General features: G+C 46.5%; 1 protein-coding gene across 1 annotated transcript; it reads left to right on the top strand.

Annotated features, from left to right (window-relative positions):
• The first annotated feature begins 23,798 nt into the window (after positions 1 to 23,798).
• On the top strand, positions 23,799 to 49,214 carry LOC141082983 (ETS translocation variant 3-like). Its single transcript, XM_073567081.1, has 5 exons — positions 23,799 to 23,953; positions 29,992 to 30,055; positions 31,550 to 31,787; positions 34,532 to 34,647; positions 44,027 to 49,214. The coding sequence occupies exons 2-5, from the start codon at positions 30,010 to 30,012 to the stop codon at positions 45,211 to 45,213; spliced, it is 1,587 nt and encodes a 528-aa protein (XP_073423182.1). The 5' UTR covers positions 23,799 to 23,953; positions 29,992 to 30,009; the 3' UTR covers positions 45,214 to 49,214.
• The last annotated feature ends 19,958 nt before the right edge of the window (positions 49,215 to 69,172 follow it).

Raw genomic sequence — 69,172 nt, 5'->3', positions numbered from 1 at the left:
TGCAGTCTTAAAATCACAGCCTGATGAAGGGCGGAGTGCTCAGTCAGAAAGCTAATATACAAATGGCAGAAAAACCTGACGGCACATCTGGAACTAGTCTGAATAGGTGCATACCAAAAAACAGCTTACATATCAAATAAGGAAATGGTTGCACTCAATTGCATTAAGGCATATCAAGTATGAACCATTTCCTTATTTGATATGGAAGCTGTTTTTTGGTATGCACCTATTCAGACTAGTTCTAGATGTGCCGTCAGTTTTTTCTGTCATTATTCAGTAGTAACAGTCACATATCGGTATATATACAGTACTAGCAGTCAAGTATCAGTGTATATACAGTACTAGCAGTCACATATCAGTGTATATACAGTAACACCAGTCACATATTAGTGTATATACAGTAGCCCCAGTATATATAGTAGCATCCAACGCATATCAGTGTAATATAAAATAGTACCAGTCATAACAGTGTATATACAGTAGCACCAGTCACATATCTGTGTATATACAGTACTAGCAGTCACATACCAGTGTATATACAGTAGTACCAGTCACATATCAGTGTATACAACAGTACCAGTCACATATTGTGGCATATACAATAGTACCAGTCACGTATCGGTGTATATACAATAGTATCAGTCACATATTGGTGCATATGGAACAGTACCAGTCACATCGGTTTATATACAGTAGCACCAGTCACATATCAGTGTATACACAGTACTAGCAGTCACATATCGGCGTATATACAACAGTACCAGTCACATATCGTGAAATATGAAATAGTACCAGTCATATATCGGTGCATATAGAACAGTAACCAGTCACATATCGGTGTATATACAACAGTACCATTCACATTTCAGTGTATATACATCAGTATTAGTCACATATCGGCAAGCTCGGTCTGGCCTGGCGGGGTACCGGGTAAATGCCCGGTGGGCCCCGCGGGTTGCTGAGGGCCTTTTAAAAATGCTGCCCCTTTAAGTGTGTGGTCCCTTTAAAAGTGTGTCCCATGATTTGAAGGGATGCGCGCGTGCACATACCATCGCGCGCGGGCCCGGCGTACCCCCGTCTGAGGCGCTGACGCGGCGTCGGGCAATGGCGACCCCCTTGCTGGCTCCGGCTCCACTGATGCTGATGACTCACCCAGCCCCAGGACCTTGCCGTGTGACGTCGCTGTTCTTGATGGGCGGTGACACGCCCCACGCTCTGCTTTCCGGCTCTGTAACTGGCTGCTGGCTGACTAATAGCGTAGCAGCCAGCGTGTGAGACAAGAGGACACAGCCGAGCTCTGCTCTCCCTGCTTTTGCTCCTACTCTGCTCCGGTCCGGTGAGTAGTGTCTAGAGTGAGTGGGTGACGGGTGGTCTGTGTCCCTGGAGAGGAGGGGGAACAAAGAGTCTCCATGGAAGAGGACAGAGGCGTCTGGAAGAGGAAGAGGCCAGAGGGGTCCGGAGGAGGAAGAGGAGGCCAGAGGGGTCGGAGGAAGAACAGGAGGGAAGAGGGGTCCGGAGGAGGAAGAGGCCAGAGGGATCCGGAGGAAGGAGAGGAGGCCAGAGTTGTCCGGAGGAGAAATAGGCCGGAGGGGAAAGAGGAGGTCCGAGGGATCCAGAGGAGGGAAGAGGAGGGAAGAGGGGTCCGGAGGAGGAAGAGGAGGCCAGAGGGGTCCAAAGGAGGAAGAGGAGGTCAGAGGGTCCGGAGGAGGCGAGAGGGGTCCGGAGGAGAAAGAGGAGGCCAGAGGGATCCGTAGGAGGGAAGAGGGGTCCGGAGGAGGAAGAGGAGGCCAGAGGGATCCGGAGTAGAAAGAGGAGGCCAGAAGGGTCTGGAGGAGGGAAGAGGAGTCCGGAGGAGGAAGAGGGGCCCGGAGGAGGAGGAGGCCAGAGGGGCCCGGAGGAGGAAGAGGAGGCCAGAGGGGTCCGGAGGAGGAAGAGGAGGCCAGAGGGGTCCGGAGGAGGAAGAAGAGGCCAGAGGGGTCCGGAGGAGGAAGAAGAGTCCAGAGGGGTCCGGAGGAGGAAGAGGAGGGAAGAGGGGTCCGGAGGAGGAAGAGGAGGCCAGAGGGGTCCGGAGGAGGGAAGAGAGGTCCGGAGGATGAAGAGGAGGGAAGAGGGGTCCGGAGGAGGAAGAGACCACAGGGATCCGGAGGATGAGGAGGAAGAGGCCAGAGGGGTCTGGAGGAGTAAGAGGCCAGAGGGATCCGGAGGATGAGGAGGCCTGTGCTGTATATGGGTCGCCCTCTCAGGGCTGTGGGGTTCTCAGTACCGGGCCGGTGTCAGGGGGATGTGTCACAGCAGCGGTGACCCGGACCGTGGCCCTGGGCGCCCCAGTCAATGGCGGAGTGTATATGTAGTTAATGGAATGGAATAGTTCGTGACGCCACTTGTGGTGCTCGGCAAGGGAGGTGTTAAGCCAACGCTGCAGACAGATCCTCTGGGACAGATGGTATGATGCAGCAGTGATGGTATAGCCCTCCACAGGCAGGGCTGATGTCCCAGGGCAGTGTAGTTGTAATGGTTGTGGAAAGGCGCAGGCAGTGTAAAGGATGGTACCCAGATGTAGCGGTGCTGAATGGGTTGGCGCGAGAATGAATGGAGGACACCGAGGCTTGCAGTTCCAAAGCTTTATTCACAGTCTGCGGTACACAAGGGTGCCTGCCTACGGGCCGTGTCCCCCGGGTCAGAGACTCAGCCAACCTCCAGGCCAGATGGAAAGCTCCTCTCCAACACTCCGCCAACGTGTACCTGAACGACTGTTATATTGCTCCTTAAAGTGTGAAGATCTCCAGTACCGTGGTACTCTGGAGTTCCTCCTGTCAGATGTTCCTAACAATTCTACTCGTATGGCAGACAGCTGTAGCCTCTCTCAGGGACCCCTTTCTCCGGAGTCCTGGCTCTCTATTCAATTGCTGTTGTGCCCCAAGTCTTAGTTGGGAGTAGTGCATTTACAGCCAACTACTCCACCGGTGTCTGCTGCAGAACCATAAGTGTCCATACTACCTCGGGGACCAGGCCCCGGCCTTGCGCTGAGAACCTACAGGCAGGGTTCCTCTTCCAACCCACGTCTCCTCTCTGTTCTCCTACTCCTTCGTTCCGTACTGATCCTTCTCTCTCTTATGGAAGCTTAGGTTGCAGTTCTACGTCTTTCTCCTTCTGTTCCTTTCCCGTGCCAGCTGGCTCAGATCACAGAGGCAGCTGCAGCACTCCTTCCTCCATCCCTTCTTCCAGGGATCCCCACTCCTCCCGAGTGGCTTCCTCTCCCAGACTCTCCATCTGACTGACTGGACCTCTATCCTCAACTTTCCCACTCTTTTATGTATCTCAACTCCACCCACCTCCCAGCACATCCAGTGTTCCATGCAGGGAACCACCAGATGTGCTCTGCTACTCTCTAAGCACTGAGCCGCAATGTGGTTGTGGCAGAACTACCCTGTTGTGTGGGGTGCGAGTGTTGGAGCGTGGAAAGGAGTTCCCACCTTACCTGGATGGTGGGGCACTACACCTTAGGAGAAGGTGCAGTACCTCTGTGGCGACTGAGCCTTAGGGGCGCCACATATATCGTGGGGCTGTGCTGTATACCATGGTGCTGTATACCATGTGGTGCTGTGCCGTATACAATGTGATGCTGTGCTATATACCATGTGGGCCTGTGCTTTATACCATGTGGGGCTGTGCTGTATACCATTGGGGGGCTTTGCTGTATACCAATGGGGGGCTGTGCTGTATACCAATGGGGGGCTGTGCTGTATACCACTGGGGGCTGTGCTGTATACCATGTGATGCTGTGCTGTATACCATGTGGGGCTGTGCTGTATACCATGTGGGCCTGTGCTTTATACCATGTGGGCTGTGCTGTATACCATGGCACTGTGCTGTATACCAATGGGGGCTGTGCTGTATACCAATGAGGGGCTGTGCTGTATACCATGTGATGCTGTGCTTTATACCATGTGGGCCTGTGCTTTATACCATGTGGGGCTGTGCTGTATATCAATGGGGGGCTGTGCTGTATACCAATGGGGGGCTGTGCTGTATACCATGGTGCTGTGCTTTATACCATGTGGGGCTGTGCTATATACCATGTGGAGCTGTGTTATATACTATGTGGCTGTGTTTATACCATGGGGGGTACATTATACATTATATTCTATGGGGAAGGCTGTGTTATATAATATGGGGGGCTACATTATATTCTATGGGGAGGTGGGCTGTATTATATTCTATTCGGGGCTACATTATATTCTATGGGGGGCTGTATTATCTTTATTATATTCTATGGGGGTGATCACATCGTACCCTATGAAGGGGCTCCATTATCCTATATGGGAGGCTACATTGTATTCTATGGGGGGCTGCATTATATTTTATGGGGGGGGCTAGATTATGTTGTAGGGGGCTTTATTATACTTTATGAGGGGGCTACATTATATTCTATTGGGGCTGCATTATACTATATGAGGAGGGCTACACTGTATTCTATGGAGGGGCTACATTACACTATATAAGGGGCTGCCATATATTCTATGGAGGGGCTGCATTATACTATATGAGGGGGGCTGCATTATATTCTATGGGGGTTACATTGTATTCTGTGGGGTGGCTACATTATGCTCTAAGGGGTGGCTGCATTATACTATAAGAGGGGGGCTGCATTATATTCTATGGGGGTTACATTATATTGTATGGCAGGGCTGCATTATACTCTGGGGTGGCTGCATTATGCTCTATGGGGTGTCTGCATTATACTATATGTGGGCTGCATTATACTGTATGGAGGACTATGGGGAATACATTATACTATATGAAGAACTATGGGGTGCATTATGCTATGGGAAGTGAATTGTACTACATGGATAACTGGCGGTGTATTATACTATATGGAGCACTATGAGGAGTGTATTAAACTATATGGAGGACTGAGCAGTGTATTTTAATATGTGGAGGAGTGTATTATATTATATGGAGGACTGAGTATTTTAATATATGAGGGACTGAGGAGTGTATTATACTATATGGAGGACTATGGGGCAGATTATATTATATGGAGGACTATGGGGGACATTATATTATATGGAGGACTATGGGGTGTAAACTGCAGATATGCGGCTGATAACATGATAGTGTATGGGGAAAGATTGATACATTAGTGATTGTTCTGTCCCCATCATTCTTTCTCAGATGGTGGAAAGAGGCCGGGAAACAAGTGTTGAACGACTAGAATATTGTTGATCACACTCATTTAGCATCCTGAAATCAGCGCATGTAAATACAATCAAAAAAGTTCTGTGTGATGTGTAATATGTTAGCATTTGGGGCCCCATTTTAGCATTGGCCTAGGGCCCCACTTTGCCTAAAACCGGCCCTGCTCATACACATGACCTGATGCAGCATCACAGATCACAATCTCTGCCAGCGCCTCCTATATAAGATACACACAACACACCACACTCATATATGGCCTAATATGTCATATGAGGCCTGTATACCGACCATACAGACCGCACTATCATCCTCCTGTATGCCGTACATAGGCAGAGAGTGCGGTCTGTACAGTACCTAAGAGGCCAATACTCTGTATGTCTTATAGGGGGCCTAATAGGAGGCCAATACTCAGTATGTCTTATAGGGGGTCTAATAGGAGGCCGACACTCAGTATGTCTTATAGGGAGCCTAATAGGAGGCCGACAGTCTGTATGTCTTATAGGAGGCCTAATAGGGGGCTGACACTCTGTATGTCTTATAGGGGGCCTAATAGGAGGCTGACACTCTGTATGTCTTATAGGGGGCCTAATAGGAGGTTGACACTCTATATGTCTTATAGGGTGCCTAATAGGAGGCCGACACTCAGTATGTCTTATAGGGGGTCTAATAGGAGGCCGACACTCAGTATGTCTTATAGGGGGCCTAATCGGAGATCGACAGTCTGTATGTCTTATAGGAGGCCAACACTCTGTATGTCTTATAGGGGGCCTAATAGGAGGCCGACAGTCTGTATGTCTTATAGGGGGCCTAATAGGAGGCTGACACTCTGTCTTATAGGGGGCCTAATAGGAGGCCGACAGTCTGCATGTCACATACGATGCCAATATGCCATACATACTGCAATATCGGCATCCTATATACTGTACATACCACACTCTAAGCCTCTTATAGAAAGTATCTGTTATAGGAGACCGAGAGTGCGGTCTGTACGATATATAGGATGCCAAGAGTACAGTCTGGTACGATATATAGGAGGCTGAGAGTGCGGTCTCTACGATATATAGGAGGCTGAGAGTGCGGTCTGTACGATATATAGGAGGCTGAGAGTGCAGTCTGTAAGATATATAGGAGGCTGAGAGTGCAGTCTGTACGATATATAGGAGGCTGAGAGTGCGATCTGTACAATATATAGGAGGCTGAGAGTGCGGTCTGTATGATATATAGGAGGCCGAGAGTGCAGTCTGTACGATATATAGGAGGCTGAGAGTGCGGTCTGTACGATATATAGGATGCCAAGAGTACAGTCTGGTACGATATATAGGATGCCAAGAGTACAGTCTGGTACGATATATAGGATGCCAAGAGTACAGTCTGGTACGATATATAGGAGGCTGAGAGTGCGGTCTGTACGATATATAGGAGGCTGAGAGTGCGGTCTGTACAATATATAGGAGGCTGAGAGTGCAGTCTACGATATATAGGAGACTGAGAGTGCGGTCTGTACGATATATAGGAGGCTGAGAGTGCGGTCTATGATATATAGGAGGCTGAGAGTGCGGTCTGTACGATATATAGGAGGCTGAGAGTGCAGTCTGTACGATATATAGGAGGCTGAGAGTGCGGTCTGTACGATATATAGGAGGCTGAGAGTGCAGTCTGTACGATATATAGGAGGCTGAGAGTGCGGTCTGTACGATATATAGGAGGCTGAGAGTATGATCTGTACGATATATGGGAGGCTGAGAGTGCGGTCTGTACGATATATAGGAGGCTCAGAGTGCAGTCTGTACGATATATAGGAGGCTGAGAGTACGGTTTTTACGATATATAGGAGGCTGAGAGTGCGGTCAGTACGATATATAGGAGGCTGAGAGTGCGGTTTGTACGATATATAGGAGGCTGAGAGTGCTGTCTGTACGATATATAGGAGGCTGAGAGTGCGGTCTGTACGATATATAGGAGGCTGAGAGTGTGATCTGTACAATATATGGGAGGCTGAGAGTGCGGTCTGTACGATATATAGGAGGCTGAGAGTGTGATCTGTACAATATATGGGAGGCTGAGAGTGCGGTCTGTACGATATATAGGAGGCTCAGAGTGCAGTCTGTACGATATATAGGAGGCTGAGAGTGCGGTCTGTACGATATAGGAGGCTGAGAGTGTGGTCTGTATGATATATAGGAGGCTGAGAGTGCAGTCTGTACAATATATAGGAGGCTGAGAGTGCGGTCTGTACGATATATAGGAGGCTGAGAGTGTGATCTGTACAATATATGGGAGGCTGAGAGTGCGGTCTGTACGATATATAGGAGGCTCAGAGTGCAGTCTGTACGATATATAGGAGGCTGAGAGTGCGGTTTGTACGATATATAGGAGGCTGAGAGTGCGGTCAGTACGATATATAGGAGGCTGAGAGTGCGGTTTGTACGATATATAGGAGGCTGAGAGTGCTGTCTGTACGATATATAGGAGGCTGAGAGTGCGGTCTGTACGATATATAGGAGGCTGAGAGTGTGATCTGTACAATATATGGGAGGCTGAGAGTGCGGTCTGTACGATATATAGGAGGCTGAGAGTGTGATCTGTACAATATATGGGAGGCTGAGAGTGCGGTCTGTACGATATATAGGAGGCTCAGAGTGCAGTCTGTACGATATATAGGAGGCTGAGAGTGCGGTCTGTACGATATATAGGAGGCTGAGAGTGCAGTCTGTACAATATATAGGAGGCTGAGAGTGCGGTCTGTACGATATATAGGAGGCTGAGAGTATGATCTGTACAATATATGGGAGGCTGAGAGTGCGGTCTGTACGATATATAGGAGGCTCAGAGTGCAGTCTGTACGATATATAGGAGGCTGAGAGTGCGGTTTGTACGATATATAGGAGGCTGAGAGTGCGGTCAGTACGATATATAGGAGGCTGAGAGTGCGGTTTGTACGATATATAGGAGGCTGAGAGTGCTGTCTGTACGATATATAGGAGGCTGAGAGTGCGGTCTGTACGATATATAGGGGGCTGAGAGTGTGGTCTGTATGATATATAGGAGGCTGAGAGTGCGGTCTGTACAATATTTAGGAGGCTGAGAGTGCGGTCTGTACGATATATAGGAGGCTGAGAGTGCAGTCTGTACAATATATAGGAGGCTGAGAGTGCGGTCTGTACGATATATAGGAGGCTGAGAGTGTGATCTGTACAATATATGGGAGGCTGAGAGTGCGGTCTGTACGATATATAGGAGGCTCAGAGTGCAGTCTGTACGATATATAGGAGGCTGAGAGTGCAGTCTGTACAATATATAGGAGGCTGAGAGTGCTGTCTGTACGATATATAGGAGGCTGAGAGTGCAGTCTGTACAATATATAGGAGGCTGAGAGTGCTGTCTGTACGATATATAGGAGGCTGAGAGTGCTGTCTGTAGGATATATAGGAGGCTGAGAGTGCAGTCTGTACAATATATAGGAGGCTGAGAGTGCGGTCTGTATGATATATAGGAGGCTGAGAGTGCGGTCAGTACGATATATAGGAGGCTGAGAGCGTTCTCTTTTGCACACTGTACAGCTTGCTAAATGGCACATGTTTTAGTGGGAGAGCCCAAAAAATGAACACGTAATAAAACCGTTTATGGTAGCCATAGGATGGGCCCATAGAGTCAATTCCCCTGGTGGGCCCTAGGCACCCCAGTCCGACCCTGCATATCGGTGCATATACAGTAGGTACAGTAGCACCAGTCATATATCGGTTAATATACAGTAGTGCCTGCACATATCAGTGTATATTCAGTAGTAACAGTCACATATCCGTGTATATTCAGTAGTACAAGTTACATATCGGCGCATATACAACAGTACCAGTCACATATTGGTGCATATACAACAGTACCAGTCACGTATTGGTGCATATACAACAGTACCATTCACATATCGGTGTATACACAGTAGTTCAAGTCACATATCGGTGTATATACAGTAGAACCAGTCACATATGGTGGCATATACAATAGTACAAGTCACATATCGGTATATACAGTGGGGCAAAAAAGTATTTAGTCAGTCAGCAATAGTGCAAGTTCCACCACTTAAAAAGATGAGAGGCGTCTGTAATTTACATCATAGGTAGACCTCAACTATGGGAGACAAACTGAGAAAAAAAAATCCAGAAAATCACATTGTCTGTTTTTTTTTCCTTTTATTTGCATATTATGGTGGAAAATAAGTATTTGGTCAGAAACAAGCAATCAAGATTTCTGGCTCTCACAGACCTGTAACTTCTTCTTTAAGAGTCTCCTCTTTCCTCCACTCATTACCTGTAGTAATGGCACCTGTTTAAACTTGTTATCAGTATAAAAAGACACCTGTGCACACCCTCAAACAGTCTGACTCCAAACTCCAGTATGGGGAAGACCAAAGAGCTGTCAAAGGACACCAGAAACAAAATTGTAGCCCTGCACCAGGCTGGGAAGACTGAATCTGCAATAGCCAACCAGCTTGGAGTGAAGAAATCAACTGTGGGAGCAATAATTAGAAAATGGAAGACATACAAGACCACTGATAATCTCCCTCGATCTGGTGCTCCACGCAAAATCCCACCCCGTGGGGTCAGAATGATCACAAGAACGGTGAGCAAAAATCCCAGAACCACACGGGGGGACCTAGTGAATGAACTGCAGAGAGCTGGGACCAATGTAACAAGGCCTACCATAAGTAACACACTACGCCACCATGGACTCAGATCCTGCAGTGCCAGACGTGTCCCACTGCTTAAGCCTGTACATGTCCGGGCCCGTCTGAAGTTTGCTAGAGAGCATTTGGATGATCCAGAGGAGTTTTGGGAGAATGTCCTATGGTCTGATGAAACCAAACTGGAACTGTTTGGTAGAAACACAACTCGTCGTGTTTGGAGGAAAAAGAATACTGAGTTGCATCCATCAAACACCATACCTACTGTAAAGCATGGTGGTGGAAACATCATGCTTTGGGGCTGTTTCTCTGCAAAGGGGCCAGGACGACTGATCCGGGTACATGAAAGAATGAATGGGGCCATGTATCGTGAGATTTTGAGTGCAAACCTCCTTCCATCAGCAAGGGCATTGATGATGAAACGTGGCTGGGTCTTTCAACATGACAATGATCCAAAGCACACCGCCAGGGCAACGAAGGAGTGGCTTCGTAAGAAGCATTTCAAGGTCCTGGAGTGGCCTAGCCAGTCTCCAGATCTCAACCCTATAGAAAACCTTTGGAGGGAGTTGAAAGTCCGTGTTGCCAAGCGAAAAGCCAAAAACATCACTGCTCTAGAGGAGATCTGCATGGAGGAATGGGCCAACATACCAACAACAGTGTGTGGCAACCTTGTGAAGACTTACAGAAAACGTTTGACCTCTGTCATTGCCAACAAAGGATATATCACAAAGTATTGAGATGAAATTTTGTTTCTGACCAAATACTTATTTTCCACAATAATATGCAACAAAAGGAAAAAAAAACAGACAATGTGATTTTCTGGATTTTTTTTTCTCAGTTTGTCTCCCATAGTTGAGGTCTACCTATGATGTAAATTACAGACGCCTCTCATCTTTTTAAGTGGTGGAACTTGCACTATTGCTGACTGACTAAATACTTTTTTGCCCCACTGTATACAGTAGTACCAGTCAAATTTCAGTGTATATACAACAGTACCAGTCACATATTGGTGTGTATATACAGTAGCACTAGTCATATATCAGTGTATATACAACAGTTCCAGTCACATATCAATGTATATACAGTAGTACCAGTCACATACAGTATCAGAGTATATACAGCTCTGGCAAAAATTAAGAGACCACTTCACAGTTTTATCAAAATCAGCTTCTCTCCATGTCCGACAGCCATTCCATTCCAGTGTCAGTTGAATTCCAACCAGAGTACACCTCATTCTACTTACTGTGCTTCTGATTAGGTGATCACCTGAACCAAATCTCTTATTTAACAAAGGAAAGTATAAAAAACCCTGCTATGGTGTTCACACTCCTCTTGCAATAGGACAAGCTGCATGCCAAAAGAAGTGCTAGTAATATCCCAAAAGTAGTAGGAATGAAAAAATAACTTTTAGCCATGCCAAAGGAGTTGAAAACAAAAGTCTTGAGTGAGGAAAAGAAGGACTCAATTCTGGCTTTACTAGCAGAGGGATACAGTGCGCGTCATATTGCCTCCATCCTTAAAATTTCTAAGTCAGCTGTTCATTACAACAAGGTGAAGCAGCAAACATTGGGGACAACAAAGCTACAGACCATTAGAGGGCGAAAACAACTCTCCACTGACCGGGATGACCATCATCTTATTCGAATGTCACTCAGCAACCGCAGGATGACATCAAGTGACCTAGAAAACGAATGGCAAATAGCAACTGGGGTGAAGTGCACGGCAAGAACAGTTCGTAATAGGCTCCTAGAGGCAGGGCTCAAGTCATGTAAAGGTAGAAAAAAGCCTTTCATCAATGAGAAGCAAAGGAGAGCCAGGTTGAAGTTTTCCAAAGACTATAAGGATTGGACCGCAAAGGACTGGAGTAAGGTAATCTTCTCTGATGATAATTTTCAGTTTTGCCCAACACCCAATCGCCTAATGGTTAAACGGAGACCTGGAGAAGTGCATAAGGCACAGGGTCTTGCACTAACTGTGAAATTTGGTTGAGGATCGGTGATGATCTGGGGATGCTTCAGCAAGGCTGGAATTGGGCAGGTCAATCTTTGTAAAAGCTGCATACAAAGTTATCCTGGAAAAACAATTGATTCCTTCTGCTCAGGCAATGTTCCCCAACTCTGAGGACTGGTTTTTCCAGCTGGACAATGCGCCATGCCACACAGCTAGGTCAATCAATGTGTGGATGAATGACCACCACATCAAAGCCCAATCTCCAGACCTGAACCCCATTGAAAACCACTGGAATGTAATCAAGAGGAAGATGGATAATCACAAGCCATCAAAGAACTGCTTAAATTTTTGTACCAGGAGTGGCATAAGGTCACCCAAAAGCAGTGTGAAAGACTGGTGGCAAGCATGCCAGGACGCATGAAAGCTGTGATTAACAATCATGGTTATTCCACAAAATATTGATTTCTGAACTCATCCTGAGGTAAAACATTAGTATTGTTGTTTCTAAATGATTATGAACTTGATTTCTTAGCATTATTTGAGGTCTGCAAGCACTGCTTTTTTTTGTTATTTTAACCATTTCTCATTTTCTGAAAATAAATACAAAATTTGTTGCTTGGAAATTCGAAGACATGTTGTCAGTAGTTTATACAATGAAAAAGAGCAATTTACATTTTACTCAAAAATATACCTATAAAGAGAAAAATCACCCAAACTGAAAAATTTGCAGTGGTCTCTTGTCATTATCCAGACTGGGTTTTTCTTGTCTTTTCTTTTCCCGGTCTGGTCATGTCAGGGGTTAACTTGTCTCTGCCTCATTCTGGTTTCAGGTTTGCTATTTCTCTGCGCTGCATCCTGCAGGCAGTGTCAGTTATATTTCCCTCCTACAGCGTGTGTAGCTGACACTGGAGAACCCCTGGTTTGTCCTGCTGCGTTTAGCTGACTTTGCTTGTGTCTGTGATCTCCGTCCCTGGCCGTCCTGTCTCTGTGTGTCCTTGTGTGTTTGGATTCCCCAATGCTTGACTCGGCTTTGAATCTGACCTGATTCTGTGTCTTCCATCTGATACCTCTTATACTGACCGGCACTGACCTATTTGCGCTCCTCTGACTCTGCTTTTGTCATTTCCCTTTGTACTTCACTACTCTCTGGTACCGAATTGGCTTGCTGACTATTCTGCTGCCACCTGGTGGTAGCCTCGCTGCAGTTCTATTGCTCTGCTCTGTGCAGGACTTCTGTTCATTCTCCACTCTGCTGCCATCTAGTGGAGTTTACACTACACTATTACAGTGCTGCAGTGTGACATTTCTTACTTTTTGCCAGAGCTGTATAGTAATATCAGACACATATCAGTGTAGTATAAAATAGTACCAGTCACATATCAGTGTATATACAGTACTAGCAGTCATATATCAGTGTATATACAGTACTAGCAGTCATATATCAGTGTATATGTGGCGCCCCTGAGGCTCAGTCGCCACAGAGGTACTGCACCTTCTCCTAAGGTGTGGTGTCCCACCATCCAGGTAAGCTGAGGGCTCCTGACCACGCTCCAACACTCGCACCCCACACAATAGAGTAGTTCAGCAAAACCACATTGTGGTTCCTTGCTTAGAGAGAAGCAGAGCTCCTTTGGTGGTTCCCTGCTTGGAACACTAGACGTGCTGGGAGGTGGGTGGAGTTCAGAATATATATATATATGAGCGGGATGGTTTAGGATTACAGGTCAGTCTGACAGGAGGTTAGTGAGAGAGGAAGCCACTCGGAGAGGAGTGGGGATCCCTGGAAGAGGGATGGAGGAAGGAGTGCTGCAGCTGCCTCAGTGATCTGATCCAGCTGGCACGGTAAAGGAAAGAAGGAGAAGGACATTGGACTGAAGCCTGAGCTTCCATAGAAGAGAAAAGACAAGTACGGAACATAAGAGTAAAAGGGAACACAGAGGACGTGGGTTAGAGGAAGAACCCTGCCTAGAAGTTCCAAGCGCAAGGCCGGGGCCCAGTCCCCGAGGTTGTATGGACGCTAATGGTTCTGCAGCAGACACCGGTGGAGTAGTGGGCTGTAAATGCACTACTCCCATCTAAGACTTGGCACAACAGCAACACGGATAGAGATCCGGGACTTAGGAGTAGAGAGTCCCCGAAGCAGGCTACAGCTGTCTGCCGTGCAAGTAGAGTTCTTGGGAACATCTGTCTGGAGGAACTCCAGTGTAACACAGTACTAGGAGATCTTCACACTTAAGGCGCTATAGAGGAGACGTTCAGAAAAGGCACATAAGTTGGCGGAGTGTGGAAGGGAGCATTCCATCTTGCCTGGAGGTTGACTGAGTCCCTGACTCGGAGGACACAGCACAGAAGCGGGCACTACAGACTGTGAGTAAAGCTTTGGAACTACATGCCCTGGTGTCCTCCATTCCTTCCTGCGTCCATCCGCCTGGCACTGCTACATCCCCTGCGCCGGACACTACACCATCTAAGTGTCTCCACATCTACACTGCCCTGGGACAACAGCCCTGCCTGTGGAGGGCTATACCATCCTTGCTGCACCACACCATCTGTCCCAGAGGATCTGTCTGCAGCGTCGGCTTAACACCTCCCTTGCCGAACACCTGGGAGGGCGACCCAATTTGGCGTCACAAACAGGATGACAAGACCCGATACCATCGGGTTCTGTGCGCCTAAGATTTGTTGGACTTAAAACTTTTGAGAATGTGCAGAAGACCCAATTTAATAGACTGTGAAATGAACATTAAAAATGACCGAGGGCGACCCATATATACAGCAGTACTAGTCACATATCAGTATATATATACAGTAGCACCAGTCACATATCAGTGTATGTACAGCAGTACCAGTCACATATCAGTGTATATACAGTAGCACCAGTCATATATCAATGTATATAGATTACTAGCAGTCACATATCGGTGTATATACAGTAGCACCAGTCACATATCAGTGTATATACAGTACTAGCAGTCACATATCAGTGTATATACAGTAGCACCAGTCATATATCAATGTATATAGATTACTAGCAGTCACATATCGGTGTATATACAGTAGCACCAGTCACATATCAGTGTATATACCACTGTACCAGTCATATATGAATGTATATACAGTACTAGCAGTCACATATCAGAGTATACAGTATACAACAGTACCAGTCACATATCAGAGTATATACAATACTAGCAGTCACATATCAGTGTATATACAGCAGTACCAGTCACATATCAGTGTACACTGTATATACAGTAGCACCAGTCATATATCAGTGTATATACAGCAGTACCAGTCACATATCAGTGTATATACAGTAGTACCAGTCACATATCAGTGTATATACAACAGTACCAGTCACATATCAGTGTATATACAACAGTACCAGTCACATATCAGTGTATATACAGTAGCACCAGTCACATATCAGTGTACACTGTATATACAGTAGCACCAGTCATATATCAGTGTATATACAGCAGTACCAGTCACATATCAGTGTACACTGTATATACAGTAGCACCAGTCATATATCAGTGTATATACAGCAGTACCAGTCACATATCAGTGTATATACAGTAGTACCAGTCACATATCAGTGTATATACAACAGTACCAGTCACATATCAGTGTATATACAACAGTACCAATCACATATCAGTGTATATACAGCAGTACCAGTCACATATCAGTGTATATACAGTAGCACCAGTCACATATACAGTGGGGCAAAAAAGTATTTAGTCAGTCAGCAATAGTGCAAGTTCCACCACTTAAAAAGATGAGAGGTGTCTGTAATTTACATCATAGGTAGACCTCAACTATGGGAGACAAACTAAGATAAAAAAAATCCAGAAAATCACATTGTCTGTTTTTGTTTCATTTTATTTGCATATTATGGTGGAAAATAAGTATTTGGTCAGAAACAAAATTTCATCTCAATACTTTGTGATATATCCTTTGTTGGCAATGACAGAGGTCAAACGTTTTCTGTAAGTCTTCACAAGGTTGCCACACACTGTTGTTGGTATGTTGGCCCATTCCTCCATGCAGATCTCTAGAGCAGTGATGTTTTTGGCTTTTCGCTTGGCAACACGGACTTTCAACTCCCTCCAAAGGTTTTCTATAGGGTTGAGATCTGGAGACTGGCTAGGCCACTCCAGGACCTTGAAATGCTTCTTACGAAGCCACTCCTTCGTTGCCCTGGCGGTGTGCTTTGGATCATTGTCATGTTGAAAGACCCAGCCACGTTTCATCATCAATGCCCTTGCTGATGGAAGGAGGTTTGCACTCAAAATCTCACGATACATGGCCCCATTCATTCTTTCATGTACCCGGATCAGTCGTCCTGGCCCCTTTGCAGAGAAACAGCCCCAAAGCATGATGTTTCCACTACCATGCTTTACAGTAGGTATGGTGTTTGATGGATGCAACTCAGTATTCTTTTTCCTCCAAACACGACAAGTTGTGTTTCTACCAAACAGTTCCAGTTTGGTTTCATCAGACCAAAGGACATTCTCCCAAAACTCCTCTGGATCATCCAAATGCTCTCTAGCAAACTTCAGACGGGCCCGGACATGTACAGGCTTAAGTAGTGGGACACGTCTGGCACTGCAGGATCTGAGTCCATGGTGGCGTAGTGTGTTACTTATGGTAGGCCTTGTTACATTGGTCCCAGCTCTCTGCAGTTCATTCACTAGGTCCCCCCGCGTGGTTCTGGGATTTTTGCTCACCGTTCTTGTGATCATTCTAACCCCACGGGGTGGGATTTTGCGTGGAGCACCAGATCGAGGGAGATTATCAGTGGTCTTGTATGTCTTCCATTTTCTAATTATTGCTCCCACAGTTGATTTCTTCACTCCAAGCTGGTTGGCTATTGCAGATTCAGTCTTCCCAGCCTGGTGCAGGGCTACAATTTTGTTTCTGGTGTCCTTTGACAGCTCTTTGGTCTTCACCATAGTGGAGTTTGGAGTCAGACTGTTTGAGGGCGTGCACAGGTGTCTTTTTATACTGATAACAAGTTTAAACAGGTGCCATTACTACAGGTAATGAGTGGAGGAAAGAGGAGACTCTTAAAGAAGAAGTTACAGGTCTGTGAGAGCCAGAAATCTTGATTGCTTGTTTCTGACCAAATACTTATTTTCCACCATAATATGCAAATAAAATGAAAAAAAAACAGACAATGTGATTTTCTGGATTTTTTTTTCTCAGTTTGTCTCCCATAGTTGAGGTCTACCTATGATGTAAATTACAGACGCCTCTCATCTTTTTAAGTGGTGGAACTTGCACTATTGCTGACTGACTAAATACTTTTTTGCCCCACTGTATACAGTAGCACCAGTCATATATCAGTGTATATACAGTATTAGCAGTCATATATCATATATACAGTACTAGCAGTCACATATCATATATACAGTACTAGCAGTCACATATCAGTGTATATACAGCAGTACCAGTCACATATCTGTGTATATACAGTACTAGCAGTCACAGATCAGTGTATATACAGCAGTACCAGTCACATATCAGTGTATATACAGTAGCACCAGTCACATATCAGTGTATGTACAGTAGCACCAGTCATATATCAATGTATATAGATTACTAGCAGTCACATATCGGTGTATATACAGTAGCACCAGTCACATATCAGTGTATATACCACTGTACCAGTCATATATCAATGTATATACAGTACTAGCAGTCACATATCAGAGTATACTGTATACAACAGTACCAGTCACATATCAGTGTATATACAGCAGTACCAGTCACATATCAGTGTACACTGTATATACAGTAGCACCAGTCATATATCAGTGTACATACAGTACTAGCAGTCACATTAGTGTATATACAACGGTACCAGTCATATACCAGTGTATATACAGCAGTACCAGTCACATATCAGTGTATATACAGCAGTACCAGTCACGTATCAGTGTATATACAATAGTACCAGTCACATATCAGTGTATATACAGTAGCACCAGTCATATATCAGTGTATATACAGTACTAGCAGTCATATATCATATATACAGTACTAGCAGTCACATATCATATATACAGTACTAGCAGTCACATATCAGTGTATATACAGCAGTACCAGTCACATATCAGTGTATATACAGCAGTACCAGTCACATATCTGTGTATATACAGTACTAGCAGTCACATATCAGTGTATATACAGTAGCAGTCACATATCAGTGTATATACAGGACTAGCAGTCACATATCAGTGTATATACAGCAGAACCAGTCACATATCAGTGTATATACAGTAGCACCAGTCACATATCAGTGTATATACAGTGCTAGCAGTCATATATCAGTGTATATACAACGGTACCAGTCACATATCGGTGTTTATACAGTAATATACTGTTGCACTGCCTCTTCAGGTGTCTAGACGTTTGCTCCCAGCCTTTCATGGCACTAATGATTGGCGAAGCTGCCTGTGACATCACCGATCCCACTGCCTGCGTGTGAAGCTGTCAGAGGAAAGTAGGAGGCATCGAAGGTAACGTTGTGCAGGAGTCCCCACAGATCTCTCAATCCAGGGATGCCTTGCACAAGATTTCCCCTTCTAGTGGTTTCACAGGAACAGAGAGGACAATGCATCGGGGAGGAGAACAATGCAGAGCACTCCGCACACAATGGCGAAAGAGAAAAACATTTCCCTGCCTGTCACTGTGCCATACAAATCTCAGATAGCAGATGCTCAGACCCCCAAACTGCTCCTACAGACACCCCCCAGTGCTTCTACAGTCAGAGGCACTTTTAGGATAATGTGGGGCATTGAGTAAAAGTTTAAAGTGGGGCCCCAAATGTTAACATATTCATAACTCCAAACTTTTGAAGAAGGGAAAGAGGGACAAAGGTGGCGGCGCATGCAGTGGCAAATTTTAGGCCACGCCCCAACCACTCCCATTTCACAACTAGTCACACCCATGTCCACTCCCAACCACACCCATTTAGCACTGCTGATCACACTGACTGGTACTGAGGGCACAGTGGCTGGCATTATGGGCACAGTGGCTGGTACTGTGGGCACACTGACAGGTACTGAGGAAAAGAAAGAAAGAGAAAGGAGAGCGAGAGAGAAAGAAAGAACAGAGAGAGGAAGAACAGAGAGAGAAGAAAGGACAGAGAGAGAAAGAAAGAACAGAGAGAGAAAGAAAGGGGAAAGAAAGAAAGAACAGAGCAAAAGAAAGAACAGGGAGAGAGAAAGAAAGTGGGGAAAGAAAGAACAGAGAGCGAAAGAAATAACAAAGAGAGAAAGACAGAGGGGAAAGAAAGAAAAGAAAGAAAGAGGGGAAAGAAAAAAAGAACAGAGAAAAAGAAAGAACACACAGAGAAAGAAAAAGGGGACAGAATAAAAGAACAGTGAGAGAGAAAGAAAGAACAGAGAGAAAGAGGGGAAAGAAAGAAAGAACAGAGAGAGTAAGAAAGAACAGAAAGTGAAAGGAAGAACAGAGAGAGAGAAAGAAAGGGGAAAGAAAGAAAGAAAGAAAGAAAGAAAGAAGAGAGAGAGAAAGAAAGAGAGAGAAAGAAAGGGGAAAGAGAACAGAAAGAAAGAAAGAGGGGACAGAAAAAAAGAACAGGGAGAGAGAGAGAGAAAGAAAGAAAGGGGAAAGAAAGAAAGAAGTAAAGAAAGAAAGAACAAAGAGAAGGAAAGAAAGAGGGGAAAGAAAGAACAGAGAAAGAGAATTAAAAAAGAAAGAACAGAGACAGAGAAAGAAAGGGAAAGAAAGAACAGAGAGAGAGAAAGAAAGGGGAAATAAAGAGGGGAAGAAAGAACAGAGAAAAAGAAAGAGGGGACAGAAAAAAACAGAGAGAAAGAAAGAGGGGAAAGAAAGAAAGGGGAAAGAGAGGGGAAAGAGAAAGAAAGGGGAAAGGGAGGGGACAGAAAAAAAGAACAGGGAGAGCGAAAGAAAGAGGGGAAAGAAAGAAAGAATAGAGAGAGAAAGAAAGGGGAAAGAAAGAAAGAATAGAGAACGAAAGATAGAAAGAAAGAAAGAAAGAAAGAAAGAGAAAAACAAGAAAGAAAGAACAGAGAGAGAAAGAAAGAAAGAAATAAAGAAAGAAAGAAAGAGGGGAAAAAAGAAAGAACAGAGCGATAGAGAGAAAGAGGTGAAAGAAAGAGAATAAAAAGAAAGAACATAGAGAAAGAAAGAGGGGAAAGAGAACAGAGAAAGGGAGAGAGAAAGAAAGAAACAAAGAAAGAAAGAAAGAAAGAAAGAAAGAAAGAGGAAAGAAAGAAAGAGACAGAGAAAAACCAGAGAGAGAGAGAGAAAGAAAGAAGTAAAGAAAGAAAAAGAACAGCGTGAAAGAAAGAGGGGAAAGAAAAAGACAAAGAAAGAGGGGAAAGAAAGAACAGAGAGAAATAACAGAGAGAGAGAGAAAAAAGAAAGATTAGAGCAAGAAAGAAAGAACAGAGAAAGAAAAAGAGAGGGAAAGAAAGAACAGAGAGAAAGAAAGAACAGAGAAAGAAAGAAACAGAGAGAGAGAAGGAAAGAATATAGAAAGAAACAGAGAAAGAAAGAAAGATTCTATAAAGATATTATAGCAGCCCGGCTACCATTGTAATGCCCACCTGAGCCTCCCGATGCAGGACATATCATGATCCGCTCAAATTGCCGGCATCCCCAATTCCAAGGCGATGTCCTCCGACATGGTGATGGATCTGAAGCATTCCCTGAAGTGCCTTTCCGGTCAGCTTCCAGCAATCACTTCCGGTGCAACGCCACGTTCGAGTTTTAAAGTGCTCTTCAGGGCTCCGCCGTGTACTCCTGTGTCCGCGGGAAAAGCCCGCTTTGTATGCCTCGTACACACTTGGCTTCACTCCATACACACATGGCTCCGCTCCGTACACCAAGTACACACACGACTCCTCTCCGTACACCTCATACACACGTGGCTCCGTACACCTCGTTCACGTGTGGCTCTGCTCAGTACACCTTGTACATGCGCAGCTCCTGTCCGTACACCTGGTACACACGCGACTCCTCTCCGTACACCTCGTACACACACGACTCTGCTCCATACACATCATACACATACGGCTCTGCTCCGTACACCTCGTACACACTCGGCTCCACTCTGCACACCTCATACACACACAGCTCCGCTCCATACACCTCATACACACACGGCTCTGCTCCGTACACCTCGTACACACACGGCTCTGCTACATCCACCCTGTAAACCCCTCCTGACCCCACACGGAAACTTCACCTCATCCAGCACCATGACAACCAGCACAGCAGAGTCCTGCAGACATGGAGGCCCCTGATCATGTGACCCTTGACTTCTCCCCTCCTGTGACCTCATCACAGGTCCTGTGCGCACAGCCACAGAACAGCATAGGACGTCATTGCAGGCTGAGGTGGATCTCTGGGACGGCGAGGATGCATGGAGGGGCGTGGCGGCTGAGTGCAGTGCAGGAAAAATAGAGTCCCGGGCGGGACGCAGGTGGGGAGGTTTAAAAACGGGACTGTCCCGCAAGAATCGAGACGGGAGATATCCATATTGCACATCACACAGAAGCATTTCGGTTGTAGTTACATGCGCTGAGTTCAGGCAGCTAAATGAGTGCGATCGACAATATTGAACTCGTTCAACACTTGTTTCCCGGCCTCTTTCCACCGTCTGAGGATGAAAGATGGGCCCAGAATGATGACTGGTAGATCAATCTGTCCCCATACAGTATCATGTTATCAGCAACATATCTGCAGTTTTCACCGGGCAATGTGCTGCTCAGAATAATGCTCTATACAGTGCTGCTGCCTCTACACTGCCGGATATCTCCTGCCTGTCCGTCATATTCTATACCGTGCACCAGTGCTCCTGCCCTTACACTGCCAGATATCTTCTGTCTGTCCGTCATGTTCCATACTGTGCTCCTGACCCTACACTGCCGGATACCTCTTGCCTGTCTGTCATGTTTCATACTGTGCTCCAGTGCTGCTGCCCCTACACTGTCGGATATCTCCTGCCTGTCCATCATGTTCCATACTGTGCTGCCATTGCTGCTGCCCCTACACTGCCAAATATCTTCTATGTGTCCGTCATATTCCATAATGTGCTCCTGCCCCTACACTGCCGTATATCTCCTGCCTATCCGTCATGTACCATACTGTGCTGCCAGTGCTGCTGCCCTTACACTGCTGGATATCTCCTGCCTGTCTGTCATGTTCTGTACTGTGCTGCTGTGAGTCTTATATCCGCTGTGGACAATATACTGCCCCTATTGCGCAAGCAATCAGTAGATTTGGATTCCAGTACCATCTCTATGCTGATGACACCCAATTATACACTTCTCCTGACATCACGCCAGCCTTTCTAGAAAACACCGGCGATTGTCTAAACGCTGTGTCTAATATCATGTCCTCACTATATCTGAAACTGAACTTGTCAAAAACTGAACTCCTTGTGTTTCCTCCCGCTACTAATGTACCTATACCCGACACTGCAATTTCCATGTGTGGTTCCACAATTACTCCCCAGCAACATGCCCGCTGTCTTGGGGTCATACTTGACTCCGAGCGTTCCTTTGCCCCCCACATTCGATCACTGGACTATTGTAACTCTCTTCTAATCCGTCTCCCTCTTACCAAACTCTCCCCTCTCCAATCTGTCTTGAATGCTGCAGCCAGGATCATATTCCTCACCAATCGTTACACCGATGCCTCTACCTTGTGCCAGTCATTACTCTGGCTACCCATCCACTCCAGAATTCAGTATAAACTTATTGCCCTCAACCACAGAGCCCTCCATGGCTCAGCACCACCCTACATCTCCTCCCTTGTTTCAGTATGCCACCCTACCCGCGCCCTCCATTCTGCTGATGACCTGAGGTTAGTATCCTCAATAGTCAGAACCTCCCACTCCCATCTCCAAGACTATACACGTGCTGCGCCAATTCTTTGGAATGCACTTCCCAGGTCAATACGATTAGTTCCCAATCCCCACAATTTTAAGCGTGCCATGAAAACGCATTTATTCAGACTGGCCTATCGCCTCAACACATTAACCTTTAACTTTAACGAGCCTTGTTACATGACTTAGGATAAAAGCCAAGCCAGAATCTCAATTTGCAGACACTGTGTTTCGGGGTACTGCCCCTCATCAGTGCAGTGTGAGATCTGGTTTGGCTGTGAGAGAGGCGTCTGACCGATATCCAAGAAGTATCATTTCTCCTCGTCATTCTCCGCATGGAGAAATGATACTACTTGGATATTGGTACTGTAATGTCTATTGTCTGTAGAAGTCCCCTCTATAATGTAAAGTGCTGCGGAATATATCGGTGCTATAGAAATAAAATGTATTATTATTGATTTTTGGACATCTTGATGATCTTGTACACTCTGAAGTTTATCATTTTTACCACACTCCTGCCAACAAAATGTTTCAATTGGTTGTTATGCCAGAAATGCACATTTGCTTCTTTGTTGATTTTTTTTGACCTACTGTCCAGTTAATGCAAGCATTTCACGCCTCTTCTAGGCTGTGCAGTTGTCTAGAGCAGGGTTCCCCAACTCCAGTCCTCAAGGCCCACCAACAGGTCATGTTTTCAGGATTCTCTTTGTATTGCACAGGTGAAGCAATTATCACCTGAGTAATACTAAGGAAATCCTGAAAACATGATCTGTTGGTGGGCCTTGAGGACTGGAGTTGGGGAACCATGGTCTAGAGAGTGTGCTAGCTCTTGAGTTGATGTGGAACTACAAGTTCCAGCATTCAATGCGGCATTCCTGGGTTACAGCCTCTTGCTATATATGTTGCCTCGCTGTCACGTGTTGTTTTTGTTTCACCGCCTGCGTCCTGCGCGTGGGACGAGGGGGAGCTGGTGACGTCGTCACGTGACGTCAGTAGGCGCACTTATTCCTATTTGTAGGCGTGTGTAACACACCGCTGCGGTCCAATCCGAAGCGACAAGCTTTTTGTTAGGGCGTGGTAAAGTGGTGACGTTGCGGATGCACGCTCCGACGTCAACGTAGCCAGGAGGAGGGGGAAGGAAACGTAAACCGGAAGTGGGATTATTAAGGCACTTCCTGCTCGCTGTATGAGGAGACTGGAAGCGGAGGAGAAAGGAGAAGACGCGGCGGCTGCCACTGGTGAGTTCCTGCGGCCTCCCGGCGCCTCACCGAGCGCTCTCAATCCTGGTAGTCTTATTTCGGTTCTCCCCCGTCCATGTCTAAATCCGTGTCCCGTCCGAGCCTGACTTCGCCGTCGAGTAAAGCGTTGTGTGGGGCCTCGGACGTTTTCTGGATGTCCAGCTCCTATGCTTCTTGTATGGTCCCCAGAGGTGATTTTCTCTGTGAAACTACAAGTCCCAGCAGTGTGTCAGGGGGAGGGGCCTGGTGTCCCACGTCCTGCATCTGCTGTCACCGGGGGGGCGCTGCGACTTCTGCTGTATCCTTCGCCTGGGACACCTCTGCTGTCACCGAGTGGAATTTAGCTCCTGATCAAAGGGATTTTTTTTAATCATTTTTTACTATTGATGCTGCATAGGCGGCCTCAATAGTAAAAAGCTGCTCACACTTGTCAAACACTATGTTTGACGAGTGTGACCAACCTGTCAATCACATTCCAAGCGATGCTTCAAATCGCTTGGAAAGTGCTTGAATATCGCACGCGATTTCTGGGAAGGAGTCTGGATTTAAACGCTACGTGGGAACATAGCCTAACACATATAATGGGGTGCAAGGGACAACATGGTTCATACAAAGGTGATGTGAAAACAGTGGACCCAAATTACGCCTAATTTGGGTCCATGACCTTTTAGCACTGTTTTCACATCACCTTTGTATGAACCATGTTGTCCCTTGCACACCATTATATGTGTTAGGCTATGTTCCCACGTAGCGTTTAAATCCGGACTCCTTCCCAGAAATCGCGAGCGATATTCAAGCACTTTCCAAGCTATTTGAAGCATCGCTTGGAATGTGATTGACAGGTTGGTCACACTCGTCAAACATAGTGTTTGACAAGTGTGAGCAGCTTTTTACTATTGAGGCCGACTATGCAGCATCAATAGTAAAAAATGATTAAAAAAAATCGGGGTATATTTACCTTCCGATGTCCCGCGCTGCCATCCCGGGCCTCAGCGTTCCCAGTAATGCCACGTCATCACAGGTCCTTGCCGCAAGGCATTACTGGGAACGCTGAGGCCCGGGAAGGTAGCGCGGGATGTCGGAAGGTGAATATACCCCGATTTAGCTATTTATTTTTTTTTATTCTTTTTTTTTTACAAGGGTATGGTACCCAGGGCCTGGAGGACAGTCTCCTCTCCTCCACACCGTGGGTACCAACCGCACATGAGACGCTTAACTTCCCGCATGGTGGGCATAGCCACATGCGGGAAGTAAGCGATTCTCATGCATTCCTATGGGTGCGGAATCGGAAAGCAGAAAAAAGCGCAGCATTAGCACAGCATGTGCGGAATGCCATAGGAATGCATGGAGTGCGTTCTGTACAAGATTTTTAAACGTTCTCGTGCTGAAAATCGAGGCAAAAACACTTAAAAATCGCATCGTGGGCACAGCGACACACTGCAGCACTGGATGTCTCTGGTGTCTCGCTGTGACTGGTATCACATTTTGTCACATGTGACACTTGCCGTCTGCATTGGATGGATGTGACCTGTGTGTGACTTGCATTAATTGTGTGATGGCGAATGGCACCCATAGCTTCTATCGTGTTACTTTTCTGTAACTTGTGTGACATGTCGCTGCGCCGCCCCGGCCTGGAGGAGTTACCCCTTGTGACTGGTGATTAGTATGTGATCCCCTCCACGTCTGATCCCTAGAGCTGAGGGAAGAAGTTCCCTGTGTAAACACAATGATGTGTGACTTCCGCTTCATTTAGTTCTATGGAATTCATGCAGATGTCATAGCGTGTAGAGGAAGGAGCTGAGGATCGACACAGTGGGGGGTGGGTCCCTACTACTTGGACCCCCTATGATCACATCTGTATTTAGTGGGACAACCATGTATAAAGCTGTACCATGTGGAGTAATTTATGATATCCACCTGACATTCCAGGTCTATTCTCAGGCAGTCTCTCTGCTGATCAAGACGTGCAGAATAGGGAGCTGGATACATCTGCCAGTCTGTGCTATCAGTAGAGAACAGAAATATTACTGGGATTATGCAATATGTGGGGGGTTGTGTTTTGTGTCTACCATTCATGTGCAGATGTCCCGTGCCCCTCACATACCGATCGGGAATGGACTAGAAAGTGTCTGTCCAGGGTTTCCTTTGATCTGGATTATTAGGAAGAAAAAAGTCTTACTTGCCGTGTTAGAGAAAATTCTTTTAAAGGGAATCTGTCACCCCTTTTTTGAGATATCATATAATGGGATCATTCAATTGTGTCACATAAGGATTCTCTTAGTACTTTTGCTTCCCCCTGACCCCGCACCTTTCATGCATAAATACCTTGTTTATATCGGTTCAGATGTAAGTAAACTGCCACTGTCTGGTCCGCTGGGTGGGGCTTATTCACCTGCTCCCCCCCCCCCCCTCCCTGTCTTGCTCTACGCATTTCTTCTTGTGTAGAGCAAGACAGGGAGGGGGGAACAGTTGAATAATCCCCGCCCAGCGGACCGGACCTTGGCAGTTTACATACATCTGAACCGATATAAAAAGGTATTTATGCATGAAAGGTGCGGGGTCAGGGGGAAGCAAAAGTACTAAGAGAATCCTTATGTGACACACAATTGAATGATATAATTATATGATATCTCAAAAGGGTTACAGATTCCCTTTAAGTTGTAATCTGTATACATCTTCTGGGCACAGGTACTGGTTTTGCTGTTTGGCAACAGCCCACCATATGCTGGCAGTTGTGGTTCTGCATCTCTACTTTGTGTTTGGGGAGTTGGTGACTTGTGCCTCACAACATCCTGGCATTGCTGCTGGATATTGTGGTTGTACATCATAGGCACCATATTACTATTTTATTACATTGCAGCTGTATGGGACGTCCACTCTCTGACCCTTTAGCAGTTTGATTGTAGCTTCTGTATAGGAGGTAATTTTTCTGTAGGTGATAAGATGGGTCCTTCTGCATTGCAGATGTATGCACAGTGACTGGGTTCATGCACTTGTCCTGGTGGTATTGTGAGGGGCTAATGGGCTTTTTTAAAAAAAAAAAAAAAAAAAATCTGAGTGTGTGTAGCCATGTGGTTGGGCTGTAGATGAGTGAGCAGCGGGAGATCACATTCACTGGGGGATAGAAATCACGAGCGGTGGGTGCCCCAGGAGGGTGCGAGCTGTGGGTGCCCCAGGGGAGTGTGTGCCGCTGTCTGACAATGTCCATCGATTAAAGGATCATGCCTTGGTGTTTCTCGCCTGTAACCTAATCCTTACATCTGGTCCTTGCCACTTCGTTCTACATGTCATTGTTGCCCTGTGGGGGGACAACGCTTGATAGAACCACTGAACTAATTCTGCGTCTATCTGTGGCCTTATTTTTCCTTGACGTTGTCACTAGAGATGAGCGAATTTGATCAGGTCAGGGCTTATTTGGCAAGCTAATGGCGCTCACCAAATAAGCGGCAGAGGGACATGGCTTCCTGGACCGCTTCGGCTGTTCGGATCCGCAGTTGCATGTGTCGCAGCTGTGTGACAGTCACAACAAACAGGCTCTCCATGCATGTGTTGTGACAGTCACCCAGCCGCAACATGCAACTGCGGATCCGAACAGCTGATCAGCCAACGCAATCCAGGAAGCCGGATTCCCTCTGCAGCTTATTCGGAAAACACTATAGTTGTCATCTCTCCACCTTATTGGATCACTGCTGGACTTGATACAAACCCCTTTAAAAGAGTTGTCCAGGATTACAAGACATGGCTTCCTTCCTAAAACACTGCCCCACTTGTCCACGGGTCACCTGAGGTATAGAATGAAATGAATCCAACTGCATTACCACGTGCTACCTGTAGATGGGCCAACGCGGTCTTTGAAAGGAAGCGGTCGTGTTTTTCTATCCATATAAATACTTTTTGACATTGTGGATGTTCAAAGATTGCAAGTTTGTGGCATTCCCTTTATATCAGGGGGGTCTCTGATGTTTGGGGGGCTTACAGATTTCCCATGACAATTTACCCTTAGTTAATGGTCTATGGTCGCAACTTGACCTGCAGTCATGTGGCTAATGGCTTCCACACGACATTATGGACTTATATGGTGATGGGCTACTAGAAAGTTGTGCATTTCCCTGCTCAGGGGAACTTAAAGGGGTTGTCCCAGCAAACAGCTCCTTGATGTGCAAGGGACACTAAGCTGGGCCAGCACCATGTAATGACCGCTCTACAGTACCCCAGCTCACCTCCTATTGAATGTGATCGGGGCTGCGGTGTTCGCTGTGCACTGAGCTGTGATGCCTGGGGTTGCTGTGTGGAGGGAGCTGTGACGGGGACTGTGGTGATCGCCCTGCGTGGAGCTGTGACTGCGGTGTTCGCCATTCTAGAGGAGCCGGCATCCATGCTTTCCACCATCTATGAGTTAGTTTTCTTCATGTGCCAGGTTGATGCTTCTGCTGTGAGATCACGACTGTCTTTGTCACCACAAGCGGGGTGGCGAGGGTGGACAGTCCTCTGCTTTTTGGCGGCTCCAACCACAAGGAAGGAAATGCGTAAGCTTTTGAGTTTCCTTGTTAAGTTTTGAGACAAAGGGGTCACACGTGGATCAGCGCAGCGCGAGGCTCACCTGTGATGACGCGGCAGCATATCGTATAGTATTATACACAGACTTTCCTTCCTCTTCAGGTTATGCTCCTATGATTTAATGTCCCCCTTTAGTACAGTGGCATCTCCGAACACACTGCTGTGCCCTGTTTACTTGAATGGAGTTGTACTCAAGGGTGTATAGCGCTGTGATGACCTCTTCATTCCTTTGATGTATGCTGGTTATGGAGGTTAGACCTGCAGCTATCATTAAAGAGGTTCTCTGCGCTTCTAATAGTGAAGTCCAGGGCTGTGGAGTCGGTAAGCCAAACCTGCGACTCCGATTCCGACTCCTCAATTTCCCTTACACCGACTCCACGACTCCGACTCCGACTCCCACACATATTGCTTATATTTAAGTGAAAAATTTATTGTAGTACAATGTGAACATCAGACATTTAATCATTTTTATGATCCAATAATCAAGATATTTAGATAGAACAGAATATATATTGGTGTACTACCCGGTTTTCATTCTTTTTGGTACAGATACGATATGGATAGACAGATATGGATAGATAGAGCAGATTTCTAATCTGCTTTTGCTATTGAAAACATTATCTATGAGCTCAAAAACCTTTCAGGTGATGCAGTTTTTTAAAAAGATGATCAACTTTTGCAGCTGAAAAACGTATCCTCAAAAAACACAGGAAAAACGCTGTGTGTGAATGTAGCCTTAGATCAGGAATATAACAGCCATTTATAGGACATTTCATAACTTTCCCAAACTCCTATGAAAAAATATTCAGCACATCCTGCATTGAATTACTGTACCCAATTTATTATATATTTTAGGAGTCGGAGTCGGTCCATTTTATACCGACTCCAACTCCGACTCCGACTCCACCAAAATGAGCACCGACTCCGACTCCACGACTCCGACTCCACAGCCCTGGTGAAGTCCCATCCTAGATATTAGATGATGGAGGTCTGGCAACCTCCAGTGCTTGGTGGCGGTAAACCAGAACAGATGAGTAGCCTATACTGGATCACAGGGGGGTCTGACACCCAACACCCTCCGATAAGCTGTGAAAGGAGCCATCATGGCACTGTTCTTTATTGTGGTCTTTCTCACTACTGCATTCTGTCACATTCATATCAATGAAAGCTGAGCTGCAGTATCGAGAACTGCCAATGCATAGAATATGGCTCTGTGCTATTCTACCTTTGACCATTTTGATCACCCGATCACAGAAGGCTCCAGGCGTGAGACCACCACATTCTGATCTAGAGGATATCCTATATCTGTCCCACAATAGGTGGACTGGGTGGTCATCTTCTGCTGTTAGCTGTCAGTACACTGTCGTGCAGTGGTCTCTGAGTTATTTCTCACAATTGGAGTTAAAGCTACAGCATCGCGTTCCTTGACTGTATGGGCGCTCATTATTTATTTATTTATTTATTTATTTTTTTCTTTACAGTCAGCAGAAAGAAGAAAGATGAAAACCGGTTGCAGTATTGTAGAAAAGTCAAAAGGAGGGGGAGGTAAGTCATCGGTCGGTAAATGTCACAAAAGATCACCTACACCCTAGTGCTTGTCTGCATATATAGAACGGCGTAAAAGACCACCTACACCCTATTGCTGGTCGGGGTATATAGTACAGTCTAAAAGACCACCTAGACTCTAGTTCTGGCTGAGTATATAGTGTGGCCTAAAAGACCACCTACACCCTATTGCTGGTCGGGGTATATAGTACAGTCTAAAAGACCACCTAGACTCTAGTTCTGGCTGAGTATATAGTGTGGCCTAAAAGACCACCTACATCCTAGTGCTGGCCGGGGGTATACAGTGTATACGTGATGTCTGTAAAGCGCTGTGGAATTAATGGCACTATATAAATGATTAAAATAAAATAAAAAAATTAAATAACAGGTGCTGATCATTTCCATGTGTCCGGGCAGAGTACGTGGTGCACAGATGACTGTTGGTGATGGGGTAGACTAGATGATTAACATCACGCTGCTGTCCACTGTCAGTGTGTCTGTTCTGTTCCTGTCTGAATATCTCTGCTCGTGTCTCTTGCTTTTATTGAGCTCCCTGTTCCATTTTTATATTTTGTGCTTTTTTTTTTGTTCGTCTGATTCCTTCTAAATTGTAAAGGAGTTGTCCACGACTTGTATGTAGTGATGAGTGAACGTGCTTGGAGAACTTGTTATCTGGGTATCTCGGGCATGCTCAGATAATGTGTTCAAGTCCCTGTGGCTACATGTTTTGCGTCTGATGGTCACAATACATGGGGACATTGCCTAATTAACAGGCAATCCCAGCATGTGTTGCTGTTGTCTAACAGTCGCAAATCATGCAGCCGCAAGGACTTGAACATATTATCCGAGCACGCCCGAGATACTCATAACTCTATTCTGCTCCAATAACACGATATCAGAGCACGTTTGCTCGTCACTAGTTGTATATAGAGAATGGTCTGACACTGCCAGCCTCACTGACCTGCCATTTCCAGGGATGGCGGACAAACTCATCACCTTGCACTGCACGGTGGCAGTTCTCGGTACTGCAGCTCGGATTACTTGTTTGGAAAGGAGCTGAAGGAACCAGATGTCTGACCGCATGATCCTAAAATGTGGACAACCCCCTTACACTGTAGGTGCAGTGATCCATAGAGGAGTGATATGTGGTCTTCCTATATAACCCTCCTCATGCATCCTGGACATGGCGCTGCATCAGTGCCTTCTCGTTAGGACTACAGCTTCTTGCCTGACGTTTTTCCTTTTTGTGTGTGTAGGTTGGTGTTTGTGCTTCCGTCCAATGCTGGCTAATCTAATCTATCTCTGCTCTTCTCTATTTCTCTGTATGTCTTTTGCTTAAATGTATTTTTTTCTTTTTTTTTTTCAGTTTTTTTTTCCATGGTTTTTGTCTGATCCTTTTCTTTTGCGATCACTTGTCCCTTTTTTTTTTTTTTTTTTTTTTTTTTTTTTTTTTTTTTTTTTGTCATTTATTTGATTTTCTTTAACAATCTGCAGGTTATCACTTCCCAGACTGGGCATATAAGGCAGAGTCCAGCCCGGGCTCCCGGCAGATCCAGCTGTGGCACTTCATCCTGGAGCTGCTGCAGAAGGAGGAATTCCGTCACGTCATTGCCTGGCAGCAGGGGGAGTATGGAGAGTTCGTCATCAAGGACCCTGATGAGGTGGCCCGGCTGTGGGGCCGGAGGAAGTGCAAGCCACAGATGAACTACGACAAGCTCAGCCGGGCACTCCGGTAAGCGCATTCTGGAGGGTGTTCAGGACTGAGGAACATGGCAGTTCTGCAGAATTACAGGGGATGACGACCTTTTCCACCACTGTTACCCGCCAATCTACTTGGTTTCTTTTCCTGCTGGATGGACATTTGTTTGCTGTGGCCCATCAATACGTTGCTTGTCTATACACCCAGGGTTGCCCAGTGCATCCTGCTTGTCATACAGACATGTGAGCTGTGATCGGCTGCACCAGTCACATGCCCATCCGGATGGAAGAGGAAGCGCGGCGACTGATGTGGGAACGCCCGACAGCCCTTGAATAGGTGTAAAGTGTTGTGTTTTTTTTTTTTTTTAATAAAAATATATATTTGTTTAATCTTATAATTACAAATATACGGTTATATTAAAATGGATAATATAAACATTATTTTTCTGTTCTGCTTTCAGCGATGGCAGCAGCGATCAGGGCTTGCCAATGAGGTGTTTAATTTCCAGTATATTTTGCAACAGGTTCCCTGGCCACCATTAGCCGTAATGACTCTGGGTGTGACTTCCAGATAATGATCCCTAATCATGGGAGGAATGCGTCTCCTCTCAATTCTCTGAATGTTGAGGTGGAGCTAGCACATGCTGCTGTAATTGCACCATTTTTCTGCGTTTCTGCAGAACCTGCACTTTACCCATGATGTGTGGATATTGCCTGGAGATGTGGGCAGATTATTTGGGGTCTGTGGAATTAAATGAGCCATCGCTAGACAAACACGAGTCATTTTGGTGTGTAAGGGGAGACTGTTGTGTAGCCGGCCGGTATTTGCAGCGCCATAAACCGATGACGCAGCTTTATTCCCTCCACTTGTCGTGAGTTTGTTTTTCCTCTTGCACTTGTTCAGGTTCCCATGGATAAGCTTGGTCTCTTTAACCCTGACACACATGCAGAAAACCCTGCAGGTAGATGGTGACATGCAGCTGCGAGCGTATATATTTATCTCTTGCGAGACAGAAAAGCGGTAGAGACGGCACTGATCTGCAAATGATTGAAAAGTGGAAACTTTTCCATATACTGCGTTTTCTGTTTAATGCTAAACTGTCTGACAATGCGGCACATGACACAACCCATATTAACGTCAATGTACAGTAAGAGGGTTTTTTTTTTTTGCCCCGAGCCGCCCTCCACCTCTTCTTTTTTTTTTTTTTTTTTTTTCCCACAACTGTAAACCGGATCTGGCTGTGTGCAGAATGTTGTCTCTTGTGATCACACATGTGTTTTGCTGATCGCCTCCAGTGTCTCTGCCGCGCAGACGGCCGCTTCCTCTCACTCATCCTCACACTGCAGGCTGGCCCGTCCTGGTATCTGCTTTCCCCACACAGTGCGTGTGGACTTTGTCTTCATCCGTGCGGGTTGGGAATAATTTAAGAGCCATTTACTGTATAGGAGGCATAAATGTACAATGTTGGCAGCTAAGGGGACGACGCGTCCGCTTACAAGCTGCTTTATATGGCGACTTTACATAATTTTATTTTTTTACTATTATAAAGGCTTATATATTAGAACTTTTTAATGCAGTCAATATGTAATCATTTTTAACCCCTTTGCGACATGCGCCGTACTAGTACAGCGCATGTCGTCTCTCCCATTTTAATGTGGGTTACGGCGGTGAGCCCACATCTTTCCCGGCACATGTTAGCTTCTTTGAACAGCTAACATGTGCCTGGAACAGCCGCGGGTGGAATCGCGATCCATCACCAGCTGTTAACCCGTTAAATGCCGCTATCAAACTCTGATAGCGGCATTTAACGAGCGCTTCCAGCAATGGCGCCGGAAATCCGCCCATCAGTGACCCCACGTCTCCAGGAGACCTCTATGGTGGTCAATGCCGGATTGCTATGAGCGCCACCTGCTGGTCAGCACTCATAGCAAGTCAGCAATACTGCTACATACAGGTGATCTGATCATTCCCTGCTGATAGGGTTATGGCAGCTTCTAGTTTCCCATGGAGACTATTGAAGCATGCCAAAAGTGAAAAAAGTTTTTAAAAATCAAATATAAAAGTTCAAAATCAAACATGCAACATATTTGGTATCGCCGCGTTCAGAATTGCCTGATCTATCAAAAAAAGATTAACCCGATCGGTAAACAGCATAATGATGAAAAAAATTAAACGCCAAAAAAATGGTATCATTAAAAACATCAGCTCAGCACGCAAAAAATAAGCCCTCACCCAACCCAAGATCATGAAAAGTGGAGACTCTACGGGTCTCGGAAAGTGGCGCCAATTTTTTTTTAAGTTTTTCACCGCTTAAATAAAGAACCTATACTTGTTTGGTGTCTATGAACTTGTAATGACCTGGAAAATCGTTGTGGCAGGTCAGTTTTAGCATTTGGTGAACATAGTAAAAAATAAACAAAAAAAACTTCCCAAAAACAGTTGTTGAATTGCACTTTTTTTTTGTTTTTGTTTTTTTGCCACTTGGAATTATTTTCCTGTTTTCAGTACACAATAATGTGGTCGTTCAAAAGTACAACTCGTCCCGCAGAAAACAAGCCCTCCCTTGGCCATATTGATGGAAAAATAAAAAAGTTATGGCTTTGGGAAGACTGGGAGTAAAAATCAGAAACGCAAAAACTAAAAAGGCTGCGGCTTGGAGGGATTAATTTAAATATATATTTCTATTTTATTGAGGTTGTTGTAGGTGTTTTTTTTTTAAATCTAATGTATTAGTATTTTTAGATTTGTTATTTAATCTGGTAATTTTTTCATGGCAGATATTACTACAACAAAAGGATCTTGCATAAAACGAAGGGGAAACGTTTCACCTACAAGTTTAACTTCAACAAGCTGGTCATGCCCAACTACCCGTTTATCAACATCCGGCCAAACGGTAAGATAAAGCGAGAGCGGCAAGAATTAGGCCTGGGCGACTGCGGAGGGAAAAGGGTGCCCTTTAAGCCGCTGCCACTTCACGTTCAGAGTGCATTGTGGGTGTGTCAGAGCAGTGAAGTATGTAGACACGCCTCCAAAGCACTTTCAGGCTAATTTGAAAGTGGCTTTAAAGCAAAATTTCTCAGCTCCGGCTAATCTGTCCAATAGGACCTATACAACCCTGTAAGTAGTTTTAGCAGTTCAGGGTCCTCTTTACGCTCCCGTAGATTGCATCTATATTTGGGGGGCAGACAATTTTCCCTGCAAATTTCAGTGCATAAGACAAGGCCTTCCCTTCCAGTGCCGGCGCTGTGACTTATCACTAGGTCAGATGGGAACTAGATTGTAAAAATACAAAAAAAATATACATTGTGCAATCGTCCTCCCGCTACAGAAATCAAATGCCACGTTCCTCCTTGGCGTGCCGGTAGCAATCGGCCTGAACACTTCTCTTTTTGTAAATTCTGTGAAATGTGAATGGAATTTCCCTGCTATTCATTCTGTGAATATCAGCGACCTGAGGGTCAGAGAGGCATCGCCGGCCGGGGGTTTAATGTTTCTGCATCGTGAAGGGAGACTGATTCTGCCCAAATCTCCATGTCAGACTTTATCCATTGTGGGTTCTCTTTTCCGGACGAGGGCAGAACGAGCAGGAAACACAACCTTGTTAGTAAGGAGCCAACATTCGGGTTTCATTTCTGCTAATCTTTGTATGCAGAAAACGCCTTAAAGAGGTACAGTATAATGGTATTTTTTTTTTTTGATCTCTCTCTGATTCAGTAAAGAACAGATTTTCAAAAGTTGAAAAACTTGTTTTGACTGTGCGACAACATTGTACCTTTTGGTGTTTTTCACAACGTTGTCACAAGGCTCAGATAGACTGAGCATGAGATTGATGTGGCAACCCCTGATCTTCACATTCATGTGGAGCAATGGCGTTCATTGTGCAACTTCGTGCCTTATATGATTCATTAGTAGGTGCCTCTTTTTTGAACCGGGCGCTTCTGGCTTCACCCTGCCCCTCATCAAGACCGGTGTGAAAAACCATTAGTCTTGATGAAATGGTGGCCATCATCTTTTTAAGTTTAGGCCACCTAGAATACCAATCTGTTCCACTGTTAGCCAAGGGGGCGTTGCCTCTTTTCTCTAGTCGCCCCCCCCCCCCACGACAGCACACCTGAAGGATGTTACCCCTTTCATAATACGGACAGGAAATGCCAAAGAGGTTAAATAACCCCTCCTACATCCTCCCCATCATTGTTCTTTCTTGTCCCTACACATGGTGTGCTGTGCCGGCAACAGTCACCGGGGGGACGGAACTTGAGCAAGGAGGTTCCCTGGACGCAAGACCCAGCGATCACTATAAAAGTGGACATCAGCAGGAAAGGATGGGGAGCCATGGCATCCCAACACGTATTCCAGGGATGCTGGTCAGATGAGATAAGACAATCCTCAAACTTCAGAGAACAGAAGGTGGTAGAGGAGGTCCTCAAGACCGCAGTAACCCTAGTCCAGGATACCCATGTCAAAATATACTCAAACATGACAACAGGTGCCCACCTTTGTCAAGGAAGTACAAGGCACGAGGACCTGAAGGCAATATCAGCCAGAATATTCTCGTGGTCCGAAGAACACAATCTCTCCCTGTCCGCTCTGCACATAAAGGGTGTGGTAAACATACAGGCCGGTTTTCTGAGCAGAACAGAAATCCATCCAGGGGACTGGAGTCTAGATCCCATGGTCTTTCAGATACTGACCAGGTGGGGTCATCCAGAGAGAGATCTATTTGCAAGTGGACAGAACACAAAAGTGGATCAATATTTGCTAAATCCAGCTGATCCCAGCTTGGGTGTTCGATGCGTTAGCCCACCCATCGACATTCAGACTGGCCTATGCCTTCCCTTTATTACCAATTTTACCAAGGGTTCTACAAAAGATAATAGTGAAAAGATCAAGGTAATCTTGATAGCACCATTCTGGCCCCAAAGAAGCTGGTTCGGGTCCCTTGCCAACCTCAGGATAGAAGGACCGGTAAAGCTTCTCCCGGTCAGAAACCTCCTCCACCAGGGGCCAATATTTCATCCGAATCTTGAGAGGTTACATCTGAATGTCTGGTTTCTGAGTTCTCAATCCTTAAGACCAGAGGATTGTCAGAAAGGGTCATAAGGTCACTGCAGAAAAGCTGAAAGGCAGTAACAAACTCTGTATACCAGAAGACATGGAAGACCTTTTTCTCTCTCACCCATGACAGCACCACGGAGAGAGGGGGTCCGCCCAGCAAGGACAGGAACCTACAGATAAAAAGGCGGCACCTCTCCTCCGCCCCCAGTTGGGTTCCTGTCCTTGACGGATGACCCGTGGAACCAGCAGCTTACCGGGTAGAAGAGGAGTCCAGGGCCGTCCCGTTTGCAGATCTGACAGCGGGGAGGCCCCTGTCGCGGTGGGGTTGGTACCAGAAGCCGCCACCGCTGTAGCCGAGGGGCTGTACAGGGTGAGCGGGCAGGAGAGGACCGAGCCGCTGCTCCGGATAGGAGAATGGGGCTGGGGGGTACCGGTACACGCGCGGGCAGTGACGTGGTACGGAGGTGTACCAAGATGGCGCTGCCCCGGAAATGAAGCAACAACTTCCTGGTCCCTGCGGTCGGCGCGCTCCACGGGGCACAGCGGTGCAGGCTGGGAGGAGGAGGTGACGTCACAGCCGGGAAATTCAAAAGAGATGCTGGAGCTGCTCCATGCTGAAAGCGTCCTGTGAGCATGGAGGACAGCGACCAGCACGAGGAGCAGCCAATGCAGCAGCAGCACAGGCAACACCACCATCGCCGACAAAAAGAAAAGGACGGGAGGGCCGGTTCAGCAGCCACTCCACGCAGTGCAGCAAGTCGACTGCGAGGTGCAAGTCCCCTTCCTTGGATCAACCCGTGAGGGATCTGAATCCACCTCCCGAACCGGTACCTGCAACCGCGCATACGGGGTTAGTGAGCTATGTGAATGTTCCCCATTGTAATAGACTTCTTTCCCTTGTTAGAAAGAAAAAAAACAGGGAATGCCCCACTAGTAAAAACTCGCTACCAGCTTTCTGGGATAAAAAAAAAACTCTGCGACTCCTGCTTACAGGAGGTTCTCTGTGAGGAAACCCCGGATTATGCCTCAGATCTAAGAGCGGTAATCTGTTCGGAGTTTCAGAGCGCCCTTTCATCCCTAAAACAAAAAGGGAGGGGGAGGAAAAGGGACACAGTAGTAGGATCCCAGTCAGAGGCCTCAACGTCAGGGGAAGTTACCTCCCATACTTCAGACACCGAATCGTCATCCTCAGATGAAGAGGCAGAGGGTCGTCATTGTTTCCCCCTGGATGAGGTAGACATGTTAGTAAAGGCAGTAAGATCTACCATGGGGGTGGCAGACCCTCGGCCCGATAGATCAGTCCAGGACATAATGTTTGGGGGAGTGGGCCAGAAGAGACAGAGTATTTCCATTAAACGAGAACGTACAGGGCCTGACAAAAAAAGAATAAGAGAGACCAGATAGGAAGAACTCCACGGTTCCCTCTCTTAAAAGAAAATACCCATTTGACGAGGAAGCATCCACGTCCTGGGACAAAGCCCCCAAGCTAGACGTGGCAGTTGGCAGGGCCTCAAAGAAATTTGCACTCCCCTTTTGAGGATATGGGTACTCTAAAGGACCCATTAGACAAAAAAACTGACACCTTCCTCATAGGCACTTGGGAATCAGCAGGAGGAAACCTTAGGCCAGCAATAGCGGCAACTTGTACCTCCAGTCATAAGAGGAGCGGCGGCTTTCTTAGCCGACTCATCAGCTGACTCAGTAAAGTTGTCTTCCAAAGCGGCAGCCCTGTCAAACGCAGCCCGTAGAACGCTGTGGCTTAAATGCTGGCCAGGGGACTTGCAGACTAAGATGAAGTTATGCGACATCTCTTGTGAAGGGAAATTCCTATTCGGAGTAACGTTGGATGACATCCTCCAAAAGGCAGGGGATAAAAAGAAAGGATTCCCAAACCTGGGTCCTACAGGCTTTAAAAGGTCCTTTCGAAACAAAGTTTTTTTTCAGAGGAGACCCCCTGAGAGAGCAAAAATGGGACGACAGGAGAAGGGACAGGGGGTGCTTCTTCGGTAACTCGTCCCGAGATTAAAAAAAAAAAAAAACCCCAATGACTGTTGGCCCAGGGTGGGAGGGGAGATCAAGTGTTTTTTTTTGTTTTTGTTTTTTTGTTTTTTGTGTTTTTTTCAGCCTGGAGGAGAATATCTAACAACCCCTGGTTATTAAATCTGATAGGATCAGGGTTAAGGATAGACTTTCTCTCTCCCCCCTCAAAAATATGTGGTAACCCCACGAAGATCATCGATAACGGAACAAGAAGCCCTTGAAAAAGAGGTCTTAAGTCTATTGAACAAAAGAGTCCTCCAGGAGGTTCCCCCGCGGGAGAGAGGCAGAGGATTCTACTCGCCTTTCTTTCTAATAACAAAACCGGACGGTACCTTCCGGACAATAATAAATCTAAAGAGACTGAACGATTACGTCAAAAAGGAAAAATTCAAAATGGAGTCTGCCATCAAAATTCTCTCTCCACATTGCTTCATGATAGTATTAGACCTCAGCGATGTGTATTATCACGTCCCCATCCACAAAGACTCCCGGAAATACCTCAGACAGACTGGCGGTCTCCATAGGAGGCGAAGTAAGAGTTTTAGTACAGGGCCCTGCCATTTGGAATTTCTGTAGCCCCGCGAGTTTTCACGAAGCTAGTGGCAGAGATGATGGCGCACCTGAGAGAACAAGATATTCTAATAGTCCCATATCTGGACGACTTTTTAATCGCGAGCAACTCGGCCCAAAGATGCCGGGAACAGAGAGAGAGTGATGGACACTCTACAAAACCTGGGCTGGCTTGTAAACCTAAAAAAAAATCAAGGCTAGAGCCCAAACAAGTTCAAGAGTTACTAGGCCTGACACTAGACTCAAACCACAAAGTTTGCTCAGGTGGTAGCAAGAGCGATGCAGAACCCTTCCATGACACTAAGAAAAGCAATGTCCCTGTTGGGGTCCCTCTCCGCCAGCCAGCGGTCCAGTGGGCACAGATGCATACGAGAGATCTCCATTGGGATGTATTGGCCAACCAGTTGGCATTAGGAGGTCACTTGGAGGGTCACGTCACACTAGACTCCAAAACTATTCATTCCCTAGCTTGGTGGAGGAACAGAGACAACCTATCCAAAGGGGTTCCCTGGGTGATAAAAATCACACACGTAATCACCACGGATGCCAGTCCCAAGGGATGGGGATCACATATGAGCAACAGAGTGGCCCAGGGGGAATGGGGAGCTCGGGAACTAGAAGCCTCCTCAAACCAAAAAGAACTATTGGCAGTAGACTATGCCCTAACACACTTCCTGCCGGTACTACGGGGCCATCGTGTCCGGATATTTTCGGACAATCGGGTGATTTTGGCCTATATAAACCATCAGGGGGGGAACCAGGTCTCGAACACTAATGAACACATCCTCCGAAACATTCACGTTAGCCGAGGAAAACCTACTATCCCTCTCTGCACTACACATACGGGGAGCAGAAAACCAGAGAGCAGACTTCCTGAGTCGCACCCAGCTACATCAAGGGGAGTGGGTTCTAAAACAGTCCATTTTTCTACAGATCATAAAAATGTGGGGAACCCCGGACATGGATCTGTTTGCCGACTACAGGAACAAAGTAAAAGCTTTCTGTTCCCTAAACCCCAGGGGAAAGCCCCCGGACTCTGGATGCATTTATGCTTCCGTGGACACAGGGCCTAATGTATGCCTTTCCGCCGCCGATTCTCATCCCGGCAGTCATAAGGAAAGTCAGAGAAGACGGGGCAAAAATGATACTAATAGCCCCGTTCTGGCCAAAAAGAACCTGGTTCTCCTGGCTGAGAATACTATCAATAACCGACCCCTGGGTTCTATCAGATCTCCCCGACCTTCTGTCCCAAGGTCCCGTGTAACACCCTCGAGCAGTGAACCTCCATTTAACAGCAAGGAATATGAAAGGACACTGCTATGGGGGAGGGAGTTCTCAGAAAACCTGATCTCCACTCTACAAAAAAGTAGGAAGCCAATAACAACCAGGGCCTACGGGAGAACTTGGAGGAAATTTCTCTCCAGCTCCGGGGCAAGGGTTCAGGATGGAGTTCAGGTTGAAAAAATTCTTGAGTTTCTGCAAAAGGGGCTAGAACAGGGGTTGGCGACCAGTACGTTGAAGGTACAGATAGCGGCTCTAGGTGCCCTTTATAACCAAGACATGGCAGGCAACCCTTGGGTAGCACGGCTCATGAGAGCCGCAGCCAGGTCTAGACCAATAATCACCCAGAAATTACCATCGTGGGATCTAAACCTAGTGTTATCTGCACTAACGGGGCCCCTATTTGAACCCATCCAGTCGGTACCCCAAAAAATCCTATCTTTAAAGACGGTACTTCTAGTGGCCCTAACATCTCCTCGCAGAGTGAGCGATATTCAGGCTTTGTCAGCAATACCTCCGTTCACTAAAATCCTAGACGATAGTCATATTGAAACCTGACCCGGCGTACCTACCCAAGGTGGCGACACATTTCCATAGGTCCCAAGAGGTAGTCCTTCCTTCCTTCTGCCCAAACCCTAGGAATAGGGGAGAGGAGAGATTTCACACCCTAGATGTGAAGAGGTGCCTAGTTCAATACTTAGAGGTCACCAAGGAAGATAGGAAGGAAGGATCTCTCTTTGTGTGTTTCCAGGGGCCTCGGAAGGGGCTCAAGGCATCCGAGTACCTTAGCAAGGTGGATAAGGGATGCGATTGCCCTGGCGTAGTCATCCAGTGGGAATACCATCCCGGAGGGTTTAAAAGCTCACTCTACAAGGGCGATGGCGACCTCATGGGCAGAAAGATCAGAGGTATCGATAGAACAGATCTGTAAGGCGGCCACCTGGTCAACACCTTCCACCTTTTTCAGGCACTATCGACTAGATCTAGCCTCTGCGTCTGACCTAACCTTCGGGAGAAGGGTCCTTCAGGCGGTGGTCCCTCCCTAAGCTAACAATCTCTGAAATTCTCTCCGTGGTGCTGTCATGGGTGAGAGAGAATAGCTTGGTTACTCACCGATAACGGTGTTTCTCGGAACCCATGAGAGCACCCACTTATCCCCCCCCTCCTTTCACGCGTGCGGTGAGCATGGCTTAATGTGTGTAGAGTGTTTTTTGTTAGACACGGTGCTTCTCCATAATATGCAATATTATAATGTTATGTGTATACTTTTGTTAACTAACCGGGAGACCCTCTGATGCTCTGTAACCAACTGGGGGCGGAGGAGAGGTGCCGCCTTTTTATCTGTAGGTTCCTGTCCTTGATGGGCGGACCCCCCTCTCTCCGTGGTGCTGTCATGGGTTCCGAGAAACACCGTTATCGATGAGTAACTAAGCTAATCTCATGGAGTGCACTCAAATGACCTAACCCACACCAGCCAACCTTAGCTCGGATCCTGGTTTTTCTGCAAGAAGGACTAGAGAATGGTCTCCGGACCTAGCACCCTCAAAGTCCAAGTGGTGGCCCTAAGCTCATATTTTGACCAGACGTTAGCAGACCACCGATGGATTAGAAGGTTTATGACAGCAGCTTCTCTCATACGAACTTAGTTCCGTTCTGGGACCTCAATGTGGTCTTGAAGGGGCTCACACTACCACCTTTCAAACCCTTGTCATCCATAGAATTACACTCCTGGAAATCAACCTTCCTGGTAGCAATAACTACAGCCAGGAGAGTGGGCTAATTACAAGCTCTGTCAATCAACGAACCCTACATGAAGATCTTGCAGGACCGATTTATTCTGCGTTTTGGATCTGTTATTTCTTCCCAAAGTCGTCTCAGAGTTTCACAAGTCTCCCTCCTTCTATCAAGAGCCGGGAAATGAGGAAGGACTGTTCCACACTTTGGACATTTGGATAACGGTATTCCATTACCTTCAGGTGACGGAAAAAACTAGGAAGGACCAAAACCTGTTTGTTTACCTTGAGGCCAAAATAAGGGGAAGAAGACTTCCAAGTTCCAGGATCGCCGACTGGATCAAGAGCGCAATCTCGGAGGCAAATCCTGTCCAAGGCTCACTCTACCTGAGCAACATCTGTCTCCTGGGCTGCCGAGAAAGCCATTGCTTCCATCGAGCAGATATGCAAAGCTAGGTCCATATGTTCTCCAAGCATTACCTGATGTCAGAAAAGGGCTTGGCCTTCGGTAGAAAAGTCCTCCGCGCTATAGTCTCTCCCTAAACATTACTCTTGAGTACTGCTCCAGGTGTGCTGTTGTGGGGGGTTACTTGAGAAAATAAAATTAGACTTGCAAGTAATTGGGTTTCTAGTAACCCACCATGACAGCATGGGTAATCCCTCCCTTAGTTTAATTTTTGTTTCTTAAAGAGAATAAATATAAAGGACCACAGGAGAAGGAATGCTTCAAATTATAATAACACTGAGGGGGAGGATGTGGGAGGGGTTATTTAACCTCTTTGGCATTTCCTGTCCCTATTTGGAAAGGGGTAACATCCTCCAGGTGTGCTGTCGTGGTGGGTTACTAGAAACCGAATTAGTAGCATCATACAAGGGTAAAAACAAAAAATCTTCACCCATTTACTTTTAACACACTCGTCAAAATGTTTTCCCAGAGTATAAAGCAAAAGGTTCTGCCCCAGTGCACAGAGGTTTAGTGCATCGCGCATTGTTCTTGTTGAGTAGGACTCCTTTAATGCCGACCCTAGAGTCATTTTGGTTAGCCTTTCTTTTGATTGTGATAAGCTAGTGTCCCATGGGTGGTCTGTGAAAGTCGTCTTCTTGACTGACAACGAGAAGTTGGCATCTGGTACTTGGCACAGCTTCCATTCATCAACGAATCGGACATTACGACTGAAGGACTGCGAAATTCAAGATGGCATTTCAACGTCTTCTAAATGGGTTCACAGGCAGTGAGCCAAGGGCAGGAAAGGCTGAAGATGCCCTATTCTGGACTTTTCTATTCTGCCACATAATTGGATTTTCTTTAGTGATGTGTCAGACATTTTGGTTGGGGTCTTGGCAGCCAGACCACTCCATCGCTGAAATGTAGAGGTTGAAACTGCTCTCTGGTCCTCAAGCAGAGCAGTGGAAGGATCCAGAGTTAGTCTGGGCCCATACACAGCTCTCGTGGCGTTTAATCTGCTCTTTACAAACTACAGTTGCATATTGAGTTGGGGAACCGCTTTAATGAGAACTGGCCCCTTTTGGGGTTTTTTTTTTCTTCAGGTTTACATGTAACTTTTTTTTTTTTCTTTTTTCTGTTTTTCTTAGGTGGCGTTCCTCAGAGTGCACCCCCGGTGCCCACCGCCTCGTCCCACTTCCATTTCTCGCCTTTAGATTCCCCCAGTGAAGACGGACACATAAATCACTTTACTGGAAGCTCCTCTGCCCAGTCCAGCAGGGAATCCCTGAACGACTGTAATGAGAGGAAAACAATTCCTACCGAACAGGAAGAGCTTCATTCGTCCGACTGGCGTCACGGGGCAGACCACATGTCCAATCGGAGTATTGCTGTCACCGGTCACCACGGCCTCCAAAAGCATAAACCTGATCTCATGCTTCCAGTTTTTTCAATGCCTGGCATGTACCAAGACACCCACAGTCCCTTTGCCGTTTCTCCGCTCCCTGGGCGTGGCGGGCTCATGAGTGTACCCATCTCACCAGCCTTGTCGCTGACTCCAACAGTTTTTTCTTACAGTCCTTCTCCTGGACTGAGCCCAGCTTTCCAAAGTAGCAGCTGCTTCAACTTCAACCCAGAAGAGATGAAACACTACCTGCAGGCCCAAGCCTGCTCCGTATTTAACTACCATTTAAGTCCCCGGACTTTACCAAGATTTCCCAATTTCATGATGCCGCCGCCGCCACATCGTCCCTTCCCACCGGAAGATCAGCCATCACTCCCCATCAAGCTGCAGCCGCCTCCAATGGGACGTAAAAATAAAGACCGTGCCCAAAACTCTGAGGAAAGATGCCTGGCTCCTCCACAACCTCCTCTGATGCCCGTGAAAGTGGAGCCAGTGTCTGACGATGACGGCGATCTCTTTTCTGACGAGGAGCAAGGTTGTCCGGACCGTATAGAGAAGGAAGAATCCGATGAATCTGAAGCTTTTTCTCCAAATCTGGACTCTGATAAGCCAGGCCATACTTTTGTCAAACCCGCAGCTCCTTCCTGGCCTCAGTTCTCCACCTCTTCATCCAAACTTAGCTACCCCAAGGAAGGTACAGAAGGTCCAGCAGAGTTTAGTGAGAAGCCTGTAAAAGACGAAAGCGCTGTAGTCGAAAAGAAGGAGGACTCTCTGCCACCGAAGCTGCGTCTCAAACGTCTCTGGAACGGCGAGAGGCAGGCGGAAGTGGTGGAGGATAGAGCGTTCAGGAAAGTCAGTTGCATCATCAATGGCTGCCGCTCCTCCGACATGTCAGTGGCAACCAATGCCGTCGCTGCAGCCGCCGACTCCTAGTACTGGAATAAATATACCCACTTTATTTTTTTTATGTATTATCCTATTTATGTGGCATTGCTGCAGAAAGGGGTGAGGTTAACTATTTTAGTCTCCTTTATTCCCACACTTTTACTTTTGCAGGTGATTTACTAAAACTACATGTACACTTTATTTATTTTTTTTTGTTGTTGCTTGTGAGGTTTCAGGGAAACATTACCTCCTATAAATGTAAATGGGGGGGGGGGGTGCCATCATTACTTTTTTTTTTTTTTTTTCTTTTTTCAGCAACTTTTTTCCCCCCAAGTGGCAACATCAGTCCTGAGTTGAGTAGTGTTGCATTTTATGGATTTTATCCCCTCAAAGTATTGATAATACGGGTTGCTTTTTCAGATATTCAGGGGTTCTGCACTTTTAGCAAAAAAATAAGAGAAATAAATGGCAGGGTAGGTGGGTTTTCTGGAAAACTTGAACACTACAACATAGGTTGTAGGGACTAGATGTGAGTTTGCAAGTGGGCGTGGATGAAGATGTCTTCATTCATATATTTTCCTCACACACCCCGTTTTGACATCATGGGTGAGAAGTCCTATTTTTATACCTGAAGTTTCATGATTTTACACAGCAAAGCTTAAAGCGGCAGTACTGATTCCACAGAAAACTAGCAGATCCAGGTCAATGACCTGGTGATAGAAAAAAAGACTTTTGTTTCCGATTCCAAAGAATCACAAGAATAGAAACGTCAGGATGTGGACTTGAGCAAACGCAGGAAGTTTAGGGAAATAAAACAAACTGCACATGTTCCACTACTGATCTTCTCCCTTTTGTCTCGGCTTTGTCAAACAGACGTCTGCTTCGATTTCCTCTCGTGAGGTCCACGCATTCCTGGTAATTAGGAGACTTGAAGTGTCAGATCAGCCCCTCCCCCCCCCTTTTACAGTTGTGTTTTTTTTTTGTTAAAGACAAAGCTGGGCGGATTACTTACCCATGTGATCTATGGAAGACTGAATTGGGAATTGTGAAGACCTGATTTTTACAGCTTTCCTCTTGTCCTTTGGTGGGACACCACGGATTCCCAACCTGAAATGGCAAACTTTTGGATTTGTGTACTGTTCCCTCTTCTCTATGGAATAGCAACATGATTCAGCATGTTTTGGATGATGGTCAGACCCTAGAGGGTGAGTCCTTCCTTCTTTGAAGGCTATGGTTGAAATGTAAAAGTTCGAAACGTCTGACGGTCAAACTTCCAAGTACTATCCGAAAGGCAGTCTTTTTTTTTTTTTTTTTTTTCCCGAGCATTGCTTAGCTTTTCCATCTTTTGTCAATTTTCCTACTGTTTAGAAAATCGGTGACTGGAGAAAATTGAAGCTTGAACCTCATTGCTAGCATGTGAAGAACTACTCATGCGAAACTCAAGCCGTTGTGATCCGCCTCAAACTTTGAGTCTGTAGACATTTGGTGGAGAACTTCTGTAATGGTTATCCTCCATAAAATTCCTCCTCAAAAAATTTGAAATCAAGAAGGCCCTTCTGCACTACTTTCAAGATTACTCTTTGGTTTCTGACAGTCCTAGTTGGCATGTATGTCTCCTTCCTGTTTGGTGAAACGTTTGGCAATTTTAGCTCTTCTGCTTGAGAAAACATTAGTATTGGGACTGCCTGTAACGCAAATCCTCCAGTAACGAGTAATTCTTACTTCTTCTGAAACTGGGTGCAGCCTGTGATTCACTTAAGACCTTTTCCTCTGCCAAGTGCGGCTATGAATCTGATACGGAAAATTTTGTCTTTGCATCTCTGGTATGTTAATTGGGCGAGGAGAAATTGGACACCTTTAACACCCCCCCCCGGGTTCTACCGTACTATCATTTTTTTTTTTTTTTTTTTTTTTTTTTTTTTTCTCCATTCCTCAAAGTGAGTGCTAGTTCCCAATGTTGCATCCAAGAATGCGGTCCAACCTGTCTTGGTAACACCTTGCCCTGCTTGTCTTTTCCGTGTACATTGATTCTCTGCCTTTTCTCTGGAACTTCTCAGAAAAAGAAAAAGCAATTTGTACAGTTAATAATTTTTTGCCAGTGGTGAAATACCTTTGGGTTTTTTTTAAGTAGATGACACCCTTTTTGCCCTTCTTGATCTTTTTAATTTTTTTCATGTATCCATTGACCATCAATTGTCTAGTAGATTTAATTGAATATCTGATGTAAGTACTGCTGCTTTAACTTTCTATAGATTTTTATTTTATTCTCAACTTTCTGGAATTTTTTTCATTTTTTTTTTTTCAAAGTTACAAGGAGACCAGTTGTACTCAGGAACAGGGGAAACCCTTACATAACCCTTCATGCCATCTGCTAGGAAGTGACTTCTAAAATGTTAAAAGTAACCTAAAAAAAAAAGTGGCAACCCAATGCTTAACCCCCTAACCCTTCCCCAAGTGCCAGGTTAATCTAGATGCTGCTTTTTCTGACCGATCGATGTAGGCTTGCTATATTGTATTATACAGCGTGTGCTATGTTTAACTTGATATTAACCTTGATATTAACATTAAGTTATATTTTTACTTTTTATGATGGAGGTTTAGAGAAATGATTTTTTTTTTTTTTTTTTTTTCCCCCCCGCCCCCCAAGTTTTATGGAATTCTCAGGGCCTCTTAACACTGGACCAGCCAGTTGCGGCCAGGTTGCGTATCGCATGCACGCTGAGACTTTGAGCTCAACATCACCCATGATTTGAACAAAGAGCCCCATCTAGTATTAAGAAGTTGCTATTGCAGCTTTTGTAAATGCAGGTAGTCAATGTCCTCTCAACCCCTGAAGTCAGTTTGATAGAGATGGATAGATATATCGATCTCTATCTCAAATTATAATTTTCCAGAATTTTTTACATTTAAAGTGCTAAATAATTAAGTGTGATGTAATGCACATGGGTGTGTTGTATCTGTGAACACTAAATGCACAATCAACCAAGTGGTATGAGTTGTCATGTACGAAGCATTAACCTGTAATCCAAGTCGCGGTTCTCCTCAAGATACTTGGCAGAAGACCGCATCATTGAAGGTTTTAGGTGTTTTGTTTTGTTTTTTTCCCTGAAGATGCTCTTGAAAATGGCAAGAGAATTGGAAACCTCTAAGCTGCACAAATGGGGTTTCGCTGACTTTTTGCTCATATGTTATAGCCATGTACCGCCAACTATGTGATCATGCGATATGGAAGAAGGGTGGGTTGGCCCTTAATTTCTCCACTTGTACTGTGATTGTTCCACTAATTGAGGGGCTGGAATAAACTGTAAGGATGTTCAGGCATTATGTCCTAAAAATATCTGAAATTTTAGATCCTTAACCATATTAAAATCGTCACATTTTTATCCCTCGAAATAAAGGCTGCCATGATATAGATCTAGAAAATAATCCTTGATTTGTGAAAACTGGCAAAGGGGGGAAGCTAGCTTGCTGTTTTGAGAGAGAATTTGGGGTAAAAAAAAAAAAAAAACCTTTAAATACAAATGGCTGTTTTAGTCATGGTGCCATCTAGCGGAACCATTCTGAGCTACACAAGCTCATTCAAGTCACATCTCCTAACACTTGGCTGATTGTCCGAACTTTTTATTTCCAGCATTGTATTTGATTAAGGTGTTTTTAATTTCCTTTTTTTTTTTTTTTTTTTTATATATATGGGGATTATGTTTATTATACGCTACCCCGGACTCCCTTTTTAGAGCTTTAGCATTGATGCTAGGGTGGCAATTTGTGACCCCTTGGCGGAAAGAGGGGGAGTTTATGTACATAAATGTATACTAGCTAATCTGTGCAGTGCCTTTTAGACGTTCCAATTTCTATAAAGTCTTCAAAACACAAACTTTTTTGGCATATATATTATATATATGATGTTATATAGAAATATATGTATAATATACATATTTTTTTCCCAGGGGTATGTGATAGCTCTGTATTTTGTAAAAAAATAAAATTGCAAGTAAAGTATTTTACCTCAAATTTTTGGAAAAGTAAATAAAGTTTCCCTTTTCATTAAATGTTCCTTCTCGTTCTTTTATTCTTTTGACTCTAGGCCTGATTTGTACCCCTATTAAAAGGATGGTTTAAATGGTTATTACCTTTGTAATGAATGGTGCTGGTAGAAACCAGCACTTTTGCAATTTACTGCTCATAAATTTGCAGTTATTGAGAATATTAAGGTTTTTGATTTGTTTACAGCTCGTTTCCTAGGAGACCGACCACTGATGCTGTCTAGTTTATAAGTACCGTGCTGAAGTTGTTTCAAAACAGTGCATAAAGCTCCATAGAAGAGTTTGTAAGCACTCCACATTTTCTGCTGTCCAGTAGTGTGGTCGGTCTCTAAGGTAACGAGCTGTAAGCAAAAGAAAAGGGTAATGTCTCAAGAATGGCTGAAAATGTAAACTAATCAGTTAGTGGCAAAATTGCTTTATTAATCATTTATATAGCACCATTTATTCCATGGCGCTTTACATGTGAAAAGGGGAAGTGTAGACAGGTACACTAAACATGTGTAAGACAAGGGTCACACAAGTACAGAAGGAGAGAGGACCCTGCCCGCGAGGGCTCACAATCTACTGGGATGGTTGAGGATACACTAGGTGAGGGTAGAGCTCGTTGTGCGGTGGTTGAGTAGACCGAGGATCATTGCAGGCTTGTCGGAACAGGTGGGTCTTCAAATTCTTCTTGAAGGTTTCCGTTGTTGGTGAGAGTCTGATGTGTTGGGGTAGTGTTCCAGAGTATGGGGGAAGCATGGGAGAAGTCTTGTATGCGTTTGTGGGAAGAAGAGATAAGGGGGGAGTAGAGAAAGAGATCTTGAGAGGATCGAAGGTTGCGTTCGGGTAGGTATCGGGAGACCATGTTACAGATGTATAGAGGAGACAGGTTGTGGATGGCTCTGTATGTCGTGGTTAGGTTTTTGTACTGGAGCCTCTGGGTAATAGAGCCAGTGAACGGCCTGGCATAGGAGGGAGGCTGGGGAATAGCTGGGAGACAGGTGGATTAGTCAGGCAGCAGAGTGTAGGATGGACTGGAGTGGTGCCAGAGTGCTACAGGGGAGGCCAGAGAGTAGGAGGTTGCAGTAGTCTAGGTGGGAGATGAGGGCGTGCACTAGTGTTTTTGTGGTTTCATGGTTGAGGAATGCGCGGATCCGGGAAATATTTTTGAGTTTGAGGCTGCAGGAGGAGGCAAGGGCTTGGATATGTGGTTTGAAAGAGGGCAGAGTCGAGGATCACCCCAAGGCACTGAGCGTGCGGGACTGGGGAAAGCGAGCACCTATTGACATTGATGGATAGGTCTGGTGGAGGGGTAGTGTGAGATGGGGGAAAGATGATGAATTCTGTTTTGTCCATGTTCAGTTTGAGAAAGTGAGCAGAAAAGAAGGCTGAGATAGCAGACAGATTTTGTGGGATTTTGGTCAGTAGGGAGGTGAGGTCAGGTCCAGATAGGTAGGTAGATCTGCGTGTCATCGGCGTAGAGGTGATACTGCAAACCATGGGATTCTGAGCTGTCCCAGGCTGAAGATGTAGATGGAGAAGAGTAAGGGTTCCTAGGACTGAGCCTTGCGGAACACCGACAGACAGGGGGCACAAGCTTTGTCAAACATACCCCATTATAAAAATGACTAACCCCTATAAGTCTTTATAAACTGATTTGAAAAGGCTCAACTTTCATTTTCCTCTTTTGAGAGAATGATGCTGGTCACTGAGCTGGCAATACAACTTGTTTTCAACGTAGTAACTTCAATGTATAGCACAAGTGCAATGCTTTCTTGCTGCAAGGACCTATCAACAAATCACCTATGTGGGGCAAGTTGATGTGTTTGTAAATGGTAGTGGCGGCACGTACATTTGCCTTGCATAGACAAGCCGCAAACCGCATTTATTGTGCATGCCCCAGCATAGAATTTTTTTTTTTTTTTTTTTTGCAATACCGAATTGCTCATAGTGTAGGGGCTAGATAGCCACTGACTTTATAGGAGCTCTAAATCCAGTTTCTACACTAGTGTTTGAATATGCTACTTTTGAGTAGTTGCCAAATTTTTTTTATGAAATCTTGGGAAAATGGTTGATTTTTCCAGTTATGTCTAAATATGGAATATGATAAATTAGCGTGTTATGGGTAGGGGATTGTAGTTTCACCACGTATTGAGTGTGCCTGCTCCAAATCACATTTTAAAATCCAAGTACATGTACAAAGAGAGGTACCATACTGATGCTCTAAAAAAAAAAAAAAAAACCAACATACTGTATTACATAATTGGTCAAGGTTTATATAGGCTTTCACTGGACATACCTTGTAACAATTGTAATTGGCTCAGCTTATCTCTACATATGTGCTGGCACTAGCATCTAATTGGCTAAACTTGTGGCAGTGGGTGGCTGTTGCATCGCCCCAGATACATTCTCCTCTCCTAATAGAAGCCGGCCTTCCTACATTAGCATCTAAGTCAGGCATAGTACTCGCTATCTTGCACAGAACAGGTCTAGTCTATAGCTTTTGAAACAATGCCCTGAACACCGGGTACGAGGCAGCAACCAAGTACCACAATTGTCACCAGAACGATCACTAAAGTAAATGCTATGTTACTAAGAAGGGATCATTTTCCAAATGGGTTTTCTAATCACTTTACCGAAGGAGTTGCTAATACCTGACTTGTCAGTCTAATACCCTTCTTGGGACACTAGTAACGTCAATGTACATGTGCGGATCGAAAGAAGTAGGAATGCTACTATGATGCCTGTGTCTCTGGTTTTCCTTTGCATATTCATGGAGCTTGTCTGTATTTGGAGCCACAATCTTGAGTGGTATCAGGATTTTAACTATAGCACATGTACCCTTTCATCCCACTGACAACACATCCACCACAAGTCAGCCCTGGCTACCATTTGATTCAGGAGGGCATGGCCTCGTACCAAGTTAGCGGAGATGTGTTATGCTCCGTACACGGTCAGATACAGACAATTTTTAAAATGATCTTTCGTTCGTGGGAAAACCCCTTTAATGTGACCGGCTTCCTCTGCCTGTAGACACGTCTTGCATCTACCGCTGCGATCAGCCAAATGATTCACTGCGCCTGCACGAAATTCGCGCAGGCAATCAGACCGCCATATGGCATATACAGTGTGTGACGGTGTTCTGCTGGTGATACCGCACAAGAGACATTACAAGGTGAATGTTTTTTTATACAATTGAACTCAGGTGCCGAATGATGAGGCTATTCTTCCATCAGCTCATACTGTCTGTTATATGTGATAGCAGACATAGCCCAAGTACAATCACTATGGGCTGTTTGTCGCATTGGTACAGACACACACGCAGACAGCTGCCTGCACATATTCTCTGCCCACATATGTGTTCTACCCACACACTCTTCCTTTTTCTCACATTTCCTTTGAGAATTCCACAGCGCTTTTGGCAGCAAATCTGCAAACCTTTTTAGGCTGGTTTCACACTTGCGTTTTTTTTTGCGGAATTTTAGCGCTAAAAAACGCATGCGATTTTTGTTCCTATACTTTGCATGGGATGCGCTTATGTGCGCATACACATGCGTTTGTATGCATTTTTCCGCGCATGCGTTTTTTTGCGGTATGCGCTCGGGCGCACAAAATGCATCCTGTTGCATTTTTTGAGCGTCCGACTTGCCTCAAAAAAACGCATGCGCACGCAATGCGTTTTTTTTACAGCAAGACACCCATTAAGTCTATGGGTGCGCATATGTGCGCATTGGCATGCTTATGTATGCTTTTTTTGCGCATGCGTTTTTTTTTTTACCATTAGTTGGACAATGGAATTTAGGGGTTTGGGTTAGAGTTAGCGTTAGTTAAGGGGGTTTAGGGCTAGGGTTGGGGTTAGGGTTAGGGTTAGTAAAGTCATGGTTTGGGTTAGTGTGAGGGGCCAACTAATGTTGGAAAAAAACGCAAACGCACTAAAAACGCATAAAAACGCTGCCTTTTTTTCATGCATGCTCATAAAAATGCTTGAAAAAAAACGCAGCATTTGTATGCGTTTTTTCTATGCGTTTTTTTGCGCTAAAAACGCGCTGGAAAAAAAAGCAAGTGTGAAATTAGCATAACACCTGTGTTTTCACCAGTCACCTTCCTTGACAGTCACCTTGGAGGATGTCTCCCCACCCTAATGGGGGACAGGAAATACAAAGAGGTTAAATAACCCTCCCCTTCCTGCTACCACCAGTGTGTTTCCTGTCCCCCCAGTGGGGCATGAAGAAGTTACAGGTGCTGCCGTGGCCGGCGAGCGAAGTTCCTAGAAACTTACCGTGCTGGGCAGCTGAGGTCGGGGGGGTTCGCCTCTCCTCCTCCAGGTGGCTGCTCCTGTCTCCATGTGACTCGGGACCCCCCTCCCGCGCCTCTTCGGGGGTAAAGCGGGGCAGTGTTGTGTAGCCGGGGTCCTCCCGCAGCTCCCCTACATCCTCCACTCATGTCTGCTGAACGCCGGGGTCTGCGCGCACCGGAGGTCACGTTACGGCGCACTTCTGGATCGCGTCCCTTTGCATTCCACGCTGGAACACGCACCCTCAGGCGCCCGCGGGGAACAAAGGGCTCCGGCGCTTGAATGGCGTGGCCAGGGTCATTCCGAAGGTTCCTCCCTGCGGACCAAAAGGGAGGAAGGTCACACAACAGAATGCTGGAGGACTCCCTTCTATCCTTTTTTAGGGAGAAAAGGTCTCTGCCCCATAGAATAAACCCAGCTGCAAGTGTGGTGTTTGTGGGTCCAGGCTTCCCTCTGACTATAAAAAGCTGTGCCAACCTTGTACGCAGGACATAATGCGTACCGAACAGCCCTCCCTCTTGGCAGTATCAAAACACTCATTAAGCAGGAGGTGCAAACCTCGGCGCCGCATCCCCTCTCCCTAAAAAGAGGAAAATGGCACCTATGGAAACCGACTCAGACTTGGGTGAAATTTGTACCTCAGGGTCTGAGGATATTTGGGAGAATAAGGGCTCCGCATCCACCCCTAAACCCAACAGGAAAAAATACTACTCTTCTGAAGATATGAAAGAGCTGGTCTCCATGGTGAGAAACACCATGGGGGTTGAGGAGGAAGTGAAGTTCTCAGTTCAGGATGCAATGTTTGGGGGTGCTGAAACTCAGGGATAGGAAAGGGTTTCCGATTCACGAAAATGTCCAAAATCTTATATTCCAGGAGTGGTCCTCCCCTGAGAAGGGACTTGGTGTACCTTCTAAGCTAAAGAATAGATTTCCCCTTGAAGGTGACAATTGGATTTGGGAGATCCCTAAGATAGACGTCCAGGTCTCTAAAGTGACCAAGAAAACGTCCCTCCCTTTTGAGGATTCTTCCCAATTGAAAGATCCTATGGATCGTAAAATAGAAAGTCACCTTAAAAAGTCCTGGAAAGCTTCTACTAATCTGCTCAAAGCAAACGTAGCCTCTGCATGCGTCGCTAGAGCCTTATTCCTCTGGCTTCGCACGTTAGAGGAACACCTCTCTCAGGGGACCTCCATGGAAGAGATCTTAGGCTCCCTTCTAAAAAAGCAACAGGCTTTTTAGCCAATGCCTCAGGAGAGATGGTGTGCGTGGCAGCAAGGTCCTTAGTCCTCTCTAATTTAGCTAGAAGAGCGCTTTGGCTGAAGTTGTTGGAAGGTGACATCACCTCTAAAACGAAGCTCTGTGCCATCCCCTTTCAAGGACACCACGTATTCGGGCCAGTCTTGGATGATATCCTTGAAAAAGCTTTGGATAAGAAGAAATTGCTTCCTGAACAGAAAATTACTAGGAGGCGATTTTTTTCGTCCCCCACGGGAGCAGCCCTCCCAGAAGGAGTTCAGAGGAAAGGGCAAGACTGGACGGTGGAGCTACCCGAAGGGAGGTAGAGGGAAAAACATCTTTGCCCCGCAGCAGCATCAGGCCCCGGACAAGCAGTGACTTGCACGTTTCCTCGCCCAATGGCAGTCCGTGACCACAAACCACCACCCCTGTATCTGAGAATTACCCCGTCACAGTCTGCAGATCTCCAAAATTCCTTACTTCAACTACAAGATCTCTTACGAGAAGAAGTAATCTCATATGTACCCCAGCAGGAGATAGGCAGAGGCCATTATTCCCGCCTATTCCTCGTGAAGAAGCACTCCGGGAAATACAGGGTTATCATAAACTTGAAACCCCTGAATCAATTTATCAAATACCGTAGGTTCAAGATGGAGTCGGTCAAATCGGCAATCCCTCTCATTGGACAGGGCTGGGTGATAGCTACGATAGACCTGAGGGACGCTTATTATCATGTACCGATCCATCCAGATCACAGGAAGTTCCTCAGGTTCGCAGTCTCCCATGACCGGGGTATCAGTCATCTCCAGTTCAATGCTCTCCCATTCGGCGTGTCTTCGGCACCGAGGGTGTTCACAAAGGTCATTTTCATCTGTCTTCAAGGAATATGTATTGTTCCATATTTAGACAACCTGCTCATCATCGCTCCATCAATATCTCGACTGAACCAGGATGTGTCAAAAACTCTGGAGATCCTTGAATCCCTAGGCTGGATCCCGAATCTTCAGAAGTCAGACCTCCACCCTTGCCAAAAGCATAGCGTCGCTGTATAAAGGATGGCAGTTTGGTCGATGGCATATCTGTAAGCTTCTAGGTCACGGAGCTCTGCTTCCTAGTCAGGTTCCCCCCTGGGATCTTAACGTAGTTCTCAATAGCCTAACACAGGTCCCATTCGAGCCCTTACCTTCAATTTCACTGAAAATCATGACACTTAAGACAGTCTTACTAGTAGCAATCACCACAGCTAAACGCGTAGGTAAATTACAGGCCCTATCCGAACAAGAGCCATATCTGTCTCTCAACTCAGACAGCATATTGCTACGTTTGAACCCCTCCTTTATGCCCAAAGTTGTCTCAGACTTTCATAGGGGTCAGGATATCATGTTGCCCTCATTTTGCCCAAATCCTTCTAATGCGAAGGAAGAAAGATTCCACACTTTGGATGTCTGCAGAGTTGTTCTCCATTACCTTGAGCTAACCAAGGATTGAAGAATTGACCAGAACCTTTTTATCCAATATTCAGAACAGAATAAAGGAAAGAAAGCAGCAAAAAGCACAATTGCGAACTGGATCAAACAAGCCATCTGCTTGGCATATTCGTTGAAAGATCTCTCTCCTCCTGAGTCTCTAAAGGCTCACTGCACTCGATCAGTCGCTACATCATGGGCAGCGAGAGGAAATGGGTCATCGGAGCAGATATGCAGAGCCGCCACCTGGTCCTCTGTTCACACTTTCACCAGACACTATAGATTAAATTTTGATAGGGATCTAACATTTGGCAGACGGGTTCTGCAAGCCGTGGTCCCTCCTTAAAAAATTAGTGTTGGTATAACTCCAAGGTAACTGTCGTGGAAGGTGACTGGAGAAAATAGAATTAGACTTACCGGTAATTCGGTTTCTAGGAACCTTCCACGACAGCACTAATTTCCCTCCCTATCCAAATACTTTTACTGGATGATTCCTGCACTTTGGTAACTATTCATGCCAGTGTGTCCAGAAAAAAACAGTGGTGGTAGGGAGGGAAATTCCTGCTATCTAAATACCTTTATTGAATGATTCCTGCACTTTGGCGGTAACTATTCATGTCAGTATGTCCAGAAAAAATACTGGTGGTAGCAGGAAGGGGAGGGTTATTTAACATCTTTGTGTTTCCTGTCCCCGATTAGGGCGGGGAGACATCCTCCAAGGTGACTGTTGTGGAAGGTTCCTAGAAACTGAATTACCGGTAAGTCTAATTCTATTTTTGCTGCAGGTTTGACTGACTCAATGGAAGTCAATGGGTGAAAAGCGCTGCAGATCCGCAAAAAGAATTTATATGCTGCGGAAAATAAAATGCTGCAAATAAGGACGAAAATTTCAGCAGCATGTGCAAAACAATTCAGGAATGTCATTGATTAACATTGCTTAAGTAATCCATTGCGTTTTTGGAGCATTTCCACGCAGAAAAAACGCTGTGGAAACGCAACAAATCCGCAACATGTGCACATAGCCTTAGTGTCCTAACCAGTCTGTGTCCCCCGTGTTATTTGTGCCTGTCACATATAGTCCAGCATCCGTAACAGATGAGTTCTCTATTGTGAAGACAGTTGCTAGACTTACAAGACAGGACCCTACTGAGCAGCGTTTGGGCACATATTCTGGTTGTAATAGAGCCATTCTGGTAAGGAGGCTTCTACCTTTATCTGTCTTTTCTCAGGCTTTGAAAGTGTTGTAGGCCCAGTGTTCCAACCCATGACTCACAATCAGACCAATGTCCAGTATTGGCGGTGGTGACACACACTCACCCAAAAGTATATAGGTGTCTTCACGCTGCCACTCCACACTAGGGCAGGAGACCATGTTACACCGGTCTCCGGTAAAGTGGGTGCCTCTGTCACTCTCTATGGTCCCAGATACCCCGTATCTGCAGACTACTTCTGAGATCAGTTTCTTTGCTGTAACCTTGGCGGTGCCTTTATGCACACGGGTACATTTCTGGCCATCCTAAGAAGAGGTTGACATTCAAGTACAGTACATACTTGTAGGTTTGTGGGTCGCCCTCCCAGGGCTGTGGGGTACTCGGTACCAGGCCGGTATCTCAGAGGGAAGTGTCACAGTAGCGGTGACCCGGTCCGTGGCCCTGGGTGCCCATGTAAAAGGGATTAAGTGATGGAATAAAGTTTGAGTGAATGATTCGTTACGCCACCTGTGGTGTTCGGCAATGAGGATGTTAAGCCGACGCTGCAGACAGATCCTCTGGGACAGATGGTGGGGTGCAGCAATGATGGTGTAGCCCTCCACAGGCAGGGCTGTAGTGCCAGGGCAGAGTAGATGAAGAGGGTATGTGTTGAGCAAGAGGGTGTAGTGTTTGGCACAGAGATGTAGCAGTGCTGGAGAGTTTGCAGGAAGAAGGCAAGGACACAACAGGGTGCAGTTTCTTTACCTTTACTTTGCTTGGCAAATGCAGTCCAGGGTCCAGATTGCAGATGGCACAGGAGCTGGCTAGCCTGGAAGCAACTTAGGAATCTCTCTAGGCAGATGGGTTGTGTAGTCTCCTTCCTAGTGCTTAGTTTTAGGTACTTGCAGTACTGTGTTACACTGAAGTTCCATTTGCTTATTCTCTTTAGAACTCCCTTGTATGGCAGACAGCTGTAGCCTTTCTCTTCTGGCTCACACGTCGCTGTTGTGCCTCCGAGTCTTATGTGGGAATAGAGCATTTACAGCTTCCTATTCCTCTGGTTTCTATTGCATGACCATCAGTGTCCATACAGCCTTGGATACTGGGCTCCAGATCATGCTCTATAGCTGGGAATGAGCCTGAACTGTTATGAGTGAGTCACCGAGGAGGAAAAACAAGCTAAGCCCCAGGAACCAGAGAGGTTGGTAACTAAGCGGATTGCAGACCCCTGATCCTATCCACGCAACTAGCAGTAGCCGTGGAGCGTACTTACGATGATCCTAGACGCCTCGTCACAACTAAAAAACTAAACACAACTAAATAAGCCTAAATCAAGAAAAGGGGAAATATAAACTGCCCCAGAGCAGACCCCAAAGCAGTAGACAGCCCCCAAACATGTATTGACGGAGAGACAAGATGAAAACACAAACACAGAAAAATAGGCTGAGCAAACGATGGGGCCCACACTAACTAGAAAGGACAGGAAAGGAAAGATGCTGTCTGCAATCACGCACAAAACCCTGCCAAAAAATGTCCAACACTTTCTGATAACAAAAACCCTGAAGTCGCTAGACTTCAATTCCCTATATCAGCACTCTGGTATATTCTGAAGACAGAGCAAAAAGAGACCAATCTGATCAGGGACAAAAAGCAAACTGGGATAAACAGACATAAGAATGGAAATTCAGCACAGCCCCAGCCGGGGCTGGCTGACCACAAAAACTGAGTAAACCAGACCAAATCTCATGTGAAAAATAGCAGAGCACACTTAACTTGAGAAGGCAGGAACAGAACTGGAAACCAGAACCTCAGGGCAGGAGAAAATCACCAGCACAAAATTAGGGAGTCAGCTGTCTTAAATCCAGTCAGAGACTCCTGGTGTCCACTCACAGTCCTCCTCCTCAGGTGGCAGGTCTCTGCAATTTAGATCAGCTTCATTACCTGCTGTCACCACCAGAGGGAGCCCGGATGGAGAACTCACGACTCCTCTGTCAACACAGCCATCTCCACCACCCTCACCAGAAGCCAGAGGTAAACCAGAAAATGAGTTCACAACACTGAACTCTCTGCTCAATCCCCCAGCTCTTCTCCTCACGTCCACACTCGTTGCCCTCCTCACACAAACTCCTCCTTTCCCCTTCCTGGCCCCCAGAGAGCAGCTCTTCCCCCAGCTTTGGGTTCAGAGCTCCCTCTGCTGGCCTGGAGTGGGAGCTGTGTTGTGTGTTGTATTTAACTGCCAGAGAGATCCTTCATTGCTTCCAAGCATGACATCACACTCCCTAGGAGGAAGGCAATGCCATTGTGGCGACCATACTCCTGGGGGCGCCACATTCCCCCCTAGTGCAATTCAGTACTCCCGGACTGAAGAAAACATGCAAACATATAAACAATTATAAATATATCAAGACTTCAAAAAAATGAAAAATACAAAAACCAAAGCTCAAAAATAGTCCTGATGACGATTAGTCCAAGCGTCAATGTCCATGGGCCAATTCCTGAGCAAGTTGGCAAACTAATTTACAAGTAGAGTTTTGACCACACATAGTCCTGTGGTCCAACTGTCCATGAAACGAAATAAAATATCCAAAAAGTCTTAGAGTCTCTGTAGGCACAAAACTTGAAACGTTGCATATTTACAGATCAACATTTACAAAACTTATCTATATGCGGAACCTTAGGGGTGGAATACCTTGGGTACTACGGACAGACCTACGTAGCACTGGTGTGGGTAAACTAGGTAGTAACCATCTGTGAACTCTTAGACTCACTATGGGCATGACAGATTCACCACTGGCAGGGCAAAGGTTCTCTGGCTCCACTGCTGGTGTAACATCCGCTGCCTGAACTTCCTGATTTTCAGAGTTCTCTTGAGTCTCTGCTTCTTCAGTTGCAGTAGGCTGGGGAAAGATTAGGACAGGAACTACGATGGCTTGATCCATTCTTGTCCAGTTTGCAGGGAATTCTCTGAGTACAGTGCTGACCTTTTCTTCTTCTATGGGTTGAAGGTTGTTTTGTTCTTCCATTCTCTCCTTTAGCTGGTCAGGGCACAGTTTCAGATGATCCCTTGATACTGCTGAAGATGTTTCTCCTCCATCCTTACTGATAAGGCACACTTTGGTGTTGTCGAAGTTTGATGGTAGGACGGTGTAGGGTTCAGCTTCCCATTGGTCATCCAATTTATGCATCCTTCTATTCCTCTTTAGGACTTGTTCTCCTGGCGATAAGGGGACTGCAGGTGCATGTTGATTGTAGTTCTTTTCTTGTTTTTGTCTCGCCTGAGCTAGACTCTTTTCTACACACTCTTGTACTCTACGGTACTGCTGCTGCCGTTCTGTATCCCAGTCAGCATCTGGTGATGTTACCTCAGGTGTCAGGACTCCCATATCCAAATCAATAGGCAGCTTGCCAGGCCTCGCTCTCATTAGGTAGGCTGGAGTGCAGTTGGTGGAATTCACAGGAATGTGATTGTAGAGGTCGACCAGATCTGGCAACTTTTCTGGCCACAGATTCCTCTCTTCTAAAGGTAAGGTCTTCAGTAGATCGATCACCACCTGGATCATCTTTTCACACATGCCATTGGTCTGTGGATGGTATGGTGTTGTCCTGATCTTCTTGCAACCGTACAAGTTACAGAATTCCTGGAACACTTCTGCCTCAAAGGCTGGACCTTGATCTGTAAGCACTCGCTTGGGATATCTGTGTGGTCGACAAAAGTGCTGTTGAAATGCTCTGGCTGCTGTCTTGGCTGTTTGATCCTTGACAGGCACGACTACCAGGAATCTCGAGTAGTGGTCAACGATGGTAAGAGCATAAATGTAGCCTGAATGACTTGGGACCAGCTTCACATGGTCCAAGGCGACCAACTCAAGTGGTTGTTTGGTTATTATTGGCTGCAAAGGAGCTCGCTGGCTGTTACGGTCCTTCCTGCGCAGGTTGCATTGTCCACACTCCCGACACCAATTTTCAATGGCTTTCCTCATACCAGCCCAGTATAATCTCTCCCGGAGCAATGCCTCCAACTTCTTCCATCCGAAGTGTCCAGCTCTATTGTGGTATGCTTCCAAGACCATTGATGCCTCTCTCTTTGGGACTACCACTTGCCAGACCAACTCATGAGTGTGGGCATTGATACTCCTCCGGCACAGCTTTCCCTCATAGATGAACAGCCGGCCTCTCTCCTTCCACAACTGCTAGGTTTCTTCAGGAGCATCTGGATCTGGGCATGTCAGCTTGTGACAGCAGCTCCTTTACCAGGCGGACTGCGGGGTCGCTATCCTGGGTTTCTGCCCATTCATGATGAGGCAATGGATTTAGGGTGGCCTCTTTCACGATAGCCTGTCTGTTTCTCACTCCTTGGGCACGTTGGGCCGCAATTGGCCGGTGGAAGGCAGGTAACTCTATTTCTTCGAGTGCCTCAGGGTCTTCTCCTGCATCTGGCAGATTAGGCATTCTGGACAGCGCATCAGCATTGGCATTCTGTGCCCCGCTCGGTACTTGATGGTAAATTCATAGTTAGACATCCGGGCCATCCATCGCTGCTCCAGTGCACCTAGTTTTGCAGTTTCCAAGTGAGTCAACGGGTTGTTGTCCGTGAAGATGGGTAAACTTGGCTGAAGCTAGGTAATGCTTGAATCGTTTAGTCACAGCCCAGACTATTGCGAGGAACTCCAGTTTGAAGGAACTGTAGCTGTCAGGGTTCCTTTTAGTGGGACGAAGCTTCCTGCTGGCGTAGGAGATCACTCTTTCTTTGCCATTCTGTACCTGTGACAGTACTGCTCCCAGTCCCACGTTGCTGTCATCAGTATACAACACAAATGGTTGGTCATAATCTGGGTAGGCCAGAACTTCATCTCCTGTGAGAGCCATCTTCAGTCGAGTGAAGGACCTCTCCAGTTCCTCATTCCATTCTAATGTAGGACTCTTCTTTCTGGCTTTCTTGGGCTGGCCCACCAGAAGATTTTGCATAGGCGTGGCTATTTCAGTGAAGCCTTTGATGAACCTTCGGTAGTAGCCTACCAACCCGAGGAATTGACGTACCTCATGGAGGTTGCTGGGCTTCTGCCAGTCCCGGATGACAGTGACTTTGTCAGGATCTGGTGCCACACCTTCTGCACTCACTACATGACCGAGGTACTGTACCTTGGGCTTCAGGAGGTGGCATTTGGAAGGCTTCACTTTTAGGCCAAAGTTGGACAAGGCTTCAAACACCTCAGCCAGGTGCTTCAGATGGTCTTCATAAGTCTTGGAGAAAGCAATGATATCATCAAGGTATAACAGAACTGTCTCGAAGTTTTTGTGTCCAAGACAGCACTCCATAAGCCGTTGAAATGTCCCAGGGGCAGGGCAGAGCCCGAATGGCATGTAGTTGAACTCACAGAGACCCATTGGGGTAGTAAACGCTGTTTTCTCCTTGTCTGCCTCTGCCACGGGAACCTGCCAATACCCACTAGTGAGATCTAAGGCTAGTTTCACACTAGCGCTTTTGAGCGCAGCGACGGCCTGCGCACGGCCGCCGCTAAGCCCCGCCCCCTGCCGCGCCTCCGCCGGTAGCTCCGCCTACCGGCGCATGACGCTGCATGCGTCCTGCGTCCCCTATCTTTATCACTGGGGGCGCAGGCCGTGCGCAATATGCGTTTAGCGGCGCATGCGCCTTTTTGACGGTGCGCCGAGCGCAACCAAACTGCAGCAGGTTGCGTTTGGCGCAGGTCGGCGGACCGTCAAAAGGACGCATGCGCCGCCAAATGCATATTGCGCACGGCCTGCGCCCCCAGTGATAAAGATAGGGGACGCAGGACGCATGCAACGTCATGCGCCGGTAGGCGGAGCTACCGGCGGAGGCGCAGCAGGGGCGGGGCTTAGCGGCGGCCGTGCGCAGGCCATCGCTGCGCTCAAAAGCGCTAGTGTGAAACTAGCCTAAAGTGGAAAAATAGCGGTTTTAAATGCAGCTAATGACTCCTCAATTCTGGGTAATGGGTAGGCATCCTGATGTGTAATGCTGTTAATTTTTCTGTAATGAACACACATTCTCATGGTACCATCTTTCTTTTTCACAAAGACTATTGGAGCTGCCCAGGGGCTACAACTATCTCTGATCACCCCAGCCTCCTTCATTTCCCGCAATATACTGGCACATTGATACTGTGTTGGGGGTATAGGCCAGTACCTTTCTTTAATGGAAGGATGATCTCCAGTGGGGATATGGTGTTGAACCCCTTTTGCCTTCCCAAAGTCTAGAGGGTGTTTACTGAATACCCGCTCATACTCCTGAGTCACTCGGTAAACCCCACTCTTTTGGTATGGAGGGGTGGAGTCAGTTGCCACCTGTAGCTGCTGACACCACTCCAGCTGCTTTACAGAGCCATTGTCCTCCACCTGGTCGGATGAGACCAAGGGCTCTGCTGCCCGTATTGCATTATTACTGACAGTAAGCAGCTTAGCAACTGTGGCATACCGAGGTATTGTGGCCTCTTCTTCCCCACAATTCAAGAGGCGTACAGGTACTCTCCCTTTGCGGACATCAACTACCCCTCTGGCTGTCAAGACAGTGGTCCGGCTATCAGAGTACACTGGCTCTACCAATGCTTGGTAATCTTTTCCTCTGAGGCCTATGGCTGCCCGACACCAAATTAACATTTCACATCTGGGGGATATCGCAATGGGGAAAGAATCACTCACTCTGAAACTGCCAATTTCTCCGCCAGACAGTTCTACCTGCTGTCTTTGCATCAGAGCCTTGATCTCCTTCTGCAGGACTCGTTGTTCACTGGAACCAGCAGTCTCGGCTACCTGTTGCAACAATAACCTCGGCAAGACAATTTTCAATCACATTAGAACCAAGGGTCACCATTGGGTTACATTCTCGTCGATCAATGTCTACAACTATCAGACCTTGAGATTTTAACTCTACTCGCCCAACTTTAATGGTAATCTCTTTACATCCTACTTGCGGCAAAGACTGACCATTGCTGGCAACTACTGTCAGTTCATCACTTGGGCCGCGAGTAAGTTCAGAGTCAGCCCAATACCGCTTGTAAAGGATATATGGCATAGTTGTCACCTGAGAGCCGGTGTCCAGCAAAGCGTTCATGGGGATGCCGTCAATCACCACTGGGAGGACCGGTCGCCCTCCAACATACTTGGCTCGCCAGTTCTTTGGGCCCTGTGGTCCTACTCCTGGGGGTTGGCCCTCTGCCCCAGGGGTTGCTCGTTTAAATAACAACCTTGCAATGTGGCCTGCCTTGTGGCAGTGACGACAGATGGGATGTCCGTCCAGGTCATAGCGATCGTTGTCTCTCGGCGTGGCGGGATCCTCTTCTTCCGTAGCCATGGGACATCCTCTGGACTGGAGGCCAGCTGGATCTTCTCCTTGGATGACACCTGCAGGGACTGCACAGTTTTGGCAAGTGCAGCCATGTTTTTGGTCCGCTCCTGGACCTGAAGACGCAGTTCGGCAGAAGGGTCTTTGTCCAGAGTCTGTGCATCAGCCTCCACCGGGCTGAGAGGGAAAGATGCTGCTTCTTGATGGTATGTCATCGCTGGGTGCCTAGGGGGCGCTGGACAGCTGACATTTGGTTCATGCAGCACCCGGATAGCCCTGTCTTTGAAGTCTGCAAAGTCTAGGTCAGGGTTCTGTAGGGCTATGATGCGCAGCTGTGCTCTGTGGGTACTGGATAAGAGGCCCTCAATAAATTGCTCCTTTAACAGTCTGTCTCCATCTTTCACACTGTCTGGATCAATCTGCTTGATGGCTCGCAGGGCCTCCTGCAGGTTAAGAGCATAGTCCCGTATACTGTCCTGCGCTCTCTGCTTACACCCAAAGAATCTCATCTTTATTTCAGCTGCAGGGTGGGTGTCAAAGGTGCTTTTTAGCTTAGCCAGGATTTTTTTAAGTCTCTTTATCAGTGTGCTGCCAGGCTTTTACTTCCCTTTGCGCTGCACCAGTTAGCTGCCCAATAAGGATGTTCACCTTTTGGTTTTCGGACAGAGGATACACCTCAAACAAACTGCACAGTCTCTCTTTAAATTCACTCAGGGTATGTGACTCCCCTGAGTACTGCGGTAGCCAGGCTGCTCCCGGTATATTGGGCATGGACAGCGGCATGATGGGGACCGCTGCGGTGGGTGCAGATTCTTGCGGTACTGTGGAGGCAGCGCTGGCTGCTGGATTCTGCGGTGCCATTGGAGCTGAAGCTGCGCTGGGCCCTGCAGCTTGCGGCACTGTGGGGTTTGCAGTGGCATCCGCCGCTGCGTCTGCTCTTGCTTCAGACATTCTCTTCCCCCCCTAGTTAACGTTTGCCAGGCCCTGGGTTGCGCTGGTTTACCGGTTACCGCTCCACCGGCTGGACAATCGGGGGACGCCGGGACTGCAGGCCTCGGCTTCTCACTTCTCGCGCGCTGGCCTCTCCCTGCGCGGCACTTCACTTTTCGCGCTTTTCGGCTGGCTCCGCCCACGACGGCCCGCCCCTTAGGCTTCCCGCGTGCGCCAAGCAGCGTTGTAATGGCGGCAATTGCGCAAACAGTCTATGGCACACTCTGTTAATCCTGTTCATGACACCAAAATGGGTCGCCCTCCCAGGGCTGTGGGGTACTCGGTACCAGGCCGGTATCTCAGAGGGAAGAGTCACAGTAGCGGTGACCCGGTCCGTGGCCCTGGGCGCCCATGTAAAAGGGATTAAGTGATGGAATAAAGTTTGAGTGAATGACTCGTGACGCCACCTGTGGTGTTCGGCAATGAGGATGTTAAGCCAATGCTGCAGACAGATCCTCTGGGACAGATGGTGGGGTGCAGCAATGATGGTGTAGCCCTCCACAGGCAGGGCTGTAGTGCCAGGGCAGAGTAGATGAAGAGGGTATGTGTTGAGGAAGAGGGTATAGCGTTTGGCACAGAGATGTAGCAGTGCTGGAGAGTTTGCAGAAAGAAGGCAAGGACACAACAGGGTGCAGTTTCTTTACCTTTATTTTGCTTGGCAAATGCAGTCCATGGTCCAGATTGCAGATGGCACAGGAGCTGGCTAGCCTGGAAGCAACTTAGGAATCTCTCTAGGCAGATGGGTTGTGTAGTCTCCTTCCTAGCGCTTAGTTTTAGGTACTTGCAGTACTGTGTTACACTGAAGTTCCACTTGCTTATTCTCTTTAGAACTCCCTCGTATAGCAGACAGCTGTAGCCTTTCTCTTCTGGCTCACACGTCGCTGTTGTGCCTCCGAGTCTTATGTGGGAATAGAGCTTATACTGCTTCCTATTCCTCCGGTTTCTATTTGCAGGACCATCAGTGTCCATACAGCCTTGGATACCGGGCTCCAGATCATGCGCTATAGCTGGGAATGAGCCTGAACTCTCTGCTCAATCTCCCAGCTCTTCTCCTCACGTCCACACACATTGCCCTCCTCACACGAACTCCTCCTTTCCCCTTCCTGGCCCCCAGAGAGCATCTCTTCCCCCAGCTTTGGGTTCAGAGCTCCCTCTGCTGGCCTGGAGTGGGAGCTGTGTTGTGTGTTGTATTTAACTGCCAGAGAGATCCTTTATTGCTTCCAAGCATGATATTACACTCCCTAGGAGGAAGGCAATGCCATTGTGGCGACCATACTCCTGGGGGGGTGCCACATTTGCATCTTGGGAAGTTGAATGTAGTCTGATGCTGGAACGGGTACAGAGGCCTCTGTGTGTCTCAGACGTCTTGGTGGTGCATCACACGTTGTTGAGCGCACAGGTCAGACAAGCTTGAATGTGTTTGGCTGCAGTGACACTGAACCCAGGAGCATACCAATGACGTTTGAAGAGTTTTGTCATGGTAGTCTTCAAATGGTGGCTTTTGCTTTGTTTGACTTGAGCAATCATGGAGTACAGAACCCGGGGAAGGTGAACGGTCTCCCACGTGCCACAGTCCTTCTGGTGACTGCACTGCTCCCCTCTCTTGCCCATCTGGTGAATTTTTCAATGCCAGCCTGTTGTGGCTTCTGGAGAAGGTCATAGGTCACAGGTGTGTGTGTGGTGGAGGCCACTTGTGCAGCTGCCACCCCCGGCAGGTTGTCTCTTGGTTGGTAAGCTTCAAATTTTGCAGCCTGGTTAGCCAGGTGGTTGCCTTTAGCTGTGGTTTTCGTCCTTTACATGGTCTTTGACTTTCACTATTGCAACTTAAAAGTAAAAGTAGGGCCTCCATCAGACATTGGAGGGATTTATAATTTTTGATAGCTTGACCTGCCTTTGGGAGGAAAGATCGAGCTCTCCATATAGATCTATAGTCATGAACTATTCCAAAAGCATAGCGTCGCTGTATAAATGAAGGCAGTTTGGTCGATGGCATATCTGTAGGCTTCTAGGTCACGGAGCTCTGCTTCCTGGGCAAAAAATGTATACTAAGCCGATCTACCAAACGTCAAGGTAACCCATATCAGAGCAGTCCCTAACTGATGTATTTAAAAACCTGATCAAGTGTATAGTACCTATATGACAACAGTAACATGACTGACTAGCAGGTGACCCAGGTTAACGCTACCACCATTCTCCCCCTCTCGAGGCAACAAGGTGGCTGGATTCAAAGTAGTGCAATGGTGAATGTTGATGTTAGGTATGCGGAGGGCACATTGAAGCCTGAGATTGAGAGCAGTACTGAGATGTTTTGACTGTACTTGAGAGAGAATGGTAGTAACATCACGAGGGACATAAACAGTGAGGGAGAAAGTCAGAACAATTTCAGAAGACTTATCCAAGAGGAGCTGCACAGCATTTATGTCTTAGTGAGACCCTGACTGGAGCTGGAGAAGAGGGAGGAGGGTTAATCATGCTCTAATCTGTCTTGGAGGGAGTCTGCAAATTTTCCTTCTGTCCAGGCTTCCCTCAATTATAACTTGTGATGTTTCTTCATCCTTGCCTGATCTGGTCCCCTGGTATGTGTCACGCACGGTGTGGGAAGACTAAGTGCAACACAAAGGGATGAGGGGAAGGAAGCCCAAACACTCCCTATATTGGTTCCACACCAATCACAGAGCAGGAAACCTAAGCCCTGTATATCCCTAGAGCTAGGCCCTGAATAGGGAAGGGGGGGTGAACACTGGTCAGTCCCCACTGTACCCTAAAGATAAGAAAGGAGACAAACAAGGGGGGGAGAAACTTGAACAGACTCCAGATAGGTGACACCAAACATCCAACAGCACCAGAGAGGAAGTAAGCCGACTACTATAGCTTCAAGTCTTCACAAGGGAAAATGTTAATATTACCAGTGGCTCCCTGAAGCAGACTGAGTCTATAAATACCCAGGTCCAGGTGTTACAATTAGAAGCGGAGGGAGGTTGCTGCTGGGTCCAAAAGTCAGAAGGATTAAGAAGGCATCTGCAGCCAGATGCAGAGCGACTGTCTGTTGCATCTGACACACCCATGACCGGGTTTTTGCCTTGTCTACTTGGAATATCACAGCCGGGGACATGGCCTGGAACTCCGTTCAGGACACTTAGTGGCTCTTTAATCACAGGCTTTAAAAATTAGAAGATAGTAGGTATGCCCTGCCTTTGATACCTCCAGCCCCTCTAAATCGCGCCAACAGCAAAAGAAAGCCTTTCTAATTTTCTCTACCTCTCTAACAAATTGCATGGGAAACATTGTGGGGTCTGGCATTCTACTCATCATGGCCAGCATTTCACTAGGATTCCAGAGACTCCACACACCCTTTGGTCCCCTAGACTGGCATGTGAGGTTTGGTGGTAGCTACCTGCACAAGCGTTGTGGGGGTGCAGCAGGGATTGAGTTGAGTTGACTGAGTAATTGTCTTCTGTATCCATTTGGGTAGTGTCAGTGGATGAGC

Source organism: Dendrobates tinctorius, unplaced genomic scaffold (genome assembly GCF_039654945.1).
Source record: "Dendrobates tinctorius isolate UK_male_01 unplaced genomic scaffold, ASM3965494v1 ptg000019l, whole genome shotgun sequence".
Taxonomy (NCBI): Eukaryota; Metazoa; Chordata; class Amphibia; order Anura; family Dendrobatidae; genus Dendrobates; species Dendrobates tinctorius.
The sequence above is the reverse complement of the archived record's forward strand: the minus strand, read 5'-3'. Positions and strand labels throughout refer to the sequence as shown.

What these genes read in the sequence shown, in the direction of transcription:
- LOC141082983 (XM_073567081.1), top strand. Translation starts at nt 30,010, where the DNA reads ATGAAAACCGGTTGCAGTATTGTAGAAAAGTCAAAAGGAGGGGGAG. An exon ending in AAGCTCAGCCGGGCACTCCG is followed by an intron (nt 31,788 to 34,531) that starts GTAAGCGCATTC and finishes TTTTCATGGCAG; the next exon opens with ATATTACTACAACAAAAGGA. An exon ending in TATCAACATCCGGCCAAACG is followed by an intron (nt 34,648 to 44,026) that starts GTAAGATAAAGC and finishes TGTTTTTCTTAG; the next exon opens with GTGGCGTTCCTCAGAGTGCA.